This window comes from Ranitomeya imitator, chromosome 2 (genome assembly GCF_032444005.1).
Source record: "Ranitomeya imitator isolate aRanImi1 chromosome 2, aRanImi1.pri, whole genome shotgun sequence".
Lineage (NCBI taxonomy): Eukaryota > Metazoa > Chordata > Amphibia > Anura > Dendrobatidae > Ranitomeya > Ranitomeya imitator.
The window spans coordinates 136,618,290-136,690,378 of NC_091283.1; the positions used below are offsets into that span (position 1 = coordinate 136,618,290).

A 72,089-nucleotide genomic window follows, 5' to 3' on the forward strand; every position below is an offset into this window, starting at 1 on the left:
TGATCTGCCTTCTGTCCATCACTGCATCCCGCAACCTGCTTACATAAGCACAAAAAGATGATTTAATAATTATAATCTACATATATAAAGCCGAGTGTGTGTGTGTGTATATATATATCAAGCCATGTCCCCTCCACATAGCCCACCCATGTTTTTAGCGCACACAGGGCGGAGATGCATTCACCTCAAAAGCCACCCTGCAAAACTCACAGTCTGCGACGTCCAAGCCGCTGCGAGCTACAATCAGGGCCGCTGCCTTCAGAGTATCAGTGCGCGGCAGGCACAGGCCACATCTAGCTCAGTCATGTCTAGAATGGCGTTGCTCCTGTGAGGCATGACGTCAAGGGAAAGGGAGGAGCCTCATGGATTATACCGCTGTGCTCATAACAGGAAGATGCTGTGCACGTATGAGGTGAAAGTGAGAAGAGTGAGGGAAAATGAGGAGTGAGGAGAAAATAGTGATCGGAAAATGACAGGTGTGAGAGGAGTGAGGGGGAAAATGAGAGGTGTGATGGGAAAATGAGAGAAGTGAGGTGCTGCTGCAGTATGAGGCTGTGCATAAGGCCACATTCACACGTTCAGTATTTGGTCAGTATTTTACCTCAGTATTTATAAGCCAAAACCATGAGTAGGAGAAAAATGTGTGGTGATGTGTTTCTAATATACTTTACCTCTGATTGTTTTACTCCAAGTTTTAGCTTACAAATACGGAGATAAAAATACTGACCAAATAACGTCTGAACGAGGTCTAAAGGAGAAAAGTGTGGTGCTGCATAAGAAGGAGGCTGTGTATGTGATACGCTTTATTGCAATTCGTTCAATTTCTCTTGGGATCAACTGTTTCCAATTGCATATGGAAGAGGAGTGTGAGGTGCTGCCGGAGGAGGCGACTATAAAATGAGAAAATCTGTGCAGCAGAAAAATGCTGTGTATAAAGGAGGAGCGTGAGGTGCAGGAGGAGGCTGTGTAAAAAGGAGCGTGAGGTGCAGGAGCAGTAAGGCCCCTTAACTGCCGCCATCAAAAGTCGTATCGGCAGCCGTGAATGGGTTAATATTGTGTTTAAAAAAAAACAGAAAAACAACACTTTTGCTTCAACACAATGATGCCAGTTGTGTTCCATGTACCAGTGCGGGTGCGTTGCTATGTTCAATAGCGACGATCTCTTTTTCTTGTAATTTGTTATAACTAAGCACAGTTGGGGCAACGCCGGGCTCTTCAGCTAGTGCATTATAAATCTTGAGCAGGTGCGAACATTGCTAGATTATATAGACAGTTGGGTTGGGAATTTTAAGAATTTGGTAATTAAACTTATTGGCAATTTAAATTTCTCAATCCATGACAGTATTATTAGAGAGTCTACCCCAAGGGACTGGAAATTTGGAAATAAAAGGAAGTCCCTCCTTCCCCACCTCAACACACTACAGAGACTTAGAGGGTCTCCTAGATTAAATGTAGTTAGTTACATGCTAATGATACACATGCACGCTGTAATGGTTCAAGGAAACACAACTACCAGTGAGTATAATTACCAATATCTTCCTCACCATGACAGCACCCCGGAGAGACAGGAAGGAGTTCATGTAGACGGAGCCCTAAGTCTCCTTGGGACAAGACGACTTGAACACTTGTAGGCCACGTCAATAGTTTGCCTTGTCCATCCCGCAATGAAGCCTCTCTACTTTTTGGGTTTGCAAACTTGTAGAAACAAGCGGTGGTATTTCCTCCAAGCGTTAGATCTCTTTATGTATTACTGCAGTATATTTACAAAGTTATTCATCTTTTGTAGACGAACCTCAAATGTAAGCTGAAAAGTGGCGATCCAAGGTGAAAGGACATTTCATGTATTCATTGTACCGTTAAGCATAATGATTCCATATTCCAGGGTGCCAATATATCCAGAGCAGTCTATTTCCACCTTGACCTCTGGGATATTAGACATTCATCTCTAACCCAGAAAATCTTATCATAAATCTACAATTTCATCATAAAATCAATAAGTCTGAGACCACAGGTATCCCTGCTCTAGAAATTAGCAAACACATACAGTACTGTGCAAAAAGTTTAGACAAGAGTGGAAAAAATGAGCAAAGTAAGAATGCTTTAAAAAAAAATTGCAGTGGTAACCCATTCCTGACACAGCGTGTACCAGTATGTCCTATTTTCCAAGGAAGTCCCCACAAATCAGCATACTGGTACATCCAAATGATCTCATGGAGCTTGTGCCCGGGCCATCACCACAGGAGTTTGGCTTTCACAGGCAGCTGGTATCCTGGAGGAACAGCTCTCTGGTATCAGCCCCATTCCTGGCTATGTAACCCTTAAGATGCAGAGATCAATAGCGATGGTGGCATTGAGGCTATGTGCACACGATGCGGATTGGTGTGCGGATTTTTCTGCACTGTTTTTGCAAAATCCGCAGATAAACCGCACTGCGGATTACCTGTGGACTTGCCGTGGTTTTTGTGTGGATTCCTATTGAGGAGCAGGTGTAAACCGCTGCGGAATCCGCACAAAGAATTGACATCCTGCGGAAAAAACACAGCTGCGTTTCCGCACGGTCTTTTCCGAAGCATGTGCACTGCGGATTTTGTTTTCCATTGGTTTACATGGTACTGTATAATGGATGGAAAACAGCTGAAAATCTGCAGCATCAAATCCGCTGCTGATCAGCAGCAAAATCGGCAACGTGTGCACATAGCCTTAGAATGTTATGGAAGGGAGGGGACACCCTCTCTCAACCCAATCGGCAGTTTGTCGTGGAATGCCGATGATTGTCATGGCATTTGGCGGTCAAAGTGTAACTTTCAGGCCTGCTGGGTAGAGTGGCCTGTTTGGCCCTGCCACAAGGATGGTCTAACAGGCGTTGTCAGTGTAACAATGACCAGTGTAATATATTGCAATGCATAAGTGTTACAGTATATGAGACCAGTGATCAAACTATGAAGTGTTCAAGTCCCATAATAGGACTAAGTAAAAAAAAAATATAAATAAATAATTGTAAAAATATATGAAAACAACAAAAATCAGAGAAAAATTAGTTGCACTTAACGTCCAATGACGGACCGAGTTTGGTGCAGGCTCCGGCGATGAGCCCGCACCTTTTCCAGCACATGACAACTAATTTGATCAGCTGACATGGGCCCCTAACAGCCACGGGTAGAATCACGATTCACCCGCAGCTGTTAACATGTTAAATGCCAATGTCAAACTCTGACAGCGGCATTTAACATGCACGCGCAGGAAGCGCATCATTACCTCCTCCCATCAGCGCCCGTGTCACATGACCACAGGTCGCCAATGGGTTGGCACGACAACCAGAGGTCTCCTGGAAACCTCAATGGTGGTCACTGCTGGATTGCTATGGCGCCTCCTGGTGGTCTGTGCTCATAGCAAGTGTGTAATTCTACTACATACAGGTGATTTGATCATCGCCTGTATGTAGCAGAGCCGATCGAGATATGGCAGCTTGTAGTCTCCCATAGAGACTATTGAAGCATGGCAAAAGTAAAAAAGTTTTTAAAAATCTAAATAAAAAAAATATATAAAAGTTAAAATCACCCCCCTTTCAAAATAAAACAATTAAAAAAAAAAAAAAAAATCAAACATACACATTTGGTATCGGTGCGTTCAGAATTGCCCGATCAATAAAAGGATTAACCTGATCATTCATCGGCGTAGCGACAACAACGCCAGAATTACGTTTTTTTGGTCACCGCAACAGTGCATTAAAATGCAATAACGGGCGATCAAAGATCGTATCTGCACCAAAATGGTATCATTAAAAACATCAGCTCGTCGCACAAAAAATAAGCCCTCACCCAACCCCAGATCACGAAAAATGGAGACGCTACGGGTATCAGAAAATGGGACAATTTTTTTTAAACAAAGTTTGGAATTTTTTTTTTACCATTTAGATAAAAAAACAACTTAGACATGTTTGGGGTCTATAAACTCGTAATGACCCGGAGAATCATAATGGCGGGTCAGTTTTAGTATTTAGTGAACCTAGCAAAAAAGCAAAACAAAAAGCAAGTGTGGGTTTGCACTTTTTTCTTGCAATTTCACCGCACTTGAAGTTTTTTTTTACCATTTTCGAGTACACGAGATGGTAAAACCAATGGTGTCGTTCAAAAGTACAACTCGTCCCGCAAAAAACAAGCCTTCTCATGGCCATTTTGACCAAAAAAGTAAAAAAAAAAAGTTATGGCCATGGGAAGAAGGGGAGCACAAAATGGAAACACAAAAACGGAAATACCCCTCGTCCTTAAGGGGTTAAACATGTTTTTTTATGTAAAAAATAAAATAAAGTACACATTTTGGTATTGTGTTCACAAAGACCAGAGCTCTGCCGCAATGAACACAGAAAATAAAAAAATAAAATAAAGCAAAACAAAAAACAGCAAATCCACTTAGTCGTATGTACATTAAAATGATATTACTGAAAACGTAATCTCGTTCTGCAGAAAACCTCACACAGCTGTGTTAGCAGAAAAATAAAGTTATAGCTCTCTGAATATTACGAGAGCTATACATTTTTTCCCCTAGAAAATTGATCTAAGTGTGCATAAGTAGCAAAACATAAAAAACCTATATAAATGTGGTATCATTGCAATCGTAGTGAGACTAGAAATAAATTTGCCTTATCAGTTTCATTGCACAATGAACGTTGTGGAAAACGCTGTGTGATGTTTTGCTTATTCTGCCTCTCAAAAGACCTGAAAACAAAGTGATCAAAATTATTATATATCCCAAAACTGATGTGAATAAGATTTCAACTCACAAGCCCTCACAACTGTCGGATGAAAAATCGAAAAAATATGGCTCTCAAAACATGATACAAAAATATAGATACGGTATTTTCCTAAAAAGGAACAAGATATAAAATCTGGCCTTGTTGCATTCATATTGACCTGAAGAATAAAGAAGTTTTATCTCTTATACCACCCGGTGAACAGCGTAAAAAAAAATAAAATATGCTATTCTTCATCTGCTGTTTATTTGTTCATTCTGACTCCCAAAAATCATTATGATGTTCGGCTCACATTTATCAAGCACTCTATGCTGAGCAGCTATGTCGGGGTTTCCATTTAAATCTGCCGAATATGTAATTATGACAGAATCTCTGATGAATTCAATCACTATAATGTGGACTCCATCAAGCCTTCGATCATATAGTGAATTTTTAGTTTTGCGCTTAAAAAGACAAGACACCAGAGAAACAAAGACTTGATGGAATGAGGTTTTCCCACTGCTAATTTGTACAGTTCTACTAACGTAAAGTAACCATTAAAATATGTAAAATATTTTTTCCATGTCAAAGGTGTCCATAACATTTAAGAAAGTGATCTGTCACTGCTGACCCCCCTCCCTCCCTGACACTGGACATAGATATAGCTACCTATAGACAGTAGTAAAATGATAGCTCTCCTGTTTGGCACTTGGTTATTGCCTTTGTGTGAGTGTCACAGAATCATGGTTACCTTGCCTTGGTCCATTTTCATTAGTTCTGTGAACTTGTATTCAGTTGTTTCACAAGCAGGGGCTATATCTTCCAATTGCTGAACTCTCATTTTTATTTAGTTTCCAGTCTTATGTAATAACACAGACATAGTGAATGTAGTAAACAGTGATTGTACTTGAGAAAGAACACGCAGTCTGTCTGTGCGAGTATGAGTGCAGCATCACAATACCAGGAGAACATTTATTAAAAAAAAGAAACCAGAATCAGAAATAAATACAAACATACATTGAACTGTTGTGTCATGGCATTAGCCAGTGTGAGAACAAAGGCACGCACAACGCTGTCAGTAAGGGTGCTTTCACACTGCGTTCAGAAGCCTGTTTGGTTGCCCCATCGGGGCCGACGTCTGAACCCCCTGCAAAACGGGATTCAGACATATGCGCCGATGGCTCCAGAGACTATAAAGGTGCTGGTAGAGTGAACGTGTGCTCTGCCATGCATTACTTCCGAGCGTGTATGCCTACTGGAGGTGGACACTCAGGCATTGTAGACCGAGCACACGTTCGCTCTGCCAACACCATTATTGTCCCCATCAGCGCATATGTCTGAATCACATTTTACGGGGAGGGGGGTGGTTCAGATGTCACCAGACAGATGCCTGAACGCAATGTGAAAGCACCCCAAGTGACTTATTGCACTCAGCAGATGGCGATCCCTGCATCAAGTCTTACTTGACCAGTGAATTATGTAGATGCCTTTAAGCGAGTCTCTTTAAAACTAGACCAGAAGTGACATTAGCCCATATTCTTGCGGTTTCCATATCCCCGAGGATGAGTATCTTTCCAGTCGTCCCAGTTCCGAGCCTTTTGCAGTGTGTCCGGATCATCCTGCTCTTCTTTATGCTCCCGTTCAGCTGCCTCCTGCTCCTCATCTATAGAAAAAAAAAAAAAACACACAAAACATTAGTATATTTGCAATGCAGCATTTTTAAACTACATTGCGACCTTTGATGGTAGTGCCGGTATAAAGTGACCCCTATTTGGACAAAGCACTTATGTAAATAAATTCTCAGACTTATGTTTTCCAGGTTATCATATTCAGGGCTGCAAATCTGCAATTGTTTATAACAGAAGCTGCAGTGAGAGTCTATCACAGAAGGATCAAGGAACACAGAACGTGATGGGCTTCTGCTGTAACAATCCCTAAGCGTTATATTGGGCATGCAGCACACATCAGGAACAATGCAGTAAGCTCAGCCCCTGTTCATATGCCGTGTGGGTCCACCAGGAGTGGCTCTCGTCCTGGTGGACCCAATGAGTCCAGGCACAACATATGCGGCCAATGAAATCACATGCAATGCTACATTACACTTGCACTACACAACGATCACTTGGGCTCAAAACAGTTTTCTTAAAATGTTACCAGAATGTAGGATACGGATAACAGAAAGCTTCAAGTCAGACCCCCGTGCCTGTCACCACAATCCCCCTGTGAACGCTGACCAGTTGCCAGCACTCATAGGAGATTGCAACTTTTGCTATACATAGCAGTGATACAGTAAAAAATAAAAATATTTAACAAAATTTAAGCAAAAACACAAAAGTTCTAATCACCCCCCTTTTGCCCTATTAAAAATAAAACAATTAAAAAAATACGCATTTGGTATCGCTGAGTTCAGAAATGTCCGATCAAAATATAAAAAATTACTCTAATCGGTAAATGGCTTAAGAGGAAAAAAAAATCAAAAAGCCATAATTACATTTTTTGGGCCGCCACAACATTGCAACAAAATGCAAAAAGAGGTGATCAAAACATCATATATACCCCAGTTGGATATTTTTCACATCTTTCAGTACACTATGTGGCAGAATGAATGGTGTCATTCAAAAGTACAATTTATCACGCAAAAAAAACAAAAAAACAGCAAGCCTCATTTGGCTATATGGCTGGAAAAATAAGAAAGTTATAGCTCGAGAGAAGGGGAAGAAACGAAAAAAGAAAAAAAAATTGCCACAAGGTGAAGGAGAGGTTAAATTACTGTTTTTATATTGTTACAAAAAAGACGCCTGGTGTAAGGCGCAATTGTATGTTTTATTAAAATAATTGTTGAATGAAAGGTGCACTTGACTTTCCTAAGTGGCATTTACACATATTAAACTTTTATTTCTAGGAGTTGTGGTGTATCTGATTTGCTGATTGAGTCACACTTTTAGGCTAGTTTCACATTTGCGTTCGAATCCGCAGCGTTTAATCCGCATCCGCAAGTGCAGGAAAAAACGCATAGAAACACGTACAAACGCAGCGTTTTTTTAGACGCATGCGGTTAATAAAACGCTGCGTTTCCACGCGTTTGTTATGCGTTTGCGGTTTTTGTGCGCATGGTGGAAAATTTTACAGGAGAAAAATCTAGATAACTAGACTCTGCCAATGTGACTACAGGGGGCGTGTATTATGGGATATCTATATATAGACCCTAGGACTGCTGAAATCTTAACAGTGTCCTACTGTATCCTGTGTCATGATGGATCTTCACATGGAGAGCTTTTATTTCAACCTGGATTTAAGCATCAAGCTGTTTCTTGCCTGTGCGTTTGCTTGGGAGCAACAGAGAAATCGCGAAAGATGGAGAAGGAGACAGCGTAGGCGTGTTTGGCGACACCCCATTATTGAAGTACGTGAGAGACGTGGAGCCTATCACACGCTGTATGGCGAGCTTAATGCCAACCCAGACAAATTCCCGGAATACAAAAGGATGTCGCAAGACTCTTCAGGATTTCCTTGGTCGTGTCCAAGGAGCCATCCGGAGACAGGACACCAAGCTCCGTAGAGTGATACCACCCGAGGAACATCTGCTGGTTACATTAAGGTACATAACAATTCTAAACAAATGCCAGTCATAATTATTGTTGGTCTGCCATGTATTCTTTGTATTTTCCTTTATGTCTTTAGCAGAACAACACAATAAATAGAATTGATTGTAAATTATTTTTTATTTATTATATTACAGATTTCTGGCAACCGGAGAGAGTTTATCATCCCTCCACTTCCAATACCGGCTTGGAATTTCCACCCTGTCCGGAATAGTTGCGGACACCTGCCGGGCTTTGTGGAATGTTCACCGGGATGAATTTATACCCCTACCCAACCGAGGACATGTGGATGGGAATTGCAGAGAAATTCTGGAGTGTGTGTGATTTCCCCAACTGTTTTGGAGTGGTGGATGGAAAGCACATATGCATGATCAAACCAGCCAGAACAGGAACGGAGTTCTTCAACTATAAAAAATATTTTTCTGTTGTGCTCATGGCAATAGCAGATGCGGACTGTCGCTTCATCGCCGTGGACATTGGAGCGTTTGGCCGTGGCAACGATTCCCAGACTTTTAAGAACTCGGATATGTACCGATGTGTGTATGGCAAAAATTTTAATTTTCCACGGCCACGACCTCTCCCAACACTCAAGGTCCACCGATGCCATTTGTTATGGTTGGGGATGCAGCCTTTCAGATGTGTGAAAACCTACTGAAGCCATATTCCAGTCGAGACTTCAACCACACTAAAAGGATCTTTAACTACAGACTGACCAGGGCCCGAAGAACAGTAATAATAATAATAATAATTTTTATTTATATAGCGCCAACATATTCCGCAGCGCTTTACAAATTATAGAGGGGACTTGTACAGACAATAGACATTACTGCATGACAGAAATACAGTTCAAGACAGATACCAGGAGGAATGAGGGCCCTGCTCGCAAGCTTACAAACTATGAGGAAAAGGGGAGACACGAGAGGTGGATGGTACCAATTGCTATAGTTATTCGGACCAGCCATAGTGTAAGGCTCGGGTGTTCATGTAAAGCTGCATGAACCAGTTAACTGCCTAAGTATGTAGCAATACAGACACAGAGGGCTATTAACTGCATAAAGTGAATGAGAACATAATGCAAGGAACCTGAGTGTACCTTTGTGATTCTAGTCTCAAAATGGAGCATTCTTGCAACAGCCATTAATCTAAAAATGGAGACAGTTGATGAGGTGGTCAAGCCGGTGTGGTTCTCCACAATTACATAATGGCTAAGGAGCGACCCAACATTGAACTGGATGAACCAGTTGCAAACCCATTGCCAGATTACCAGCATCACCCGCTGCGGTCAACTGCTGAAGTTGGCCACATGCGGGACCAAATTTGCTGCCTTTTTTGATTCTGATATTGGACGTGTGGCACGGCAGGACAATATTGTGTAAATGTCCTGTTGGGATTTGGTCTGCACCAGTTATGTTTTAAATGTTACTAATATTTGTTGTTAATAAACTTTATTTTTTTGGTATCTTGACCATGTTTCCTATGTATTTCCTCTACAAACCACTTCGGTTGTTAGTGGTAAGGTTGTTGACGTAATTGCGTCCTGATTCTGTTCTGCAGTATCTATTGGATGCAGACTGAAGAGACGATGGCTGTTTAATACAAAACAGATCTATTCTTACCACGTCTGGTGTCAGAAAGATTGAATTCATGATGCACATATAACAGCCTTATGAATTCACGATTTCTGACACATGTCCAGGTGAGCATAGATATGCCTTGTATGACCTCCATCGTCTCTTCACTTTGTGTGAAATAGATTACGTATAAAGAAGAGAAAATGGAGGTTATACAAGGCAGTTCTCTACTCACCAGGTCAGGTGTCCTAACTAATGAGTTTTTGGATACATGACCTGTTGAGTATAGTTCTGCATTGTATTGCCGTCATTTTCTCTTCAGTCTGCAACACTAGTCACAGACTAAGCAGAAGGAAGAGATTATGGAGAAAATACAAGTATAAATTTTTTGGCCCACCTCATATCTCTATACTAAAGACACACAAAGCTGCAGTGTTGTACTTGCTTAATACTGGAGTTATGATGTGGGCAAAAAATAAAGTGTGCGGCGCAGTGTTTTATTTGGCGCACGGTGTGTGTTGCCGGCGGCAAAATACACAATCAATCAAACCTTTTTGGGGGCAAAAAAAAATTTTTTTTTATAACAAAAAAAAAAAAAATAACTGTGCCTGCTTGGGGTAGAGTGCTGGAAACGGGGGATATGTAGCTGTGAAGCTTGACTCACCGTGGACGACGCAGGAGTGGCAGTAGAAGGGGCAATTAAATTTCTGTGGTCTGGCAGATCGGGATGGGGCTCGACGCATGAGAGGGCTGAGACACACTGGAAGGGTGAGACAAACCTGACATTACAGACACATTGGGAGGTGAGGGGGGAGGAATAGAAATAGTCCGCTGTTTTTTTTTCTCCCTTTTTGGGATTGGCGCTGCGGTCTGGGGAGCCTCGGCGGGCTCATTTCTTGCGGCCTGGTCATAGTAGCCGAACTGTCAGTGTCTTTGTCCCGCTGCTGCATGGTTGCGGTAGGATGTTGGAAGGCCATGCCAGGGTCCTGCTGCATCGTGGTGGCGGAGCAAAAAGCCATGCCAGGGTTCTGCTGCATCGTGGTGGCAGAGCGGAAGGCCATGCCAGGGTCCTGCTGTATCGTGGTGGCGGAGCGGAAGGCCATGCCAGGGTCCTGCTGCATCGTGGTGGTGTCAGTGGAGGAGGTCCAAGCAGGAGCAGCAGTTGTCATGGTGGTGGCGGTGCCCTGTCCTACAGCACTCGGCATGGTGGTGGTGCTGTACTGCTTGGAATGGAGGTGGCCGTGAAGTGGTATGCAGCAGAGGCCGGCATTGAGGTCAAGCGTGACAGTGTAGGCACAGGTGGATATGCCGCCACTGTCTGCTGAAACTACCGACTCTGCTGCATAGCCTGCACGTAAGCAGCATTGCAGGGCTGCATGACACTAAGCTGGAGATCAGGAGTAAGGTGTTCCGACATGCCCTGTTCAATTTGATCAAAAAAATGATGTGCTGGCCTCTGGAGGTCGGCTTTTACTTGGTCAAGGCTTTTGGTGACCTCCTGGATACGTGTATTCATATGGCTAATGGCAGTATCCAGGCGGTCACTCAACGCCTTGAGTCCATCGTGAAAAACCAAGCTCAAGTGCAAAAACTCGGGCATGAGCGACCTGTCCGAGGCACTCTGCCGCTGCCGGGAGGAGCCCAAAAAAAAGGAGCAGAGGCAGAGGACTGGGAAAGGGGAACACCTGATGGACTAGCTTCCTGGTCTCCAGTTAGTGTGGCAGGCCCACTTGCTGCAGCGCTGCTGGATGGCTGGGAAGGGTCCGTGGCTGTCTGATGAAGGACCGCTCCAGAACCTGGGTCAACAGTGCTGCTCCATGTGCTGAGAAAAAAGAAAAAAAAAATTAATACCAAACATTTACAAAACGCCAACTCCTGTGGAAAAGAAACATACAGATTATGGCAATACAACACAACCTAATACACCGAAAAAATACTTACGTTCTCTGGACAAGGATCGGTCTTAAAAATGCCAGAATGCGGTGGTATTTATATTTTCGGATCCTTGCTCCAGAACCACTGGGAACACGGCTCTCTTGACGCAGGTCCTTGTTGAAGCGGTCCTTCATCGAACGCCAACGTGTTTTGACTTTGAGCACTGTTGAAAAAACAAAAAATAATGGTTAGACAATGGACTTATGGCCGTGCTCACACAACTGAGAGTTTCTGTCATCACACACAGTTTTGTGAGCATGGCCAAGGTCTCTGCCACTTCACGCTGCATTGTAATACTTACAAAATGCATTTCGGACCCGAGTCAGGGCATTGTCCCAGCCATCCCACATCGCTTTGGCCACCTCCTTCCATAGCCGCCGGATCGTCACGTTGTCCGAGTGCTGTGGAACCCGGGTGTCCCACAACGGGACTCGCTCATGGACCAGGGAGATGAGGATATCTTTGTCAATGAGGTCCTCATCCCAGTTCTGGAACCTAAAAAATAAATTAAGACATTAAGGTTGGAGACATTAACATAAGGAAAAGAAAGAAAACAGGCAGAGAAATGGCATGAATAATGAAAGTCAAGATAAAAAGGAGTCCAGAAGAAAAATGTAAAGAAAGAGGAAAGTAAAGAAAGAAAGATTCAAGAATACTAAAGTGAGGATACAATAAACAGTCAGCCAGGTATACTTACACGCTGCCGCCTTGCCACCTGTTATGATCCGGTGACCTTGGAGCCGCATGAAACTTTCTCTGGAGTAGGTGGAAACTGTACTGACCGCAAATCCTAAACTAACACCGCAACTAGAAGTAGCCGTGGGGTGTGCCTAACAAACCCTAGACACCTCGACACAGCCGGAGAACTAACTACCCCTATAGATGGAAATAGGAATTCTACCTTGCCTCAGAGCAGAACTCCAAAGGATAGGCAGCCCCCCACAAATATTGACTGAGTACGAGAGGAAAGACACACGCAGGCAGAAAACAGGATTTAGCAAAAGAGGCCACTCTAGCTAAATAGGAAAGGATAGGACAGAATACTAAGCGGTCAGTATTAAAACCCTTCCAAAAATATCCACAGCAGATAATACAAAAAATTCCACCACCTAACTAAAGACGTGGAACGTATATCTGCAGCTCCTGAGAATCCAACAAGACTGAGAAAATACTGACACAATCTAAGCTGGACAAGAAAAAACAAATGAATAGCACTGAATTATAAAGCACACAGCATGTGTGCCACAGAAACAAAACCAGACACTTATCTTTGCTGATTTGGCAGTAAGGCAGGAAGAACCAGACAGAGGTCCAACACCTCCCAAAAACCATGGACAACTGGCAAAGACTAATGAATCCTGCACACCTAAATACCCCAGTCAGAACTGCAATCAGCAGATACACCTGACCAGGACTGCAACCCAGGGACAACTGCATTACCACCTACAACCACCGGAGGGAGCCCAAAAGCAGAATTCACAACAGTACCCCCCCTTGAGGAGGGGTCACCGAACCCTCACCAGAGCCCCCAGGCCGATCAGGACGAGCCAGATGAAAGGCACGGACCAAATCAGCAGCATGGACATCAGAGGCAAAAACCCAAGAATTATCCTCCTGGCCATAACCCTTCCATTTGACAAGGTACTGAAGCCTCCGCCTCGAAAAACAAGAATCCAAAATCTTCTCAACCACATACTCCAACTCTCCATCAACCAACACAGGGGCCGGAGGATCAACAGAGGGAACAACGGGCACCACATATTTCCGCAATAAAGATCTATGGAAGACATTATGGATAGCAAAAGAGGCCGGAAGCGCCAATCGAAAAGACACCAGATTAATAATCCCAGAAATCCTATAAGGACCAATAAACCGAGGCTTAGACTTAGGAGAAGAAACCTTCATAGGAACATGATGGGAAGACAACCAGACCAGATCCCCAACCCGAAGCCGGGAACCAACACACCGACGACTGTTCGCAAAACGTTGAGCCTCCTCCTGAGACAACACCAAATTGTCCACCACATGAGCCCAAATCTGCTGCAACCTGTCAACCACAGAATCCACACTAGGACAGTCAGAAGGCTCAACCTGCCCAGAAGAAAAACGAGGATGAAAACCAAAATTACAAAAGAAAGGCGAAACCAAAGTAGCCGAACTAGCCCGATTATTAAGGGCAAACTCGGCCAATGGCAAGAAGGCCACCCAATCATCCTGATCAGCAGACACAAAGCATCTCAAATAAGTCTCCAAAGTCTGATTAGTTCGCCCGGTCTGGCCATTTGTCTGAGGATGAAATGCAGAAGAAAAAGACAAATCAATGCCCAGCCTAGCACAAAAGGCCCGCCAAAACCTAGAAACAAACTGGGAACCTCTGTCGGACACAATATTCTCCGGAATACCATGCAAACGAACCACATGCTGAAAAAACAACGGAACCAAATCTGAAGAGGAAGGCAATTTAGGCAAAGGCACCAAATGAACCATCTTAGAGAACCGGTCACAAACAACCCAAATAACCGACATCCTCTGGGAAACCAGAAGATCAGAAATAAAATCCATAGAAATATGCGTCCAGGGCCTCTCAGGGACCGGCAATGGCAAAAGCAACCCACTAGCACGGGAACAACAAGGCTTGGCCTGCGCACAAGTCCCACAGGACTGCACAAAAGAACGCACATCACGTGACAAAGAAGGCCACCAAAAGGACCTACCAACCAAGTCTCTGGTACCAAAAATACCAGGATGACCAGCCAACACAGAACAGTGAACCTCAGAAATCACTCTACTAGTCCATCTGTCAGGAACAAACAGTTTCCCCACTGGACAGCGGTCAGGTCTGTCAGCCTGAAATTCCTGAAGAACCCGTCGTAAATCAGGGGAAATGGCAGAAAGGACCACCCCTTCTTTCAGAATGCCGACCGGTTCAAGGACCTCAGGAGAATCAGGCAAAAAACTCCTAGAGAGAGCATCAGCCTTAATATTCTTAGAACCCGGAAGATACGAGACCACGAAATCAAAACGGGAAAAAAACAAGGACCATTGAGTCTGTCTAGGATTCAGCCGTTTGGCAGACTCTAGGTAAATCAGATTCTTATGATCGGTCAAGACCACAATACGGTGCTTAGCTCCCTCAAGCCAATGTCGCCACTCCTCAAACGCCCACTTCATAGCCAACAACTCCTGATTGCCGACATCATAATTGCGTTCAGCAGGCGAAAACTTACGGGAAAAGAAGGCACACGGTTTCATTAAGGAACCAACAGGATCCCTCTGAGACAAAACGGCCCCTGCCCCAATCTCAGAAGCGTCAATCTCAACCTGAAACAGAAGAGAAACATCCGGTTGGCGCAACACCGGAGCAGAAGTAAATCGGCATTTAAGCTCCTGAAAGGCAGAGACAGCCGCAGAGGAACAATTCGCCACATCAGCGCCTTTCTTCGTCAAATCGGTCAAGGGTTTAACCACGCTGGAGAAGTTAGCAATGAAACGGCGATAAAAATTTGCAAAACCCAAGAATTTCTGAAGGCTCTTCACAGATGTGGGTTGAATCCAATCATGAATAGCCTGAACCTTAACCGGATCCATCTCCATAGATAAGGGAGAAAAAATGAAGCCCAAAAAAGAAACCTTCTGCACCCCAAAGAGACACTTAGACCCCTTCACAAACAAAGCATTGTCACGAAGGATCTGAAATACCATCCTAACCTGTTTCACATGAGACTTCCAATTATCGCAAAAATAGGGATTTTTGGTTACTCACCGTAAAATCCTTTTCTCCAAGACGCTCATTGGGGGACACAGGACTGTGGGTGTATGCTTCTGCCGCCAGGAGGCTGACACTAAGTAAACTTAAAAAAAAAAAAGTTAGCTCCTCCTCCATCGTATACACCCTGACACTGGCTACCAGAGACTCCAGTTTGGTGCAAAAAGCAGTAGGAGAACAAAAAACACAAAAAAATAATATAACAGCATAAATACAGAAACTTTATGTCTAGAAAAGATCCTACTGACTAATGTAATCAGATATAACCAAAGCAGCCATAAGGCTACCAGGGAGGGAGCTGTGTCCCCCAATGAGCGTCTTGGAGAAAAGGATTTTACGGTGAGTAACCAAAAATCCCTATTTCTCCTTCGCCTCATTGGGGGACACAGGACTGTGGGATGTCCTAAAGCAGTCCTTGGGTGGGAAAAATCACTCACCAGAAAAAGACATCCAGATAATGTTTGTCTATAAATGCGCCACTGCTGCTTGAAGAATTCTTCTACCCAGACTTGCATCTGCAGAGGTCTGGGAATGGACATTATAATGTTTGACAAATGTATGCAGACTAGACCAGGTCGCAGCCTTGCAAACCTGTTCTGCTGAGGCATGGTGCCGGACGGCCCAGGAAGCCCCCCACTGCTCTAGTCGAATGAGCCTTGATTCCGGCCGGAACCGTCATGCCCATGGAGCGATAAGCCTCCTGAATGGTCGCCCTTATCCATCTGGCCAGGGTAGATCTTGAAGCCGCGCATCCCTTCCTGCGACCCTGCGGAAGGACAAACAGAGCATCTGTCTGGCGAAAGGGGGCCGTACGGGAAACGTACCTCCTCAGAGCCCTCACCAGATCCAACGTATGGAGAGCTTTTTCTACACGGTGCGTAGGTGCCGGACAAAAAGAGGGCAGAACAATATCTTCATTAATGTGAAATGATGAAACAACCTTCGGCAAAAAGGACGGTGCTGGTCTGAGCACCACCTTGTCCTGATGAAATCGCAAAAAAGGAGGACGACAAGAAAGAGCTGCCAGCTCCGATACCCGTCTTATGGACGTTATGGCCACTAAAAATACAACTTTCCAAGAGAGAAACATCAAAGAAACCTCTTGAAGAGGCTCAAAAGGAGCGTCCTGTAAAGCCCTTAAGACCAGATTAAGGTCCCAAGCTTCCAAAGGAGTCTTATAAGGAGGGACCTTATGAGCGACTCCCTGGAAAAAAGTCCTGACTTGACGATTAGGAGCAATCCTGCGTTGAAAAACTACTGATAAAGCCGAAACCTGCCTTTTAAGGGTACTCGGAGCAAGCCCAGAATCCAGGCCTGCTTGAAGGAAGGCTAGAATGTTTGGAACGGAGAAACGCAGAGGGGGCAGCCCGCGTTCTCTACACCAGGAAAGAAACACCTTCCAAGTGTGATAATAAATCCTGGCCGAAACAGACTTACGTGCACTGATGATGGTATCAGCCACTTCTTGAGAAAAACCAGCCTGAGTTAAAACCCAAGATTCAACGGCCAGGCCGTCAAACGTAGGACCTCTGAGTTCTGGTGGTAGATCGGCCCTTGAGATAGAAGATCTGGCCGATCGGGGAGCCGCCAAGGAACCCCGGCTAGAAGTTGTACCAGGTCTGCATACCAGGTCCGTCGTGGCCAATCCGGAGCGATCAGGATGGCCGGCACTCTCTCTGATTTGATCTTCTTGATTACTCTCGGGAGCAGTGCCAGAGGAGGGAACAGATAAGAGAGATGAAATTGGTTCCAAGACAGTACCAGCGCATCCACGGCGATAGCCTGGGGATCTCGGTACCGAGAGACAAAACTGGGCACCTTGGCATTCACCTTGGACGCCATTAGATCCACATCTGGAGTTCCCCAAAGATGGCATATCTGCAAAAATACCTCGGGGTGGAGAGACCATTCCCCGGAGGCTAGACCCTGATGGCTTAGGAAATCTGCCGCCCAGTTTTCTTCGCCCGGAATGTGGACCGCTGAGATCACAGAGTGATTTCTCTCCGCCCAGAGTAGAATCAGTTTTACCTCCTGCATGGCTGCCTTGCTGCGGGTGCCCCCCTGGTGATTTATGTAAGCTACCGCTGTGGCGTTGTCCGACTGAATCCGGACAGGGCGACCCGCCAGAAGATGGTGAAAACGTAACAAGGCTAGCCGGACCGCTCGAATCTCTAAGATATTGATGGGGAGTTCTGATTCCCGAGGAGACCAGCGTCCCTGAGCTGTGTGATGGAAGAACACTGCTCCCCAACCCAGGAGACTGGCATCTGTTGTGACCACTAGCCAATTGGTTGGAGGAAAGGACTTCCCCCCGAGAAGAGATGAGCTGTTTAGCCACCAAGCGAGAGCCTGTTTGGTCTGGAAAGACAACCGAAATTTGCGGTTGAGAGAGAGAGGATTTTTGTTCCATGCTGATAGGATTGCACGTTGGAGGGGTCGAAGATGAAACTGTGCAAACGGAACCGCCTCTATGGTTGCAACCATCTTTCCTAACACCCTCATCCTGGACCGAATCGTATGAGGGTATGGTTGTAGAAGATTCCTCACTTCCCGCCGAAGGGCTAGGACCTTGTCCTGGGGAAGGATAGTTAAGGCTTGAGAGGTGTCGAAGATCATGCCTAAAAAATAGATTTTTCGAGACGGTCGTAGAGATGACTTCCTTAAATTTACCAACCAACCTAGACGGGAAAGGGTGTCCAGAGTGATGTCGACATTTTCCTTGCAAGACTGAAATGTCGGTCCCTTGATCAGCAGATCGTCTAGGTATGGCAAGACGACAATACCTCGGGAGTGCAGAATGGACACCACAGTCGACATGACTTTTGTGAACACCCTGGGAGCGGAAGCCAGACCGAAAGGTAATGCCGTGAACTGGAAGTGTAGATTGTTTACGGCAAACCGGAGAAATCTTTGATGGAGCGGAAAGATGGGAATATGAAGATAAGCATCCTGAATGTCTACTGAGGCCAAAAATTCTCCCTTTTCCAGAGGGGCGATGACCGACCGCAAAGACTCCATCCGAAAGTGTCGAACGCGGACAAACTTGTTTAAGAGTTTGAGATCTAGGATAGGCCTAACTGCTCCATCCTTTTTGGGCACTACAAAAAGATTGGAATAAAAGCCCTGGAATCTTTCTTCCTTTGGAACAGGAGAAATGACACCGCTGATACGGAGAGACTATCGAATTGAACAAGCTTTGACGAAGAGATTTGCACTTGGGAAGACGGGATGGGAAGAACCGGGGAGGAGGAAGACAGACCAGCTCTATTTTGTAACCTGAAGATATGAGCTCTGCCACCCACTGGTCGTGGATTACCTGAAGCCAGACCTGGCGAAATAAAAGTAGACGTCCGCCTACCCTTTTGGAGATGCCCGGAAGAGGCCTCCAGTCACTTGGCCGAAAATCTTTGCGTCCTAGATCCTCTAGATCTAGAAGACTGGGGACGCATTCTTCCCCCCTGGCTGGCCGAATAAGGGGTCCGACCGTCTCGGTCCTGATTGGGCCGACCCTGCGCAGGAGAACTTGATGCTGGAGCCCATCTGACATAGCGAAAGGTTCTAAAGCGAGCCTGAAAATGGCGCCGAAAAGGCTGTCTGGCCCTCTGCTGAGGAAGGGACTTACTTTTCCCTCCTGTGGAGTCAGAAATGAGCTGATCCAGCTTTTCTCCGAACAAACGACCACTCTGATACGGCAGGGATGTAAGAGATTTCTTAGAGGTAGAATCAGCCCGCCAGGACCTTAACCAAAGGGCCCTTCTGATGGCAATAACATTAGATGCAGCCGAGGAAGCACAATCTGCCGCATCCAGGGATGCGTTAATCAGATAGCTACCGGCCATAGCTACCTGAGAAGACATTTCAGCCAATTCTGCTGACACATTACCTTCCTGGAGAGCCTTAGATAACGAGTCAGACCAAGATATCATAGCCCTGGCAACCCAGGTTGCCGCAAAAGAAGGAAAAAGTGCTGAGCTAGAGGCCTCAAAGACGGAACGAGCCAAGCTCTCTATAAGACGATCCGTAGGATCCTTAATCGATGAGCCATTAGGGAGAGATAGTAACGTGTTAGAGGCTAAACGGGACACTGGAGGATCTACAGAAGGATTTTCTGCCCAATCACTACAAAGTTCCGAAGCAAAAGGATACCTAGCCTTCAGAGCTCTTTGCCCTGAAAAGCGTTTGTCCGGGTGCTCCCTATTGCGTCGAATCAGGTCCTCGAACTCAGGATGAGAGGAAAAAACCCTATGGGCCCGTTTAGACCGCTTAAAAGAGACCTTATGATCAGAGGAAGAGACGAGCTCGTCTTCTATCCCCAAAGACTGATTGACAGCTTCAATTAGGCTGTCTACTGACTCCTGAAACCCAGGTTTATCAAAATTAAGAGACCCTTCTGAATCGTAGTCAGTCTCAACTTCACCGCTTTCTGCAGGGGAAGGAGAGCGAGATACGGAACTCCAGGATGCGGAAGCACCTGAGTGCCTGGGAGACGCTTTGCGAATCCGCTTTCCATGCGTCTGTCGAGTGAGAGCGCGCCCCCTGCAGGCCGCAGACTCCTGAGACCCCGAGGCCCTCTCTGAGACAGGCGGATTACCGGTCCCGACCGCCGGGGTCTGCAGTGATTTGATCGCTTCAGTAAGGGACGCCATGGATTGTGACAAGGACGTGACCCATTCCGGAGGAGCTACCACAGCATCTGGCTGAGGGACCGGAGCTGGAGAGACTACTGGAGGACTGGCAGGGGGGGGCTCCTGGACATGTTCAGGGTCACAGGCCTCACAGAGGCGATTACTTTGGGCGTGCGGAAAAAGGGCATTACAAGATACACAACCGGTAAAAAGAACCGTGTGAGTCTTAACCTTTCTAGACATAATGATCCGTAATGCTATACCCAGGGCCAGAGACTGGGAAAAAAAGGAATGCTTCAGTCCAGCTGGAGAGAGAAGCACTTACCCCAGTCCTGTGTCCCCACGAATACAGAGATGGATCCTGACAGCACGATACTCCAAATGTGCTGCCTTATATGTCCAACAGGCTATAGGGGGGGAGGGACCGCCAAACTAAGCCGCAGCCTAGAGCAGGCCCGAAGCCGCGGCCTAAATTTCCCCCTCAGAGACCGGAGAAACCGGACGTGACGCGCCGGAAGGGGCGGAGCCCCGCAGCGCGGCCTGCCGCCCGGAAGTCCCGGGCTCTAGGAACAGCCCCACGCCTGTAGTGAGCCAGGCAGAGCCGAAGCCTCCGGAGGAACAGCGGCGCTGAACTCTCTACACCGCGGCGCCGCTCCGGAGCGCTGCAACGCCGCGGCGCTGCTCCAGATAACGCCGCAGTGCCGCAGGCGCCTCAGCGCCGGACCACCGCCGATCCACACAAAAAAAGGACGCCAGCCTCACCCGGAGCCGGACCACCGCACTACCCAGGGCCAGCGCAACAGGTACTCAGGAGCCCCCCCTGACACACCACACTCAGCGAGGGGTGGAAAGAATGACGGTGCAGGCACCCAAACTCCATTATCCCAGGATAAGGAGAGGGACCGTCCTCCACCCCAGCTAACACCCCCGGCAGGGGTGTAGAAAACAGGGGGGAACACACGGACGTCTAGGTGCACCTGTACAGCCTGGGGTCTAGATACCTCAGGGTGGTCAGGGCCAAGTCCAGTGAAAAATCCCACGTAGCGGGGAAGGATACGTGGAGAAGTATCACACGTGCTTGCCCGTTGAAGATTTGGGGAGATCGGACCCTCAAAAAGGTCCGTCGCCCCCTCAAACCAAAAGTTGAAAGTCGGGTCCAAAAAATCCAGGACCCAGAGATGTGCCTCCTTGAGACACTAAGCATAAACTGGAGTCTCTGGTAGCCAGTGTCAGGGTGTATACGATGGAGGAGAAGCATACACCCACAGTCCTGTGTCCCCCAATGAGGCGAAGGAGAAAATCAAAATATCGTCCAAATATACAATCAAGAATTTATCAATATAAGTCTGGAAGATATCATGCATGAAGGACTGAAAAACAGATGGAGCATTAGTGAGCCCGAATGGCATCACAAGGTATTCAAAATGGCCTTCGGGCGTATTAAACGCAGTTTTCCATTCATCACCCCGCTTAGTACGAACAAGATTATATGCCCCCCGAAGGTCAATCTTCGTAAACCAACTAGCCCCCTTAATCCTAGCAAACAAATCGGAAAGCAAAGGTAAAGGGTATTGAAACTTGACCGTGATCTTATTCAAGAGGCAATAATCAATACAGGGTCTCAAGGAGCCATCCTGCTTAGCAACAAAAAAAAAATCCCGCTCCCAACGGTGAAGAAGATGGCTGAATATGCCCTTTCTCCAAAGACTCCTTAACATAACTCCGCATGGCGGTATGTTCAGGCACAGACAGGTTGAAAAGTCGGCCCTTAGGAAACTTACAGCCTGGAATCAAGTCAATCGCACAATCACAGTCCCTGTGCGGTGGAAGGGAACTGGACTTGGGCTCATCGAATATATCCTGAAAATCAGACAAAAACTCTGGAATTTCAGAAGAGGAAGAAGAGGAGATTGACATCAAAGGAACATCATTATGAACCCCCTGACAACCCCAACTAGTCACAGACATAGACTTCCAATCCAACACAGGATTATGTACCTGCAACCACGGAAAACCCAGCACGATAGCATCATGCAAATTCTGCAAGTTCTGCAAAGGCTGCAAGGGAAAACCACAACGCCTGGCAAACTCAAAGTCCATTAAATTCAAGGCGGCGCCTGAATCCACAAACGCCATGACAGAAAATGATGACAATGAGCAGATCAAGGACACATAACAGAAATTTAGGTTGTACAGTACTGATGGTAAATGAACTAGCGATCCTCTTTGTCCGCTTAGGGCAGACTGAAATGACATGAGAAGCGTCGCCACAATAATAACACAACCTATTCTGACGTCTGAATCCTTGTCGTTCCGTTCTAGACAGAATCCTATCACACTGCATTGGCTCAGGAATTTGCTCTGAGGACAACGCCACAGCGCGCACAGTTCTGCGCTCCCGCAAGCGCCGATCAATCTGAATGGCCAGAGACATAGAATCACTCAGACCAGCAGGCGTGGGGAACCCCACCATAACATCTTTAACAGATTCAGAAAGACCCTTTCTGAAAATTGCCGCCAAAGCATCATCATTCCATTTAGTCAACACAGACCATTTTCTAAATTTCTGACAATACAATTCTGCCGCCTCTTGACCCTGAGACAGGGCCAACAAGGTCTTCTCCGCTTGATCCACAGAATTCGGTTCATCATATAATAATCCTAAAGCCTGAAAAAGGAGTCTACATTAAGCAAAGCTGGATTCCCACGCAGCAGGGAGATGACGATTTTAACCTGCTGAATGGAATCACCGGAGGATCGAAGTCTCAGAGCAAAAAACAGTTTACAGTCGTTTTTAAAACTCAAAAATTTGGACCTGTCACCAAAAAACAAATCAGGAGTAGGAATCTTCGGCTCTAAAACAGGAGTCTGAACAATATAATCAGAAATACCCTGTACCCTAGCAGCAAGCTGGTCTACACGAGAAGCTAATTCCTGAACATCCATGCTAGCACAAGACTCCTCAGCCACCCAGAGAAAAAGAGGGAAGAGAAGACAAAGCAGACTGCAGAAAAAAAAATGGCTCAACACCTTTCTTCCCTTCTTCTGAGATGCATTTAACTCATTATTGGCCAGTTGTACTGTTATGATCCGGTGGCCTTGGAGCCGCATGAAACTTTCTCTGGAGTAGGTGGAAACTGTACTGACCGCAAACCCTAAACTAACACCGCAACTAGAAGTAGCCGTGGGGTGTGCCTAACAAACCCTAGACACCTCGACACAGCCGGAGGACTAAATACCCCTATAGATGGAAATAGGAATTCTACCTTGCCTCAGAGCAGAACCCCAAAGGATAGGCAGCCCCCCACGAATATTGACTGTGAGTAGGAGAGGAAAGACACACGCAAGCAGAAAACAGGATTTAGCAAAAGAGGCCACTCTAGCTAAATAGGAAAGGATAGGACAGAATACTAAGCGGTCAGTATTAAAACCCTTCCAAAAATATCCACAGCAGATAATACAAAAAATTCCACCATCTAACTAAAGACGTGGAACGTATATCTGCAACTCCTGAGAATCCAACAAGACTGAGAAAATACTGACACAATCTAAGCTGGACAAGAAAAAACAAATGAATAGCACTGAATTATAAAGCACACAGAATGTGTGCCACAGAAACAAAACCAGACACTTATCTTTGCTGATTTGGCAGTAAGGCAGGAGGAACCAGACAGAGGTCCAACACCTCCCAACAACCATGGACAACTGGCAAGGACTAATGAATCCTGCACACCTAAATACCCCAGTCAGAACTGCAATCAGCAGATACACCTGACCAGGACTGCAACCCAGGGACAACTGCATTACCACCTACAACCACCGGAGGGAGCCCAAAAGCAGAATTCACAACAGCCAGCCGGCCGTGAACCCGCTGCTCCTGCTCACCCTCTGCCGCAGTGGAAGAAGTGCTCTAAAAAAAGGAAAAAAAATTGTCACATGTGTAGATGTGACAATGAATACTTACCAATCTGAGGAGTTGAGTACTCACTTCACTGACATGTTTGGCTTGTGAAGGCCCATGACGTTGCTCCTCATCAGAAGAAGATGACATTCTGATGCACGCAGAAAGAAAGAAATGGCAGAAATTAGGACATATAGAGACAGAAAATAGAAAATAAAGGCATTGGCTAGGATATACTCACATTGTTCAGAGTCCTGTTTCCTCCAAGGTGCTTTCGTCTTTCTGGTTTGGTTCTCTGTCTGCTGAGTAGTGGCCTGCAAATGTCCACTCCCTCCCTTTATCACCTTGTATGTGGGGGGTGGCTAATCAGTGTCTAGACATGTTTTCCTGTGGTGCAACAGATGCGTTCACAAACGCAAGCAAACGCATGTGCTTGCGGCCGCATGCGTTCACATAGACAGCAATGCATTTTCTTGCCGCATTCCATCCGCTAACAACCGCATACGTTTCTAGGCAGCAAATTGACGCCTCTAAAATTACTACCTGTAGCGTTTACCGCGCCAAACCGCGGATGAGGAAACGACGCATGCGTTGTCAAACACGGCAAAACGCAACTGATCGCAGACACATGCGTCCCTAATGTTAAATTATAGGAATACACAACGCATGCGGATAATTGCGGAAGAAACGCTGCGGACACAACCGCAAATGTGAAACTGGCCTTAGACACTAATGTTCGCTATATGCATTTTTTCTGATAAAGGTTATTGCCACTTTGACACAAAATTGCTTGCAGGTGCTCGTGTGTATTAAGTGCAGAGAGCGGCAACCCCAAAGGTTTTCACTTTCGGAAAAGATATGGATTTAGGGTTCTAAAATTAAATCTATGCACTCTTACACCATTCTGTGCACAAATTCCTGATCTGCAGAACAATAAAGAAAAAAAACAAAGCTCTAAAATATTAAAATATAAACTTTTTAATTGGGTTTTCCGGGCATAAAAAACTAATTAAATTCACATTATGAACATGCAAACTATTTTGCTAACTAATTAATAATTAGCAAATCACACTTATTTTGAGTGCTAGCAGTGGAAAATTCGGTTCCAATAGTGGGAAGACCAGATGCGCTGTAGAAGAGGCTGCCGCACTTCTGTCCACCATTCTATCTGATATAATACAGGAGATACCAGTTGTGCTGAGATCAGAAGAGGCTGCCCACACTGCTGTCCACTCTATCCGATCTAATACAGGAGATGCCAGCGGTGCAGAGATCAGAAGAGATGGCTCACACTGCTGTCCACCCTGCCTGTTTGATATAATACAGGAGATACCAGTGGTGCTGAGATCAGAAGAGGCTGCCCACACTGCTGTCCACTCTATCCGATCTAATACAGGAGATGCCAGCGGTGCCGAGATCAGAAGAGATGGCTCACACTGCTGTCCACCCTGCCTGTTTGATATAATACAGGAGATGCCAGTTGTGCTGAGATCAGAAGAGGCTGCTCACACTACTGTCCATCTAGATCTAATACAGGAGATGCCAGTTGTGCCGAGATCAGAAGAGGCTGCTCACACTGCTGCCCACCCTGCCTGTTTCATCTAATACAGGAGATGCCAGCGGTGCCGAGATCAGAAGAGGCTGCTCACACTACTGTCCATCTAGATCTAATACAGGAGATGCCAGTGGTGCTGAGATCAGAAGAGGCTGCTCACACTGCTGCCCACCCTGCCTGTTTCATCTAATACAGGAGATGCCAGCGGTGCCGAGATCAGAAGAGGCTGCTCACACTACTGTCCATCTGATCTAATACAGGAGATGCCAGTGGTGCTGAGATCAGAAGAGGCTGCTCACACTGCTGCCCACCCTGCCTGTTTCATCTAATACAGGAGATGCCAGCGGTGCCGAGATCAGAAGAGACTGCTCACACTGTTGTCCACCCTGTCAATCTGATCTAATACTGGTGATACCAAGGGTGTGTAAGAAAAGTCTGCTCACACTGCAGTCCATCATGCCAATCTGATCTAATACAGGAGAATCTGATCTAATACAGGAGATATCAGTAGTGCTTAGATCAGAAGAGGCTGCTCGCACTGCTGTCCACCCTGTGAATCTGATCTATTACAGGAGATATCAGAGGTGATGAGATAAGATGTGCTAATGTAAGAAGAGACTGCTCACATTCTACAATAGGTATCCATCATAAGACAGCCGCCATTTTAATGTACTATAGTGATCATCTCCTTAGACAAAATGAATGTGATTTCAATAAGAATTTATGAATATATTATGACATTATACTAATCGATTATTTTTCTACTTCTGGAGAATCACTTTAAAGCAAGCCGCAACTTATATTAAAACAATATATATATACCTGTTGGTTTGTTGAAAACACCCTGATCAGGGAGAACTCCTTTACTGCGATGCTGCTCGTACCAGTCATCAACTGTCATAGTAGGAAGACTAGGATATCCTGCTCCATAGACCCTGTAGATTAAACAGTTTTAATATGTATACAAAAAATGAAAGATAAGTAAAAACATGGTAGACGAAATAGAATGAACTACCACGTACTTTGCCTGGAGGGCGTCTCGAGTCAGGATAAATGGTTTCATAGGTGGTCTTTTCGGACGTGGAGGATGAGCAACCTCAGCGCCCTACAGGAATATAGTAAAAAGATAAAATATACAATCTAAAATGCCAATAGACTTTAAAGAGAATCTGTCAGCAGGTTTTGTTATATAATCTGAAAGAAGCGTAATGTAGGGGCAGAGACCCTGATTCCAAGGATGTATCACTCACTAAGCTGTATTTTGTTGTTTCAATACAATCAGTCTTTTATCAACAGGATATTATCAGTACAGGACATCTTCCCTTGTGCCTCCTAGTCCAACCACACTCCAGCACTGTTTAGAAGCTCTATCACTATACATTTTACACAGAAAGCTGTGGTGTAGGTGGGGATATTCTAAGATCAACAACTGAGCTCTGCAACAAAGAAAGCTTTGGCCCTCATAACTGCTGCACCCTGTAAACTAAGTGATACATTGCTGGAATCAGGGTCTCTGCCCTACATCGTGATGCTGTCAGATTACATAGCAGAAACCTGCTGACAGATTCCCTTTAATACTCAACAAATAAAAAGTAATAGTAGGAATTGTGGCAACCATACAGATTAACTGGTGTATAAAGCAATACTCTGCATAAATATATATATACAGTCATGGCCAAAAGTATTGACACCCCTGCAATTCTGTCTGATAATACTCCTTTTCTTCCTGAAAATGATTGCAAACACAAATTCTTTGGTATTATTATCCTCATTTAATTTGTCTTAAATGAAAAAACACAAAAAGAATTGTCCTAAAGCCAAATTGGATATAATTCCACACCAAACATAAAAAAGGGGGTGGACAAAAGTATTGGCACTGTTCAAGAAATCATGTGATGCTTCTCTAATTAGTGTAATTAACAGCACCTGTAACTTACCTGTGGCACCTAACAGGTGGTGGCAATAACTAAATCACACTTGCAGCCAGTTGACATGGATTAAAGTTGACTCAACCTCTGTCCTGTGTCCTTGTGTGTACCACATTGAGCATAGAGAAAAGAAAGAAGACCAAAGAACTGTCTGAGGACTTGAGAAACCAAATTGTGAGGAAGCATGAGCAATCTCAAGGATACAAGTCCATCTCCAAAGACCTGAATGTTCCTGTGTCTACCGTGCGCAGTGTCATCAAGAAGTGTAAAGCCCATGGCCCTGTGGCTAACCTCCCTAGATGTGGACGGAAAAGAAAAATTGACAAGAGATTTCAACACAAGATTGTGCGGATGTTGGATAAAGAACCTCGACTAACATCCAAACAAGTTCAAGCTGCCCTGCAGTCCGAGGGTACAACAGTGTCAACCCGTACTATCCGCCGGCATCTGAATGAAAAGGGACTGTATGGTAGGAGACCCAGGAAGACCCCACTTCTTACCCCGAGACATAAAAAAGCCAGGCTGGAGTTTGCCAAAACTTAATTGAAAAAGCCTAAAACATTTTGGAAGAATGTTCTCTGGTCAGATGAGACAAAAGTAGAGCTTTTTGGGCAAAGGCATCAACATAGAGTTTACAGGAGACAAAAAGAGGCATTCAAAGAAAAGAACACGGCCCCTACAGTGAAACATGGCCGAGGTTCCCTGATGTTTTGGGGTTGCTTTGCTGCCTCTGTCACTGGACTGCTTGACCGTGTGCATGGCATTATGAAGTCTGAAGACTACCAACAAATGTTTCAGCATAATGCAGGGCCCAGTGTCAGAAAGCTGGGTCTCCCTCAGAGGTCATGCGTCTTCCAGCAGGACAATGACCCAAAACACACTTCAAAAAGCACTAGAAAATGGTTTGAGAGACTTCTAAGGTGGCCAGCAATGAGTCCAGACCTGAATCCCACAGAACACCTGTGGAGAGATCTAGAAATGGCAGTTTGGAGAAGGCGCCCTTCACATATCAGGGACCTGGAGCAGTTTGCCAAAGAAGAATGGTCTAAAATTCCAGCAGAGCATTGTAAGAAACTCATTGATGGTTACCAGAAGCGGTTGGTCACAGTTATTTTGGCTAAAGGTTGTGCAACCAAGTATTAGGCTGAGGGTGCCAATACTTTTGTCTGGCCCATTTTTGGAGTTTTGTGTGAAATGATCAATGTTTTGCTTTTTGCTTCATTCTCTTTTGTGTTTTTTCATTTAAGACAAATTAAATGAAGATAATAATACCAAAGAATTTGTGTTTGCAATCATTTTCAGGAAGAAACTGAGTATTATCTGACAGAATTGCAGGGGTGTCAATACTTGGCCATGATTGTATATACACTCCTTGAGATTGCAATTGCAACACCAAGAAAGCAAAGTTGTGGACCTATGAAATTCACTGAATGTTGGACATTTTAATGATATGCAAATAATGAAAATATGGAAACTAAATTTTCGAACCATCCTGATTTAATCATTATTGTGTATCAGCCCCACACACAGAAATCCCAGCACTTCCATGACTTCGCTGCTATCAATAAGGTTATTAATGGCTGAGGAATGATCTACCACACTGAATGCACTTGGGGCAAATCATCAAGATCCTCTGCTGGCAGCTACTTTTGCAATTGCTGTCCAATCATGTCCCAGATGTGCTCGATCAGAGACAAGTCCATAAACACAGCAGGTCATGGTAGCACGTTTACACCACGAAGGCTACTCACAGTACTACCAAGGGGTCCAAGGTGTCATATCCAAGTAAAGGGTAGGCGCACGTTCAGTACAGTGGCCAGGCACCTTCATAACACACTTTACCTGCATATTATCTACAGGTTAATAGTGATATTGGACAAGTTCCCTTTTAGTCACCTTAGGAGACCTGAAAACATGATCCATTTAATGCCAATACAACACAATATTACAGTATTGCAGTCTACTGTATAATTGATCATCTCCACTACCTCACATTCATACACGCACTAACCTGGCACAAACAGGGGCCTTCAGTACTTTGAAAAAGCATCTATCACCAAATTGTTCTTTAGGTGTTTGCTGTAATCAGTTTAGGCATAAAACAAAAACATTAATCTGACCGAACACTTTAGATATCAGTCATTGTAAAGGTACCTTCACACTCAGCGACGCTGCAGCGATACCGACAACGGTGTCGATCGCTGCAGCGTCACTGTTTGGTCGCTGGAGAGCTGTCACACAGACAGCTCTCCAGCGACCAACGATGCCGGTAAACATCGGGTTACTAAACGCTGGTTACCAGCGTAAAAGTTAAAAAAACAAACAAACACTACATACTTACCTTTGCTGTCTGTCCCCGGCACTGTGCTTTCCTGCACTGACTGTGAGCACAGCGGCCGGAAAGCAGAGAGGTGACGTCACCGCTGTGCTTTCCGGCTGGTCGGCGCTCACAGCCAGTGCAGGAAGCAGAGCGCCAGGGACAGACAGCGGAAGGTAAGTATGTAGTGTTTGTTTTTTTTAACTTTTACGCTGGTAACCAGGGTAAACATCGAGTTACTAAGTGCGGCCCTGCGCTAGTAACCCGATGTTTACCCTGGTTACCAGTGAAGACATCGCTGAATCGGCGACACACACGCCAATTCAGCGATGTCTCAAGGGAGTCCAGCGACGAAATAAAGTTCTGGACTTTCTGCAGCGACCAACGACATCACAGCAGGGGCCTGATTGCTGCTGCGTGTCAAACTGAACGATATCGCTAGCCAGGACGCTGCAACGTCACTGATCGTTAGCGATATCGTTCAGTGTGAAGGTACCTTAATAAGACCCGAAAAGAACATGTAGAGTTGCGTAGCCAATCCAAAGTCAGGCTTACGCTCCATCACGTTTAGTTGTAGAACAGTCCTTTGGTCTCAAGGGAATCTGTCACCCCCAGGACATATATGACCTATTCATAGTATTATAATGAAGACAGGAGGCAGGGATTTTTTACAGCACTGCATGCCCCGGAGCCTGGAAGAAATGATTAACATACAGAAATACTATAACATTTATCCACAACAAGACCTCTAATATGAGGCATACAGGTAGGACCAGTGTAACATTTCTATCACCTGTATGCCCATATTAATAGGTTTTATACATCCTGGGGGTGACAGATTCCCTGTAAGTCTAAAACATGATGCATTTTAGAGCAATTTGCTGGATTCTCAAATGATAGTCTTGGCATTTGAGAAAGGAGCAGATAACTCCGAAACACATCACGTTTTAGACTTAAAGACTAAGGGACTCTTCTACAACTAAATCCCTAGATGGGGTGTAACCCCGACTTTTGACTGGCTGCTAAACGTTGCATGTCCTTTTCAGTTCCTAATGGAATAATACATTTGCTCCACAGTCCCAGGATTGCGTCACGGTCACGCTATACCACAGGTTACGGACGTTTAGTCACACATCATGCTCACAATAGAGTTGTGCCTATCCTAGCACACCCGCACAAGGTGAGCCTTCTGAATTTACTATGAACATGCAATTGCCATTACCATACTTACCCTATGAGCCTCTTTTTCACCCAATTTATGGTGCATTTCCTCTAGTATCGGCTTATCTCCTGAACCACTATAAGGGCACATAAATATGTCTTTTGAAATGAAAGAGTGCAATGAATGCCCGTCTTCCTGGTCCCACCTTCACCAATACACAAAGCCATTCTGACACTGACTTCATACCGCCATCTTCATATGTTACTATTAAGACTATAACCTGGCTCACCTTCATCATTTCCCTGGCTTTTACCATTGGCATCTCTTGGTCAATACTCTCCACCTCTTCGAGGGCCATGCACACCCAGCGCTGTAGATGCAGGAGGTAAAATTCCCGCACTTGCTCTTCATCAGCGGTGCCACTTTTCACTGCTGCTTTCAAGCCGGACAGTCTGTTCTCCAGCTCCTTCTTCTGCTTATACCTGCAACCCATCAGATAACAATATCATTACAAAAAGTGATAAACACGATGTATACACATTATATAAAGCAGAGGTGTCAAACTGCATTCCTCGAGGGCTGCAAACAGGTCATGTTTTCAGGATTTCCTTGTACTGCACAGGTGATAATTTAATCACCTACACACATAATGATTGCAGCACCTTGTGCAATGCTAAGGAAATCTTGGAAACACGCATGGTTTGCGGCCCTCGAGGAATGCAGTTTGACACCCCTGATATAAAGTGCCCATGTACACTGCTCAAAAAAATAAAGGGTACATTTAAATAACAGAATAGAACTCCGAAGTAAATCAAAGTTCTGTGAAATCAAATTGTCCACTTAGGAAGCAACACTGTTCAACAATCAATTTCACATGCTGTTGTGCAAATGAAATAGACAACAGATGGAAATTATTGGCAATTATCAAGACACACTCAAAGGAGTGGTTCTGCAGGTGGGGACCCCATCTCAGTACCAATGCTTTCTGGCTGATGTTTTGGTCACTTTTGAATGTTGGTTGTGCTTTCACACTCGTGGTAGCATGAGACGGACTCTACAACCCACACAAGTGGCTCAGGTAGTCAAGCTCATCTAGGATGGCACATGAATGCGAGCTGTGGCAAGAAGATTTGTTGTGTCTGTCAGCGTCGTGTCCAGAGGCTGGAGGTGCTACCAGGAGACAGGCCAGTACACCAGGAGACGTGGAGGGGGCCGTAAGAGGGCAACAACCCAGCAGCAGGACCACTTCCTCAGCCTTTGTTCAAGCAGGAACAGGAGGAGCACTGCCAGAGCCCTGCAAAATGACCTAAAGCAGGCCACAAATGTGCATGTGTCTGCACATACGGTTAGAAACTGACTCCATGAGGATGGTCTGAGTGCCCGACGTCCACAGATAGGGGTTGTGCTCACAGCTCAACACCGTGCAGGACGCTTGGCATTTGCCACAGAACACCAGGATTGGCAAAATCGCCAATGGCGCCCTGTACTCTTCACAGATGAAAGCAGATTCACACTGAGCACATATGAAAGAAGTGACAGAGTCTGAAGACGCCGTGGAGAGCGATCTGCTGCCTGCAACATCCTTCAGCATAACCGTTTTGGCAGTGGGTCAGTAATGGTGTGGGGTGGCATTTCTTTGGAGGGCCGCACAGCCCTCCATGTGCTTGCCAGAGGTAGCCTGACTGTTATTAGGTACTGAGATGAGATCCTCAGACCCCTTGTGAGACCATACGCTGGCGTGGTTGGCCCTGGGTTCCTCCTAATGCAGGACAATGCCAGACCTCATGTGGCTGGAGTGTGTCTGCAGTTCCTGCAAGATGAAGGTATTGAAGATATGGACTGGAACGCCCGTTCCCCAGACCCGAATCCGATTCAACACATCTGGGACACCATGTCTCGCACCATCCACCAACGTCACGTTGCACCAGACTGTCCAGGAGTTGGCGGATGCTTTAGTCCAGGTCTGGGAGGAGATCCCTAAAGAGACCATCCGCCGCCGCCTCAGGAGCATGCCCAGGCGTTGTAGGGAGATCATACAGGCACGTGGTGGCCACACATACTACTGAGTATCATTTCCTTGTCTTGAGGCATTTCCACTGAAGTTGGATCAGCCTGTAACTTCATTTTCCACTTTGATTTTGAGCATCATTCCAACTCCAGACCTGCGTGGGATATTGGAACCAAAAGAAAAATGGACACTAGAGCTAAAATTGAATATTTATTGAAGAAAACGTATAAAAATTGAACAATACTAACAAAAATAATAATAGGATGCAAAAAGACAAGGAGAGGCTACACACTAGTGCCACGTACTCATAGCCATACAGATATTAAATAAATAAGCTAATAAGCTAAAAAAGAGGGATGTACATTGCTCCTATCATATGAAGTCACATGAAAATGGAAATTATATGCACTTAAATATGTAATATCCATAAATAGACTGCCAAGCGTGTGAAAAGACCATAATAATCAATAAATATATATATATAAAATATCGGACATAACGCTTCACACGAAATAGATTTCACATAGAAGCAAGGCTCATAGTAGCAAGGCCAAGTTTAAGGGGAGGTTCATAAATAGGAAGATACACAGGGCAGCATACAGACAAGTTTATACAAGGGAAATTCCATATAGTATAAAGAGGCTGCATAAATAATTATCATGATATCCAAAGACCAACCTGTGAAAGTACGTGGAAGAGGAGGCCCCGACGCGCATTTCGCATAAAAGCTTCCTCTGGGGGCGTTAGTGTAGGGGTCTAGGGGTCCTGTTTTTATACCCAACTAGCTGAAGAGCCCGGCGTTGCCTGGGCATAGTAAATATCTGTGGTTAGTTATAGCACGTCACTTCTCTTATTTTCCCATCACGCCTCTCATTTTCCCAATCACATCTTTAATTTTCCCCCTCACATCTCTCATTTTCTCCCTCACACCTCTCATTTTCTCCCTCACTCCTCTCATTCCCGCCTAACACTTGTCATTTCGACCTCACATCTGTCATTTTCCGATCACTACACTATTTTCCCTCACTCCTCATTTTGCACTCACACCTTTTCATTTTCACCTCAGTATATACATGTTTGTCATCTCCCTTATATATAGTATACACCTGTATGTCATCTCCTGTATATAGTATATACCTGTATGTCATCTCCCCTGTATATAGTATATACCTGCTGTGTGTCATCTCCCCTGTATATAGTATATACCTGTATGTCATCTCCTTCTATATATAGTATATACCTGTATGTCATCTCCTCCTATATATAGTATATACCTGTATGTCATCTCCTCCTATATATAGTATATACCTGTATGTCATCTCCTTCTGTATATAGTATATACCTGTATGTCATCTCCTCCTGTAAATAGTATATACCTGTGTGTCATCTCCCCTGTATATAGTATATATCTGTGTGTCATCTCCTCCTGTATATAGTATATATCTGTATGTCATCTTCTATATATAGCATATACCTGTATGTCATCTCCTCCTATATATAGTATATACCTGTATGTCATCTCCTCCTGTATATAGTATGTACCTGTATGTTATCTCCTCCTTTATATAGTATATACCTGTGTGTCATCTCTCCTGTATATAGTATATATCTGTGTGTCATCTCCCCTGTATATAGTATATACCTGTGTGATCTCCTGTATTAGACCTCGTTAACACGTTATTTGCTCAGTATTTTTACCTCAGTATTTGTAAGCTAAATTGGCAGCCTGATAAATCCCCAGCCAACAGGAAGCCCTCCCCCTGGCAGTATATATTAGCTCACACATACACATAATAGACAGGTTATGTGACTGACAGCTGCCGTATTTCCTATATGGTACATTTGTTGCTCTTGTAGTTTGTCTGCTTATTAATCAGAATTTTATTTTTGAAGGCTAATACCAGACTTGTGTGTGTTTTAGGGCGAGTTTCGTTTGTCAAGTTGTGTGTGTTGAGTTGTGTGTGGCGACATGCATGTAGCGACTTTTGTGAGATGAGTTTTGTGTGGCAACATGCGTGTAGCAACTTTTTGTGTGTCGAGTTGCATGTGACAGGTTAGTGTAGCAAGTTGTGTGCAGCAAGTTTTGCGCATGGCGAGTTTTGCGCGTGGTGAGTTTTATGTCTGGTGCCTTTTGAGTATGTGCAAGTTTTGTTTGAGGCAACTTTTGCATGTGTTGCAAATTTTGTGCATGTGGCAATTTTTCCGCATGTGCAAGTTTTGCGTGTGGCGAGTTTTCCATGAGGTGAGTTTTGCACTTGTGGCGAGTTTTGCGTGAGCCTATTTTTTGCATGTGGCGAGTTTTGCGCGTGGTGAGTTTTGAGCGGTGACTTTTGTGTTTCGACTTTTATGTGGCGAGGTTGGTGTATGTGTGGTGAAATGTGTGCTGAGGGTGGTATATGTGTTCAAGCACGTGGTAGTGTGTGGCGCATTTTGTGTGTGTGTTCATATCCCCGTGTGTGGTGAGTATCTCATGTCGGGGCCCCACCTTAGCAACTGTACGGTATATAGTCTTTGGCGCCATCGCTCTCATTCTTTAAGTCCCCCTTGTTCACATCTGGCAGCTGTCAATTTGCCTCCAACACTTTTCCTTTCACTTTTCCCCATTATGTAGATAGGGGAAAAATAGTTTGGTGAATTGGAAAGCGCGGAGTTAAAATTTCACCTCACAACATAGCCTATGACGCTCTCAGGGTCCAGACGTGTGACTGTGCAAAATTTTGTGGCTGTAGCTGCGATGCCTCCAACACTTTTCCTTTCACTTTTTTCCCCATTATGTAGATAGGGGCAAAATTGTTTGGTGAATTGGAAAGCGCGGAGTTAAAATTTCACCTCACAACATAGCCTATGACGCTCTCGGGGTCCAGACGTGTGACTGTGCAACATTTTGTGGCTGTAGCTGCGACGGTGCAGATGCCAATCCCGGACATACATACACACACACATACACACATTCAGCTTTATATAGTAGATGTGGGGTGTTGAAGCAGTGCGGCTGTAATGGCGCTTCATCCTGGCGCCGCAGTGACCGGAAGCTGCGAGGTCGGCGTCCTACGTCACAGGTTCACGCCCTGCACTATATACCGTGATGGGAGTGGATAGAGGTGCTCAAGGAAGTGCTAGTGTGAAAAAAGTGCTCACACTAGCACCTCTATCCACTCTCCTTCACTCCCATCACGGTATATTCACAGGTATGTTTTGCATGATCGCCATTCGACACTCACCTTGGCTTCTCTCTTTACTATTCTGCTGCTCCCTGCTCGCTTAGTTTTGCCTATCCCACATCCTTTGCAGCGGTGAGCGCTCCCTCTGGCCTGTGTGTCCTGGTTGCCGGGGATACGTGTCCTGTACACGTCGCACTTCTGGCCCTTCTCACTGACGCGTCAGTGCAGGGCGTGAACCTGTGACGTAGGACGCCGACTTCGCAGCTTCCGGTCACTGCGGCGCCAGGAGAAGCGCCATTACAGCCGCACTGCTTCAACACCCCACATTGGGTATAAAAACAGGACCCCTAGACTCCTACACTAACGCCCCCCGAGGAAGCTAGTGTGCGAAACGCGCGTCGGGGCCTCCTCTTCCACATACTATCACAGGTTGGTCTTTGGATATCATGATAATTATTTATGCAGCCTCTTTATACTATATGGAATTTCCCTTGTATATACTTGTCTGTATGCTGCCCTGTGTATCTTCCTATTTATGAACCTCCCCTTAAACTTGGCCTTGCTACTATGAGCCTTGCTCCTATGTGAAATCTATTTTGTGTGAAGTGTTATGTCCGATATTTTATATATATATATTTATTGATTATTATGGTCTTTTCACACGCTTGGCAGTCTATTTATGGATATTACATATTTAAGTGCATATAATTTCCATTTTCATGTGACTTCATATGATAGGAGCAATGTACATCCCTCTTTTTTAGCTTATTAGCTTATTTATTTAATATCTGTATGGCTATGAGTACGTGGCACTAGTGTGTAGCCTCTCCTTATCTTTTTGCATCCTATTATTTTTGTTAGTATTGTTCTTCAATTTTTACACGTTTTCTTCAATAAAAGCCGGATTACGTACCGGTAATGCTCTTTTAATGAGTCCACGACAGCACCCCACATGAGAGAGAGGGATCCGCCCATAGGAACAGGAAACCTACAGAATAAAAGGAGGCGGTCCCCTCTCCTCCTCAGTTTAGTTTACAGAGTATAAAAAGGGAACCGCAAAAGTGTTAGTATTCATTCTTATTCAGCAACATAAAATTCTTAACCCTATACAACCATTACTTTTTTGAACTTAAAGGAAAGAACTGTGCAGAATTTAGGGAGGGTAATACATGGGTGCTGTCGTGGACTCATTAAAAGAGCATTACCAGTACGTAATCCGGCTTTTTACTCTTCGTCACGACAGCACCCCACATGAGAGATTTTCAGAGATTCATTATTTGGGTGGGATTATTGTACTAAGAACAGCTCTACCAAAGGTCAAATCAGAGAAGCAGAAAGGTCAAGTCTGTAATGGTTGTAAAAGGTAGAAGGTGTGGACCAGGTTGCGGCCTTACATATCATATGGATCGGTACATCCGCATGTTCCGCCCAAGAGGAAGCCATGGCCCGCGTGGAATGCGCTTTTATCCCCACTGGCGGGATTTCGCCTCTCGATGTGTAGGCCAGACAGATAGCTTCTCTGATCCATCGAGAAATGGTAGCCTTTGTGATCCCATGTCCCTTCTTGTGGCCCTGAAAGGAGACAAGCAGAGCCCTACTCTGCCTCCATGTCTGAGACCTCTCTAAATACGTCAGGATGGCTCTTCTGACATCTAAGGTGTGCAACTTATGTTGTTCTGGGGTTACAGGTGTATTAAAAAAGGAAGGCAGAATTATTTCCTGAGATCTGTGATAGATGGATGCTACCTTAGGGAGGTATGAGGGATCAGGTTTTAGGACAATTCTATCCTGAAATACCATTAAGAAAGGTGGGTCTACCGATAGGGCCTGGATGTCACTAACCCTTCTAGCTGAGGTTAGGGCTACCAATAAGGCGACTTTGTATGTTAGGACCTTTAGAGGTATGGCATCTAGTGGCTCAAATGGGGAGTCAGTTAAGGCTTCTAAGACTAAATTCAAATCCCACGGAGGTAGACGGGGAATATGGACCGGATTGGAACGTTCACAGGATTTGATAAACCTGGAGACCCACTTGTTAGCTGCTATGTTGTCTCCATACAAGGCTCCTAAAGCTGAGACTTGAACCTTTAGGGTGTTCACCGATAAACCTAATTCTCTACCTTTTTGTAGGAACTCTAGAATCGGAACTATCGGAATTTGCCTAGAGAATGGTCTTGTATGAAAATCTAAGAACTTTTTCCATACCCTACTGTATAATAGGGTGGTAGATCTTTTCCTACTCAACATCAGGGTGTTAATCAGTTGTTCTGAGAACCCTCTTGACTTTAATAACGGCCTCTCAAATTCCACGCCATCAAGTGAAGACCTTTCACTTGCGGGTGGAAAAATGGGCCCTGAGACAGCAGTTCCTTGTGTAAAGGAAGGATCCATGGATCGCATAGAGACATGCTCTGGAGACATGAGAACCATGGTCTTTTTGGCCAGAAGGGCGCAATCAGGATTACTCTGGCTTGGTCCCTCCTGATCACTAGAGGTATCAGAGACATTGGAGGGAAGGCGTACGCTAGCTTGAAGCTCCAAGGATGGTGAAGAGAGTCCAACATGTCTGGGTGATCCATGAGGTTCAGGGAAGCAAATCTCTTTACCTGTCTGTTGTCTCTTGTGGCAAATAGATCTATTTGGGGTACGCCCCATGCTTTTGTTATATGTCCTTGTTTAACGAGCATTCCCCTTGTCGTAGCCTGTTTCGACTGAGGTAGTCCGCCTTGGTGTTTTCTGCCCCCTTGATGTGCAGGGCTGTTAAGGATGGAAGATGAAACTCTGCCAACTGGAGGATGTTTGCTGCTACGTTCATCAGGGTTCCTGATCGCGTACCTCCCTGACGGTTTATGTACGCCACTGTGGTGGAATTGTCCGACAGAACTCTCACATGCATTCCCTGAACCTGTGGAAGAAAATGACTTAGGGCATATTCTACTGCTTTTAACTCTTTCCAATTTGAAGAACACACCAGCTCTGCCTGATTCCAGGTGTCTTGGATCAGACTATCTTCCATATGTGCGCCCCAACCCACAGGGCTGGCGTCAGTGATAATTGTTTTAGAGGGATTTATCATACATGGTACACCCCCTGAAAGGTGATCCATGTCTAACCACCAGCTTAGGGATTCAATCACATCACTAGAAAGAGTAATTTTACTCTCTAAATGTCGTACTTCCTTTTGGATGGACAATATTTCATACTGCAATTGACGGGTATGATATTGAGCCCACAGCACAGCTGCTATACATGAGGACAGTGATCCTAGTAAGGACATGGCCTTTCTCAGGGTCATGCAGGGTTTTGACATTGCCTCTGACACCTTTGATTGTATAATTATTCTCTTTGACTGTGGCAGAAAACTTCTCTGACTTACTGAATCTAGTTGAATTCCCAGAAATATCTGGATGGTGTCTGGATTCAACCTGGATTTTTCGTAATTCACGATCCAACCTAGATCCTGCAAGGATGAGATCGCATTAGATAACCGCATTTCACATTGGGATATGGAATTTCCGATAACAAGAAAATCATCCAGGTAGGGTATTATGAGAGTGTTCTGCTGGCGTAAGTGAGCCATCACTTCCAGGATCACCTTTGTAAAGATGCGGGGAGCCATAGAAAGCCCAAAGGGCATTGCTACATACTGAAAGTGACGAACCTGTCCTGCTAGGATGACCGCTACCCTTAGGTACTGCTGGTGTTCGGCATGTATGGGAAGATGATAGTAGGCATCTTTTAGGTCTATTCCGGCCATGACACACCTAGGAAACAAGAGCTTGATGGCAGAACTAATAGATTCCATTTTAAAAGTCCGATTATATAAAAAGGAATTTAATTTTTTGAGATTTATGATGGTTCTGAATGAACCATCTGGTTTTTTGATCAAAAACAAAGGGGAGTAGAATCCCTTCCCTTTTTGATCTTGGGGAACCTCCACCAACACTTTTTTAGATAGAAGAGATATGATCTCGGACTCTAGAGCCTCTTGTTGTTCTTGTCCCTTTGGTGATGTTATTATAAAAGAATCCCAAGGGATTCTAAAAAATTCTAATTTTAGACCATCTCTTATAATGTCCAGAATCCAACGGCTGGATGTTATATGTTCCCACTTGGATAGAAAAATTTTTAACCTGCCGCCCACTTCAAGGTTAGCGGTACTTGCCACGTTCTGAGTTGTAAGATCCGGTAAACAGAGCTCCTTTTTGCTTAGGGTCTTTCGCTTCCCAGCGATCCCTTTGCTCAAACGGTTTCCTGGAAAAGGGTCGTCTCTTGAATGCTCTCCTGTAAGACGGAAGATATTGATTAGGAAAACCCTTCTTCTGCTTTATTTAAGATCTCATCCAGAGTCTTTCCGAAAAGGAACTCACCCTGGCAGGGGAGCGCACAAAGCTTTGCCTTTGCTTGTGCGTCCCCTTTCCAGTTCTTCAACCAGAGTGCTCGCCGGGCTGTATTTATTAAGCCGGCTGACCTGGCTGCTAGGCATAGCGAATCTACTGAGGCGTCTGCCAGGAATGCTACAGCCTCCTTCATTAGAGGGATCTTTGGTAGAATGGAGTCTCTTGCAGTTCTACATTTGATCTGCTCCTCCAGTTGTTCCATCCAAACCAGCAGCGATCTCGCCGTACAGGTAGCAGAGATGGCTGGTCGGAATGCCCCTGTATTGGCCTCCCAAGATTTTTTAAGCAAGGCCTCTGCTTTACGGTCCAATGGGTCAGTTAGCATCCCTGAATCCTCCACAGGCAAGACCGATTGCTTCGAGGTTGAGGCTACGGCTGCATCTACTTTTGACCAAGTATTCAGCTCCTCGTCACTAAAGGGATATCGCCTTTTAGAGGATGATGGTAAAAATCCTCTTGCGCTCTGTTTGTCCCACTCTTTTTTAATTAACTCTTTTACAGTGGTAACAACGGGGAAGGACCTACGTTTCCTTTGTCCTAACCCCGCGAACATAATGTCCTGAGCTGACTTTTTCCCTTTTTCATCTGGGCACCCCATCGTGTTTCTGACTGCTTTCACCAAGTTGTCCACGCTGCTGTTAGGCAGACATAACCCTCCTTCATCTTCGGATGAACTTGGCCGAGATTCTGACTCATCTGAGGACTTATGCACCTCATCTGATTCTGGATTTTCCGGAGATGGGGACTTGCTAGGTTGGCGGGAACTGGTGCTACTAGCCTGCGTCAGTCCCTGCATCTCTTCCCGAATCATGGCTCTAACGTCAGATGGAGTCATAATGTTTTCTTGACGTAAGGTCAGTATGATGCAATCTGAGCATAACTTCTTCATATAGGGATCTGGTAGGGGCTGTATACATAAAGCACATTCTTTGTGCTTGGATTTGTGTGCCTTTTTCCTGGACTAAAGGAAGGGGACATAGGAGGAACATACATCAGCATATAGGTAGAGAAGTCTTTAAACTCACCCAGAGAAGCTGACAGGTACCGGATCTGGAGGCGGATTCTTTGAGGGATCTTTTTGTTTGGTGGAAGATCGCTCCTGTCGACCACCATCTTTAGTGCTGCTCCTGGCGCTTTTCTCCTTACTAGGAGAGCGCTCTGGTAACGCAAGGTGCGCTTCGTCGGCCGGTGAAGCCATACTCACATCCACACACCGGCCAACAGTAGCGCTGCAGCTTTTGAATATGGCGCCAAATCTCCTGCCTCCCCGGCCCGAACCCGGAAGTGCTCCAGCGACTTCCGGGTTAGACGCGCCGCTCATCTCTCCATGCGGCGGCTGCTTCATTTAGCCGGCCGCTTGAGCGCACGCGTCCTCATGGAGCCGGGCGGACCAGCGGTACCGAACCCGGACCATGGCCATCGATCAGACGAGGGGGGAGGCTGAACACAGTGGCTCCCCCGCCGCTGCTACTGGAACCGCAGCCCCTGCCGTTCCTTACAGAGACTGACGCAGGCGGGTGCATGGCCCAGGGATCTTCTGTAGGTACGTCCTGGGATTCCCATAGGAACAGGAAACCTAAACTGAGGAGGAGAGGGGACCGCCTCCTTTTATTCTGTAGGTTTCCTGTTCCTATGGGCGGATCCCTCTCTCTCATGTGGGGTGCTGTCGTGACGAAGAGTAAAATATTCAATTTTAGCTCTAGTGTCCATTTTTCTTTTGGTTCTTGTATGTATATTATGGCGGAGCATTTATGATATTTGCCCTAAAAGAGTCAGTTTACTGCGTGGGATATTAGTTGTGATTTACGTTGATCATTTTTAGGTTTTATTGTTCTCAACACATTCCACTACGTAATGAATAAAGATTTACAACTGGAATATTTCATTCAGTGATATCTAGGATGTGGGATTTTAGTGTTCCCTTTATTTTTTTGAGCAGTGTGTATGGAATCCAGAGCAGCCAAACTTTGGAATTTATGTACCTTTCAGTAGCAGAATTATTGGTTGCAGGAGCAATTTTTATAAAACGTGCCCACAACAGAGCAATAAAGATGGCCCCTTTGCATTAGTTTTAAGACAATTGTAACTTTAGTACTGCTTGAACATGTTGACAAAAGGACAACTGATGATCAGAAAAGTAAAATGATAATTTATTGGGATTGATTCATATTTGTATGCTATGAGCACACTATTCCCGATGTATGGATGCTATGAGCACAATATTCCAGCTGTATGCATGCTATGAGCACACTATTCCCGATGTATGCATGCTATGAGCACACTATTCCCGATGTATGCATGCTATGAGCACACTATTCCTGATGTATGGATGCTATGAGCACACTATTCCCGCTGTATGGATGCTATGAGCACACTATTCCAGCTGTATGCATGCTATGAGCACACTATTCCCGATGTATGGATGCTATGAGCACACTATTCCAGCTGTATGCATGCTATGAGCACACTATTCCCGATGTATGGATGCTATGAGCAAACTATTCCCGATGTATGGATGCTATGAGCACACTATTCCTGATGTATGCATGCTATGAGCACACTATTCCTGATGTATGCATGCTATGAGAACACTATTCCAGCTGTATGCATGCTATGAGCACACTATTCCCGATGTATGCATGCTATGAGCACACTATTCCAGCTCTATGCATGCTATGAGCACACTATTCCAGCTGTATGCATGCTATGAGCACACTATTCCAGCTGTATGCATGCTATGAGCACACTATTCCTGATGTATGCATGCTATGAGCACACTATTCCTGATGTATGCATGCTATGAGCACACTATTCCTGATGTATGCATGCTATGAGCACACTATTCCCGCTGTATGGATGCTATGAGCACACTATTCCTGATGTATGCATGCTATGAGCACACTATTCCTGATGTATGGATGCTATGAGCACACTATTCCTGATGTATGCATGCTATGAGCACACTATTCCTGATGTATGCATGCTATGAGCACACTATTCCTGATGTATGCATGCTATGAGCACACTATTCCTGATGTATGCATGCTATGAGCACACTATTCCTGATGTATGCATGCTATGAGCACACTATTCCCGCTGTATGGATGCTATGAGCACACTATTCCTGATGTATGCATGCTATGAGCACACTATTCCCGATGTATGGATGCTATGAGCACACTATTCCTGATGTATGCATGCTATGAGCACACTATTCCCGATGTATGCATGCTATGAGCACACTATTCCTGATGTATGGATGCTATGAGCACACTATTCCTGATGTATGCATGCTATGAGCACACTATTCCTGATGTATGCATGCTATGAGCACACTATTCCCGCTGTATGCATGCTATGAGCACACTATTCCTGATGTATGCATGCTATGAGCACACTATGCCCGATGTATGGATGCTATGAGCACACTATTCCCGCTGTATGCATGCTATGAGCACACTATTCCTGATGTATGCATGCTATGAAAACACTTCTTTTCCAGTCCACTATTGAATTGTGAACAATTTTGAAGTGAAAACACAGACACTAGTTCATTATTCAGGTCTTCGTACCTTTCAATCTTGGCCTGCCTCTGCATCGCCATTGCAGTCAGATTAGGAGGCACCCCTACACGGGTACTGCGTACTGGTTCACAATCTTCTTGAGCGGCTTCTTCCTGTCCAGGGAGGTTAAAACTGGAAACTTTGTAGTCATGGCATCTTTTCAGGAAGTCTAGAAAATAGGAGCGAGCGGCCTCCAGGTGCTGTCGTCTATGGCTGAGATCCACCTGCTTTAGGGTCAGGGCTCCGAGAAGAGCGGGCAGCAGAAGATACCGAATATCTGCAGAGGAAATCTCATCCAGATCCTCATTGGAGCTGCACAAAACAAAAGGGGAGTAAGAAGGGGAATATTACCAAACCGTATCCAGGCATGCCGTGTACACCGCCACACCATGTACCGCCATACCGTACAGAGCCAATACCGTGTACCGCCATACCGCACACAGGAAATTTCCTCCCCTGAAGAAGCCACAACTTTGGTGGTGATACGCGTGGGGTTCACCCGTCATTACTCATTGCTCGCATAGCTCTCCATTGGATATTTTCATGCCCCATTTGTGGGGTCTGAGCTCTGGCCTTCCTTTTCCTTACCTCTAGGTGGATAACAGGTTTTGCATATCAGATATTTACGGTTCTTTGACCATGCTATATCCTGCATTTGCTTCCATGACTGTGACACCATATTAGGTGTATCCAGCTGGATTTATTGGAAAGCTGTATTTCACGATTCTTTTCTTTATTATTGCATACATTATTCAGTCTATCAACCCATATATGGTCGTTGCTATTTGTTAGACCTATTTACATATATGTGTGTGTGTGTATATACAGTACAGACCAAAAGTTTGGACACACCTTCTCATGTAAAGATTTTTCTGTATTTTCATGACTATGAAAATTGTAACTTCACACTGAAGGCATCAAAACTATGAATTAACACATGTGGAATTATATACTTAACAAAAAAGTGTGAAACAACTGAAAATATGTCTTATATTCTAGGTTCTTCAAAGTAGCCACCTTTTCCTTTGATGACTGCTTTGCACACTCTTGGCATTCTCTTGATGAGCTTCAAGAGGTAGTCACCAGGAATGGTCTTCCAACAATCTTGAATGAGTTCCCAGAGATGCTTAGCACTTGTTGGCCCTTTTGCCTTCACTCTGCGGTCCAGCTCACCCCAAACCATCTCGATTGGGTTCAGGTCTGGTGACTGTGGAGGACAGGTCATCTGGCGTAGCACCCCATCACTCTCCTTCTTGGTCATATAGCCCTTACACAGCCTGGAGGTGTGTTTGGGGTCATTGTCATGTTGAAAAATAAATGATGGTCCAACTAAACGCAAACCAGATGGAATAGCATGCCGCTGCAAGATGCTGTGGTAGCCATGCTGGTTCAGTATGCCTTCAATTTTGAATAAATCCCCAGCAGTGTCACCAGCAAAGCACCATCACACCTCCTCCTCCATGCTTCATGGTGGGAACCAGGCATGTAGAGTCCATCCGTCGCACAAAGACACGGTGGTTGGAACCAAAGATGTCAAATTTGTACTCATCAGACCAAAGCACAGATTTCCACTGGTCTAATGTCCATTCCTTGTGTTCATAAGCCCAAACAAGTCTCTTCTGCTTGTTGCCTGTCCTTAGCAGTGGTTTTCTCGCAGATATTTTACCATTAAGGCCTGCTGCACAAAGTCTCCTCTTAACAGTTGTTGTAGAGATGTGTCTGCTGCTAGAACAATGTGGGGCATTGACCTGGTCTCTAATCTGAGCTGCTGTTAACCTGCGATTTCTGAGGCTGGTGACTCCGATAAACTTATCCTCAGAAGCAGAGGTGACTCTTGGTCTTCCTTTCCTGTGGCGGTCCTCATGTGAGCCAGTGTCTTTGTAGCGCTTGATGGTTTTTGCCACTGTACTTGGGGAAACTTTCAAAGTTTTCCCAATTTTTCGGACTGACTGACCTTAATTTGTTTAAGTAATGATGGCCACTCGTTTTTCTTTACTTAGCTGCTTTTTTCTTGCCATAATACAAATTCTAACAGTCTATTCAGTAGGACTATCAGCTGTGTATTCACCAGACTTCTGCACAACACAACTGATGGTCCCAACCCCATTTATAAGGCAAGAAATCTCACTTATTAACCCTGACAGGGCACACCTGTGAAGTGAAAACCATTCCCGGTGACTATCTCTTCAAGCTCATCAAGAGAATGCCAAGAGTGTGCAAAGCAGTCATCAAAGCAAAAGGTGGCTACTTTGAAGAACCTAGAATATAAGACTAGGTTCACATTGCGTTATGTGAACCCGTTTAACGGACTACGTTACACCGCGGCATAATGCGGTGTAACGTAGTCCGTTAACGCCGCCATTGCTTGTAATGGCGAAAGCATCGCTATTTGAGTGACGGATTTCGAACGCTGCTTGCAGCGTTCACGGTCCGTTCCTCGCTAGCACAGATCGGGCATCTGCGCTAGCGGGATCGGCTAACGCGATCCCTTTTGGGACATTGCGTTAGCGCAGTCCGTAGCGCTAGACAGACTGCTTTAACGCAATGTGAACCTAACCTAAGACAATTCCAGTTGTTTCACACTTTTTTGTAAGTATATAATTCCATATGTGTTAATTCATAGTTTTGATGCCTTCAGTGTTAATTTACAAATTTCATAGTCATGAAAATGCAGAAAAATCTTTAAATGAGGTGTGTCCAAACTTTTGGTCTGTACTGTATATACACGGGCATATATAGAACTATTCCTTCTTTTTGTCCACCACACAATCTATATGGTACTGTGAATAGATGGGGCAGCTCATATATATTTTTCTGAATGGTATCAATACACTCATTTCTGAGCCTATGTTTACAATATTGAGCATGTTTGAGTAGTCACGGGTGGTCTATGATCCACATTATTGGACATGGCTTTTTGGATGTCTCACAATTGTTTTTAATGGTTTAATGTTTAACCCCTTAGTGACAGAGCCAATTTGGTACTTAATGACCAGGCCAATTTTTGCAATTCTGACCACTGTCACTTTATGAGGTTATAACTCTGGAACGCTTCAACGGATCCCGCTGATTCTGAGATTGTTTTTTCGTGACATATTGTACTTCATGTTAGTGGTAACATTTCTTCGATATTACTTGCGATTATTTATGAAAAAAACGGAAATATGGCGAAAATTTTTAAAATTTTGCAATTTTCAAACTTTGTATTTTTATGCCCTTAAATCAGAGAGATATGTCATGAAAAATAGTTAATAAATAACATTTCCCACATGTCTACTTTACATCAGCACAATTTTGGAAACAAAAATTTTTTTTGTTAGGGAGTTATAAGGGTTAAAAGTTGACCAGCAATTTCTCATTTTTACAACACCATTTTTTTTTTAGGGACCACATCACATTTGAAGTCATTTTGAGGGGTCTATAAGATAGAAGATAATGAAGTGTGACACCATTCTAAAAACTACACCCCTCAAGGTTCTCAAAACCACATTCAAGAAGTTTATTAACCCTTTACGTGCTTCACAGGAACTGAAACAATGTGGAAGGAAAAAATGAACATTTAACTTTTTTTTGCAAACATCTTAACTCAGAACCATTTTTTTTATTTTCACAAGTGTAAAAACAGAAATGTAACCATAAATTTTGTTATGCAATTTCTCCTGAATACGCCAATACCCCATATGTGGGGGTAAACCACTTTTTGGGCGCACCGCAGAACTTAGAAGTGAAGGAGCGCCTATGACTTTTTCAATGCAGAATTGGCTGGAATTGAGATTGGACGCCATGTCGCGTTTGGAGAGCCTCTGATGTGCCTAAACAGTGGAAACTCCCCACAAGTGACACCATTTTGGAAACTAGACCCCTTAAGGAACTTATCTAGATGTGTGGTAAGCACTTTGAACCCCCAAGTGCTTCACAGAAGTTTATAACGTAGAGCCGTGAAAATAAAAAATCGCTTTTGTTTACACAAAAATGATCTTTTCGCCCACAAATTCTTATTTTCACAAGGGTAACAGGAGAAATTAGACCACTAAAGTTGTTGTGCAATTTCTCCTGAGTACGTCGATACCCAATATGTGGGGATAAACCACTGTTTGGGTGCACCGCAGAGCTTGGAAGAGAAAGAGTGCCGTTTTACTTTTTCAATGTAGAATTGGCTGGAATTGAGATCGGACGCCATGTCGCGTTTGGAGAGCCCCTGATGTGCCTAAACAGTAGAAATCCCCCACAAGTGACCCCATTTTGGAAACTAGACCCCCCATGGAACTTATCTAGATGTGTGGTGAGAACTTTGAATGCCCAAGTGCTTCACAGAAGTTTAGAATGCAGAGCCGTGAAAATAAAAAATATTTTTTTTTTCCACAAAAAAGATTTTTTAGCCCCCAAGTTTTTATTTTCACAAGGGTAACAAGAGAAATTGGACCCCAAAAGTTGTTGTCCAATTTGTCCTGAGTATGCTGGTACCCCATATGTGGGGGTAAACCACTGTTTGGGCGCACGGCAGAGCTTGGAAAGAAGGAGCGCCGTTTTGGAATGCAGACTTTGATAGAATGGTCTGTGGGCATTATGTTGCGATTGCAGAGCCCCTGATGTACCTAAACTGTAGTAACCCCCCACAAGTGACCCCATTTTGGAAACTAGACCCCCCAAGGAACTTATCTAGATGTGTGGTGAGAACTTTGAATGCCCAAGTGCTTCACAGAAGTTTAGAATGCAGAGTCGTGAAAATAAAAAATATTTTTTTTTTTCACAAAAAAGATATTGTAGCCCCCAAGTTTTTATTTTCACAAGGGTAACAAGAGAAATTGGACCCCAAAAGTTGTTGTCCAATTTATCCCGAGTACGCTGATGCCCCATATGTGGGGGTAACCCACTGTTTGGGCGCACGGCAGAGCTCAGAAGGGAGGGAGCACCATTTGACTTTTTGAGCGCAAAATTGGCTGTCGTGTTTGGAGACCCCCTGATGTACCTAAACAGTGGAAACCCCCAATTCTAGCTACAACCCTAACCCCAACACACCCCTAACCCTAATCCCAACCTGATCCATAATCCTAATCACTAACCCTAACCATAATCACAACCCTTACCCCAAAACAACCCTAATGTCAACCCTAACCATAACCCTAATCAAAACCCTAAATCCAACAAACCCCTAATCCTAATCTCAACCCTAACCTCAAACCTAACCCTAATCCCAATACACCCCTAATCACAACCCTAACCTTAACCCTAATCCCAAACCTAACCCTAATCCCAAGCGTAACCCTAATGCCAACCCTAACCCTAATACCAACCCTAATCCAAACCCTAACCCTAATCCCAGCTCTAACCCTAACTTTAGCCCCAACCCTAGCCCTAACTTTAGCCCCAACCCTAACCCTAAGGCTACTTTCACACTTGCGTTGTTTGGCATCCGTTGCAATCCGTCATTTTGGACAAGAAACGGATCCTGCAAATGTGCCCGCAGGATGCGTTTTTTGCCCATAGACTTGTATTGCCGACGGATCGTGACGGATGGCCACACGTCGCGTCCGTCGTGCACTGGATCAGTTGTGTTTTGGCGGACCGTCGGCACAAAAAAACGTTCAATGAAACTTTTTTTGTACGTCGCATCTGCCATTTCTGACCGCGCATGCGTGGTCGTAACTCCGCCCCCTCCTCCCCAGGACATAGATTGGGCAGCGGATGCGTTGAAAAACTACAGCTGCTGCCCACGTTGTGCACAATTTTCACAACGTGCGTCGGTATGTCGGGCCGACGCATTGCGACGGCCCCGTACCGACGTAAGTGTGAAAGAAGCCTAACCCTAAATTTAGCCCCAACCCTAAATTTAGCCCCAACCCTAACCCTAAATTTAGCCCCAACCCTAGCCCTAAATTTAGCCCCAACCCCTAACCCTACCCCTAATTTTAGCCCCAACTGCTGTTCTCCTGCCGGCCGGCAGATGGAGACAGATGGCGGGCGCACTGCGCATGCGCCCGCCATTTTCTTCTGCCGGCGGCCAGGAGGAGCAGCAAGAGGATCCAGGGACACAGGTGAGTATTGTAGGGTCCCCGAATCCCCCTATGTCTCTGTCCTCTGATGTGCGATCACATCAGAGGACAGAGAATTACACTTTACTTTTTTTTTTTGCGGTCGCCGGTAAACAGTTAATTACCTGCGATCGCAAAACAGGGGTCGGTAAAACCAACCCCGATCATGTTCTTTGGGGTCTCGGCTACCCCCAGCAGCCGAGACCCCAAAGATTATCGCGGGGCCGGCCGGCGATCACACTGCGCATGCGCCCGCCATTTTGAAGATGGCGGCGCCCACCGGGAGCCACGAGGAGCATCGGGGGAGCTAGGTGAGTATTGGGGGGCCACCTGAGAAATTAAAAAGAGATCGCGTTTTTTTTTTTTTTTTTTTTTGCGATCGCCGGTAAACGGTTAATTACCGGCAATCGCAAATGCGGGGTGGGTTAAAACCCCCCCGAATCATGTTCTCTGGGGTCTCGGCTACCCCCGGCAGCCGAGACCCCAGAGAAAATCGGCCTCTGGGGGGCGCTATTCACTTTTTCCACAGGTTTAAGTACCCTTAGCGGCCGCTGTTAACCCCTTTCTGCCATTAGACGTACTATTGCGTCCATGTGGGGTGGGCTTTACTTCCCAAGGACGCAATAGTACGTCATATGCGATCGGCAGCGCTCACGGGGGGAGCGCCGCCGATCGCGGCCGGGTGTCAGCTGTTTATCGCAGCTGACATCCGGCACTATGTGCCAGGAGCGGTCACGGACCGCCCCCGGCACATTAACCCCCGGCACACCGCGATCAAAGATGATCGCGATGTGCCGGCGGTGCAGGGAAGCACCGCGCAGGGAGGGGGCTCCCTGCGGGCTTCCCTGAGCCCCCCGCAGCAACGCGATGTGATCGCATTGCTGCGAGGGTCTCACCTCCCTCCCTGCTCCCTCCAGCCCCGGATCCAAGATGGCCGCGGATCCGGGTCCTGCAGGGAGGGAGGTGGCTTCACAGAGCCTGCTCAGAGCAAGCACTGTGAAGCAGCCTGCACTCCTATCAGATCAGTGATCTGACAGAGTGCTGTGCAAACTGTCAGATCACTGATCTGTGATGTCCCCCCCTGGGACAAAGTAAAAAAGTAAAAAAAAAAAATTTCAAATGTGTAAAAAAAAATAAAAAAAAATATTCCAAAATAATGAAAAAAAAAAAAAAAATATTATTCCCATAAATACATTTCTTTATCTAAATAAATAAAAAAAAACAATAAAAGTACACATATTTAGTATCGCCGCGTCCGTAACGGCCCGACCTATAAAACTGGCCCACTAGTTAACCCCTTCAGTAAACACCGTAAGAAAAAAAAAAAAAAAAACGAGGCAAAAAACAACGCTTTATTATCATACCGCCGAACAAAAAGTGGAATAACACGCGATCAAAAAGACAGATATAAATAACCATGGTACCGCTGAAAACGCCATCTTGTCCCGCAAAAAACGAGCTGCCATACAGCATCATCAGCAAAAAATTAAAAAAGTTATAGTCCTGAGAATAAAGCGATGCAAAAATAATTATTTTTTCTATAAAATAGTTTTTATCGTATAAAAGCGCCAAAACATAAAAAAATGATATAAATGAGGTGTCGCTGTAATCGTACTGACCCGAAGAATAAAACTGCTTCATCAATTTTACCAAACGCGGAACGGTATAAACGCCTCCCCCAAAAGAAATTCATGAATAGCTGGTTTTTGGTCATTCTGCCTCACAAAAATCGGACTAAAAAGCGATCAAAAAATGTCACGTGCCCGAAAATGTTACCAATAAAAACATCAACTCGTCCCGCAAAAAACAAGACCTCACATGACTCTGTGGACCAAAATATAGAAAAATTATAGCTCTCAAAATGTGGTAACGCAAAAAATATTTTTTGCAATAAAAAGCGTCTTTCAGTGTGTGACGGCTGCCAATCATAAAAATCCGCTAAAAAACCCGCTATAAAAGTAAATCAAACCCCCCTTCATCACCCCCTTAGTTAGGGAAAAATTAAAAAAATGTATTTATTTCCATTTTCCCATTAGGGCTAGGGTTAGAGTTAGGGTTAGGGCTAGGGTTAGGGCTAGGGTTAGGGCTAGGGCTAGGGTTAGGGCTAGGGTTAGGGTTAGGGCTAGGGTTAGGGCTAGGGTTAGGGCTAGGGTTAGGGTTAGGGCTAGGGCTAGGGTTAGGGCTAGGGTTAGGGCTAGGGTTAGGGCTAGGGTTAGGATTAGGGTTAGGGCTAGGGCTACAGTTTGGGTTGGGGCTAAAGTTACAGTTAGGGTTTAGATTACATTTACGGTTGGGAATAGGGTTGGGATTAGGGTTAGGGGTGTGTCAGGGTTAGAGGTGTGGTTAGGGTTACTGTTAGGATTAGGGTTAGGGATGTGTTTGGATTAGGGTTTCAGTTATAATTGGGGGGTTTCCACTGTTTAGGCACATCAGGGGCTCTCCAAACGCGACATGGCGTCCGATCTCAATTCCAGCCAATTCTGCGTTGAAAAAGTAAAACAGTGCTTCTTCCCTTCCGAGCTCTCCCGTGTGCCCAAACAGGGGTTTACCCCAACATATGGGGTATCAGCGTACTCAGGACAAATAGGACAACAACTTTTGGGGTCCAATTTCTCCTGCTACCCTTGGGAAAATACAAAACTCGGGGCTAAAACATTTTTTGTGGGAAAAAAAAAGATTTTTTATTTTCACGGCTCTGCGTTATAAACTGTAGTGAAACACTTGGGGGTTCAAAGTTCTCACAACACATCTAGATTAGTTCCCTGGGGGGTCTAGTTTCCAATATGGGGTCACTTGTGGGGGGTTTCTACTGTTTAGGTACATTAGGGGTTCTGCAAACGCAATGTGACGTCTGCAGACCATTCCATCTAAGTCTGCATTCCAAATGGCGCTCCTTCCCTTCCGAGCTCTGCCATGCGCTCAAACGTTGGTTTCCCCCAACATACGGGGTATCAGCGTACTCAGGACAAATTGGACAACAACTTTTGGGGTCGAATTTCTCCTCTTACCCTCGGGAAAATACAAAACTGGGGGCTAAAAAAAAATTTTGGGGGGAAAGATTTTTTTTTTTAATTTTCACGGCTCTGCGTTACAAACTGTAGTGAAACACTTGGGGGTTCAAAGCTATCACAACACATCTAGATGAGTTCCTTAGGGGGTCTAGTTTTCAAAATGGTGTCACTTGTGGGAGGTTTCTACTGTTTAGGTACATTAGGGGCTCTGCAAATGCAATGTGACACCTGCAGACCATTCCATCTAAGTCCTCATTCCAAATGGAGCTCCTTCCCTTCCGAGCCCTCCCATGCGCCCAAACAGTGGTTCCCCCCCACATATGGGGTATCAGCGCACTCAGGACAAATTGGACAACAAATTGTGGGGTCGAATTTCTCCTGTTACCCTCGGGAAAATACAAAACTGGAGGCTAAAAAATAATTTTTGTGGGAAAAAATTTTTGTTTTATTTTTACGGCTCTCCATTATAAACTTCTGTGAAGCCCTTGGTGGGTCAAAGCGCTCAGCACACATCTAGATAAGTTCCTAAGGGGGTCTACTTTCCAAAATGGTGTCACTTGTGGGGGGTTTCTACTGTTTAGGTACATTAGGGGCTCTGCAAACGCAATGTGACACCTGCAGACCATTCCATCTAAGTCTGCATTCAAATGGCACTCCTTCCCTTCTGAGCCCTCCCATGTGCCCAAACAGTGGTTCCCCCCACATATGGTGTATCATCGCACTCAGGACAAATTGGGCAACAAATTTTGGGGTCCAATTTCTCCTGTTACCCTCAGGAAAATACAAAACTGGGGGCTAAAAAAATAATTTTTGTGGGAAAAATATTTTGTTTTATTTTTACGGCTCTGCATTATAAACTTCTGTGAAGCACTTGGTGGGTCAAAGTGCTCACCACACCTCTAGATAAGTTCCTTAGGGGGTCTACTTTCCAAAATGGTGTCATTTGTGGGGGGTTTCAATGTTTAGGCACATCAGTGGCTCTTCAAACGCAACATGGCGTCCCATCTCAATTCCTGTCAATTTTGCTTTGAAAAGTCAAACGGCGCTCCTTCCCTTCCGAGCTCTCCCATCCACCCAAACAGTGGTTTACCCCCACATATGGGGTATCAGCGTACTCAGGACAAATTGTACAACAACTTTTGGGGTCCAATTTCTTCTCTTACCCTTGGGAAAATAAAAAATTGGGGGCGAAAAGATAATTTTTGTGAAAAAATATGATTTTTTATTTTTACGGTTCTACAGTATAAACTTCTGTGAAGCACTTGTTGGGTCAAAGTGCTCACCACACCTCTAGATAAGTTCCTTAGGGGGTCTACTTTCCAAAATGGTGTCACTTGTGGGGGGTTTCAATGTTTAGGCACATCAGTGGCTCTCCAAACGCAACATGGCGTCCCATCTCAATTCCTGTCAATTTTGCATTGAAAAGTCAAACGGCGCTCCTTCCCTTCCGAGCTCTCCCATCCGCCCAAACAGTGGTTTACCCCCACATATGGGCTATCAGCGTACTCAGGACAAATTGTACAACAACTTTTGGGGTCCAATTTCTTCTCTTACCCTTGGGAAAATAAAAAATTGGGGGCGAAAAGATAATTTTTGTGAAAAAATATGATTTTTTATTTTTACGGTTCTACATTATAAACTTCTGTGAAGCACTTGTTGGGTCAAAGTGCTCACCACACCTCTAGATAAGTTCCTTAGGGGGTCTACTTTCCAAAATGGTGTCACTTGTGGGGGGTTTCAATGTTTAGGCACATCAGGGGCTCTCCAAACGAAACATGGCGTCCCATCTCAATTCCAGTCAATTTTGCATTGAAAAGTCAAATGGCACTCCTTCGCTTCCGAGCTCTGCCATGCGCCCAAACAGTGGTTTACCCCCACATGTGGGGTATTGGCATACTCAGGACAAATTGTACAACAATGTTTGGGGTCCATTTTCTCCTGTTACCCTTGGTAAAATAAAACAAATTGGAGCTGAATTAAATTTTTTGTGAAAAAAAGTTAAATGTTCATTTTTATTTAAACATTCAAAAAATTCCTGTGAAGCACCAGAAGGGTTAATAAACTTCTTGAATATGGTTTTGAGCACCTTGAGGGGTGTAGTTTTTAGAATGGTGTCACACTTGGGTATTTTCTATCATATAGACCCCTCAAAATGACTTCAAATGAGATGTGGTCCCTAAAATAAAATGGTGTTGTAGAAATGAGAAATTGCTGGTCAACTTTTAACCCTTATAAATCCCTAACAAAAAAAAATTTTGGTTCCAAAATTGTGCTGATGTAAAGTAGACATGTGGAAAATGTTACTTATTAAGTATTTTGTGTGACATATCTCTGTGATTTAATTGCATAAAAATTCAAAGTTGGAAAATTGCGAAATTTTCATAATTTTCGCCAAATTTCCGTTTTTTTCACAAATAAACGCAGGTACTATCAAATAATTTTTACCATTGTCATGAAGTACAATATGTCACGAGAAAACAATGTCAGAATCACCAGGATCCATTGAAGCGTTCCAGAGTTATAACCTCATAAAGGGACAGTGGTCAGAATTGTAAAAATTGGCCCGGTCATTAACGTGCAAACCACCCTTGGGGGTAAAGGGGTTAAAAGGCGTATCGGCGGTCGCCAAGGGGTTAAATGGTTTTAATTGTTATTGTGTCCTAAGTGTATGTAATGATCGTGATGATTTTTTCTGTAATAAACTGAGTATTTAATATGTCTGGGTGTTCCCTAAATACATGGGCATGTTTTTTCTTGTGTCTTGCATGTACGCAGCCGGGTGGACACCGCAGCCCGAGGCACGCAGCCGGGGGGGGACACCGCAGCCCGAGGCACGCAGCCGGGGGGGGACACCGCAGCCCGAGGCACGCAGCCGGGGGGGGACACCGCAGCCCGAGGCACGCAGCCGGGGGGGGACACCGCAGCCCGCGTCACACAGCAGGGGGGGACACCGCAGCCCGCGTCACACAGCAGGGGGGGACACCGCAGCCCGCGTCACACAGCAGGGGGGGACACCGCAGCCCGCGTCACACAGCAGGGGGGGACACCGCAGCCCGCGTCACACAGCAGGGGGGGACACCGCAGCCCGCGTCACACAGCAGGGGGGGACACCGCAGCCCGCGTCACACAGCAGGGGGGGACACCGCAGCCCGCGTCACACAGCAGGGGGGGACACCGCAGCCCGCGTCACACAGCAGGGGGGGACACCGCAGCCCGCGTCACACAGCAGGGGGGGACACCGCAGCCCGCGTCACACAGCAGGGGGGGACACCGCAGCCCGCGTCACACAGCAGGGGGGGACACCGCAGCCCGCGTCACACAGCAGGGGGGGACACCGCAGCCCGCGTCACACAGCAGGGGGGGACACCGCAGCCCGCGTCACACAGCAGGGGGGGACACCGCAGCCCGCGTCACACAGCAGGGGGGGACACCGCAGCCCGCGTCACACAGCAGGGGGGGACACCGCAGCCCGCGTCACACAGCAGGGGGGGACACCGCAGCCCGCGTCACACAGCAGGGGGGGACACCGCAGCCCGCGTCACACAGCAGGGGGGGACACCGCAGCCCGCGTCACACAGCAGGGGGGGACACCGCAGCCCGCGTCACACAGCAGGGGGGGACACCGCAGCCCGCGTCACACAGCAGGGGGGGACACCGCAGCCCGCGTCACACAGCAGGGGGGGACACCGCAGCCCGCGTCACACAGCAGGGGGGGACACCGCAGCCCGCGTCACACAGCAGGGGGGGACACCGCAGCCCGCGTCACACAGCAGGGGGGGACACCGCAGCCCGCGTCACACAGCAGGGGGGGACACCGCAGCCCGCGTCACACAGCAGGGGGGGACACCGCAGCCCGCGTCACACAGCAGGGGGGGACACCGCAGCCCGCGTCACACAGCAGGGGGGGACACCGCAGCCCGCGTCACACAGCAGGGGGGGACACCGCAGCCCGCGTCACACAGCAGGGGGGGACACCGCAGCCCGCGTCACACAGCAGGGGGGGGACACCGCAGCCCGCGTCACACAGCAGGGGGGGACACCGCAGTCCGCGTCACACAGCAGGGGGGACACCGCAGTCCGCGTCACACAGCAGGGGGGGACACCGCAGCCCGCGTCACACAGCAGGGGGGGACACCGCAGCCCGCGTCACACAGCAGGGGGGGACACCGCAGCCCGCGTCACACAGCAGGGGGGGACACCGCAGCCCGCGTCACACAGCAGGGGGGGACACCGCAGCCCGCGTCACACAGCAGGGGGGGACACCGCAGCCCGCGTCACACAGCAGGGGGGGACACCGCAGCCCGCGTCACACAGCAGGGGGGGACACCGCAGCCCGCGTCACACAGCAGGGGGGGACACCGCAGCCCGCGTCACACAGCAGGGGGGGACACCGCAGCCCGCGTCACACAGCAGGGGGGGACACCGCAGCCCGCGTCACACAGCAGGGGGGGACACCGCAGCCCGCGTCACACAGCAGGGGGGGACACCGCAGCCCGCGTCACACAGCAGGGGGGGACACCGCAGCCCGCGTCACACAGCAGGGGGGGACACCGCAGCCCGCGTCACACAGCAGGGGGGGACACCGCAGCCCGCGTCACACAGCAGGGGGGGACACCGCAGCCCGCGTCACACAGCAGGGGGGGACACCGCAGCCCGCGTCACACAGCAGGGGGGGACACCGCAGCCCGCGTCACACAGCAGGGGGGGACACCGCAGCCCGCGTCACACAGCAGGGGGGGACACCGCAGCCCGCATCACACAGCAGGGGGGGACACCGCAGCCCGCGTCACACAGCAGGGGGGGACACCGCAGCCCGCGTCACACAGCAGGGGGGGGACACCGCAGCCCGCGTCACACAGCAGGGGGGGACACCGCAGTCCGCGTCACACAGCAGGGGGGACACCGCAGCCCGCGTCACACAGTCGGGGGACACCGCAGTCCTAGTCACACAGCCGGGGGGACACCGCAGTCCTAGTCACACAGTCGGGGTGACACCGCAGTCCTAGTCACACAGTCGGGGTGACACCGCAGTCCTAGTCACACAGTCGGGGGGACACCGCAGTCGCCTCCACCAGTACCTGAAGAGCTCCAGCTGAGTGACCATCCGGGTGGCTTGCTCCAGCAGCCCCAGCCCGCGCTTCACCTTGTCCTGCACCTCCCGCACTCCCGCCGGCTGGCTGCTGTCCTCCACCTCCTCCAAGATCTGCCATCCTTTATCTAACAGCTCTGGCAACTTCGGGAACTCAGGTTCGGATTCAGCCGCCATGTTTGTCGAACATGTCTGCGCTCTGCAGCTTCCGTAGTCGGGAAGTGACGTTGATAGCCGCCATATTGTATGTGCCAGTAGTGCACGGCTGTAAGAACGCGCCATGTTAGCTGTGGCAGACGATGTGTGTTCTGCTCGTTTGTCGGTAGAGGTCGCTATATGCTAATAGAGGGAGAGGTCTCCTGTCTATCGCAGGGCAGTGGACACAGGGGCAGGTTGCTGACAGTGGAGTCTCTGACTGCAGCCCGCATTGTTCTACCTGTCTGTCCGCTGCTGTCCTGTCCTCTGCCATGGCGGCTTTTCTTCTCCGCATGTCGGCGGAGTGTCTGTCATTATGATTTGAGTTTATGATTTTTAAGATTTTAGCAAGACAGAGTTCTCTCATAACCAGTAATACCTCAGTGTCCCCATAACCAGGAATACCTCAGTGTCCCCATAACCAGGAATACCTCAGTGTCCCCATAGCCAGGAATACCTCAGTGTCCCCATAGCCAGGAATACCTCAGTGTCCCCATAACCAGGAATACCTCAGTGTCCCCATAGCCAGGAATACCTCAGTGTCCCCATAACCAGTAATACCTCGGTGTCCCCATAACCAGTAATACCTCGGTGTCCCCATAACCAGTAATACCTCAATGTCCCCATAACCAGTAATACCTCAATGTCCCCATAACCAGTAATACCTCGGTGTCCCCATAACCAGTAATACCTCAATGTCCCCATAACCAGTAATACCTCAATGTCCCCATAACCAGTAATACCTCAATGTCCCCATAACCAGTAATACCTCAATGTCCCCATAACCAGTAATACCTCAGTGTCCCCATAGCCAGGAATACCTCAGTGTCCCCATAGCCAGGAATACCTCAGTGTCCCCATAACCAGGAATACCTCAGTGTCTCGATAACCAGTAATACCTCAGTGTCCCCATAACCAGGAATACCTCAGTGTCCCCATAACCAGTAATACCTCAGTGTCCCCATAGCCAGTAATACCTCAGTGTCCCCATAGCCAGGAATACCTCAGTGTCCCCATAGCCAGGAATACCTCAGTGTCCCCATAACCAGGAATACCTCAGTGTCTCGATAACCAGTAATACCTCAGTGTCCCCATAACCAGGAATACCTCAGTGTCCCCATAACCAGTAATACCTCAGTGTCCCCATAGCCAGTAATACCTCAGTGTCCCCATAGCCAGTAATACCTCAGTGTCCCCATAGCCAGTAATACCTCAGTGTCCCCATAACCAGGAATACCTCAGTGTCTCGATAACCAGTAATACCTCAGTGTCCCCATAACCAGTAATACCTCAGTGTCCCCATAACCAGTAATACCTCAGTGTCCCCATAACCAGTAATACCTCAGTGTCTTGATAACCAGTGATACCTCAGTGTCCCCATAGCCAGTAATACCTCAGTGTCCCCATAGCCAGTAATACCTCAGTGTCCCCATAGCCAGTAATACCTCAGTGTCCCCATAACCAGCAATACCTCAGTGTCTCGATAACCAGCAATACCTCAGTGTCCCCATAACCAGTAATACCTCAGTGTCTCGATAACCAGTAATACCTCAGTGTCCCCATAACCAGGAATACCTCAGTGTCCCCATAACCAGGAATACCTCAGTGTCCCCATAACCAGTAATACCTCAGTGTCCCCATAGCCAGTAATACCTCAGTGTCCCCATAGCCAGTAATACCTCAGTGTCCCCATAGCCAGTAATACCTCAGTGTCCCCATAGCCAGTAATATCTCAGTGTCCCCATAACCAGGAATACCTCAGTGTCACCATAACCAGGAATACCTCAGTGTCTCGATAACCAGTAATACCTCAGTGTCCCCATAACCAGGAATACCTCAGTGTCCCCATAACCAGGAATACCTCAGTGTCCCCATAACCAGGAATACCTCAGTGTCCCCATAACCAGTAATACCTCAGTGTCCCCATAACCAGTAATACCTCAGTGTCTTGATAACCAGTAATACCTCAGTGTCCCCATAACCAGGAATACCTCAGTGTCTCGATAACCAGTAATACCTCAGTGTCCCCATAACCAGTAATACCTCAGTGTCCCCATAGCCAGTAATACCTCAGTGTCCCCATAACCAGGAATACCTCAGTGTCACCATAACCAGGAATACCTCAGTGTCTTGATAACCAGTAATACCTCAGTGTCCCCATAACCAGTAATACCTCAGTGTCCCCATAACCAGTAATACCTCAGTGTCCCCATAACCAGGAATACCTCAGTGTCCCCATAACCAGTAATACCTCAGTGTCTCGATAACCAGGAATACCTCAGTGTCACCATAACCAGGAATACCTCAGTGTCCCCATAACCAGTAATACCTCAGTGTCTCGATAACCAGGAATACCTCAGTGTCACCATAACCAGGAATACCTCAGTGTCCCCATAACCAGGAATACCTCAGTGTCCCCATAACCAGGAATACCTCAGTGTCCCCATAACCAGTAATACCTCAGTGTCCCCATAACCAGGAATACCTCAGTGTCCCCATAACCAGTAATACCTCAGTGTCTCGATAACCAGTAGTACCTGAGTGTCCCCATAACCAGTAATACCTCAGTGTCTCGATAACCAGTAATACCTCAGTGTCACCATAACCAGGAATACCTCAGTGTCCCCATAGCCAGTAATACCTCAGTGTCCCCATAACCAGTAATACCTCAGTGTCTCGATAACCAGGAATACCTCAGTGTCCCCATAACCAGGAATACCTCAGTGTCATCATAACCAGTAATACCTCAGTGTCCCGATAACCAGTAATACCTCAGTGTCCCCATAACCAGTAATACCTCAGTGTCCCCATAACCAGGAATACCTCAGTGTCCCCATAACCAGTAATACCTCAGTGTCACCATAACCAGGAATACCTCAGTGTCCCCATAACCAGTAATACCTCAGTGTCTCGATAACCAGGAATACCTCAGTGTCCCCATAACCAGGAATACCTCAGTGTCCCCATAACCAGTAATACCTCAGTGTCATCATAACCAGTAATACCTCAGTGTCCCGATAACCAGTAATACCTCAGTGTCCCCATAACCAGTAATACCTCAGTGTCCCCATAACCAGGAATACCTCAGTGTCACCATAACCAGTAATACCTCAGTGTCCCCATAACCAGTAATACCTCAGTGTCCCCATAACCAGGAATACCTCAGTGTCACCATAACCAGGAATACCTCAGTGTCCCCATAACCAGTAATACCTCAGTGTCATCATAACCAGTAATACCTCAGTGTCCCGATAACCAGTAATACCTCAGTGTCCCCATAACCAGTAATACCTCAGTGTCCCCATAACCAGGAATACCTCAGTGTCACCATAACCAGTAATACCTCAGTGTCCCCATAACCAGGAATACCTCAGTGTCCCCATAACCAGTAATACCTCAGTGTCACCATAACCAGGAATACCTCAGTGTCCCGATAACCAGGAATACCTCAGTGTCACCATAACCAGTAATACCTCAGTGTCCCGATAACCAGGAATACCTCAGTGTCTCGATAACCAGGAATACCTCAGTGTCCCCATAACCAGTAATACCTCAGTGTCTCGATAACCAGGAATACCTCAGTGTCCCCATAACCAGTAATACCTCAGTGTCATCATAACCAGGAATACCTCAGTGTCCCGATAACCAGTAATACCTCAGTGTCCCCATAACCAGTAATACCTCAGTGTCCCCATAACCAGGAATACCTCAGTGTCCCCATAACCAGTAATACCTCAGTGTCACCATAACCAGGAATACCTCAGTGTCCCCATAACCAGTAATACCTCAGTGTCTCGATAACCAGGAATACCTCAGTGTCCCCATAACCAGGAATACCTCAGTGTCCCCATAACCAGTAATACCTCAGTGTCATCATAACCAGTAATACCTCAGTGTCCCGATAACCAGTAATACCTCAGTGTCCCCATAACCAGTAATACCTCAGTGTCCCCATAACCAGGAATACCTCAGTGTCACCATAACCAGTAATACCTCAGTGTCCCCATAACCAGTAATACCTCAGTGTCCCCATAACCAGGAATACCTCAGTGTCACCATAACCAGGAATACCTCAGTGTCCCCATAACCAGTAATACCTCAGTGTCATCATAACCAGTAATACCTCAGTGTCCCGATAACCAGTAATACCTCAGTGTCCCCATAACCAGTAATACCTCAGTGTCCCCATAACCAGGAATACCTCAGTGTCCCCATAACCAGTAATACCTCAGTGTCACCATAACCAGGAATACCTCAGTGTCCCGATAACCAGGAATACCTCAGTGTCACCATAACCAGGAATACCTCAGTGTCCCGATAACCAGGAATACCTCAGTGTCACCATAACCAGTAATACCTCAGTGTCCCGATAACCAGTAGTACCTGAATGTACCCATAAGGCTGCCGTCACACTATCAGTATTTGGTCAGTATTTTACATCAGTATTTGTAAGCCAAAACCAGGAGTGGGTGATAAATGCAGAAGTGGGGCATATATGTTTCTATTATACTTTTCCTCTAATTGTTCCTCGCAGGGTCGGACTGGCCCACCGGAGAACCGGAGGATTCTCCGGTGGGCCCAGGCCCTGACACCTGCTGGCATACAGTGCCAGCAGCTGCCTAGGGCCCCCGCTGCTCCAGGGGCCCCCAGCAAGTGGGGTGTCGCTAATAGCGCACACCACGCAGCTGCTATGGGGCCCCCGGTACCAGCGGAGCAGCAGCGGGTGACAGGAAGCCTAAGCCTGTCCCCGCTGCTAAAGTGAACTGAATATTCACGCTTCCCAACGCCCCCATGGGCGTGGAGAGGAGTGAATTAATTTCACTATAATAGCGAGCAGCTTTTGCTGCTAATTGTGGCTAAATACTGCCCGCTATCAGAGCCCGGAGACCAGGCCCCCCCCCCATTCCCTCAGGGGTCCCCAGCTCACATGGCCGCTATGGGGCCGTAAGCCAGGGGTCCCGGCGCCAATGCCGCCCCCCAGCGCTCATTAATGGGGACAGAGCGTCAGATGACGCTCCCTCTCCCATGATTCCCCTCGCCGCAGACACACAGCGGGTGCGCGATGATGTCACTTCATCGCGCACCTACTGTGTGTGAGGCCGACAGCAGCGCAGCTCCTGACATCGGAGCAGAGCAGCTGCTGGAGTCAGCGTGGGAGCGAGGAGGAGAGGTGAGTATTGTGCTTTCTTGTGTTTTTTTATTTTTTATAATTGAGTCCTGGTTGTATGGGGGGGGGGGGGGAGGGGTGAGCTGCATGATGCGCTGTGGGGCAAGGGGGGGGGGTGATCTGCATGATGCCCTGTTGGGCAAGGGGGGGTGATCTGCATGATGCCCTATGGGGCAAGGGGGGGTGATCTGCATGATGCCCTATGGGGCAAGGGGGGGTGATCTGCATGATGCCCTATGGGGCAAGGGGGGGGTGATCTGCATGATGCCCTATGGGGCAAGGGGGGGTGATCTGCATCATGCCCTATGGGGCAAGGGGGGTGAGCTGCATGGTGCCCTATGGGGCAAGGGGTTGATCTGCATGATGCCCTATGGGGCAAGGGGGTGATCTGCATGATGCCCTATGGGGCAAGGGGGTGATCTGCATGATGCCCTATGGGGCAAGGGGGTGATCTGCATGATGCCCTATGGGGCAAGGGGGGTGAGCTGCATGATGCCCTATGGGGCAAGGAGGGTGATCTGCATGATGCCCTATGGGTCAAGGGGGGTGATCTGCATGATGCCCTATGGGGCAAGGGGGGGGGGTGATCTGCATGATGTCCTATGGGGCGGGGGGGTGATCTGCATGATGCCCTATTGGGCAAGGGAGGGTGATCTGCATGATGCCCTATGGGGCAAGGGGGGGGGTGATCTGCATGATGCCCTATGGGGCAAGGGGGTGATCTGCATGATGCCCTATGGGGCAAGGGGGGATGATCTGCATGATGCCCTATGGGGCAAGGGTGAGCTGCATGATGCCCTATGGGGGGAGTGAGCTGCATGATGCCCTATGGGCGGAGTGAGCTGCCTGATGCCCTATGGGGGGAGTGAGCTGCATGTTACCCTATGGGCGGAGTGAGCTGCCTGATGCCCTATGGGGGGAGTGAGCTGCCTGATACCGTATGGGGGGAGTGAGCTGCATGTTAACCTATGGGGGAAGTGAGCTGCATGATGCTGAGCTGCCTGATGCCCTATGGGGGAAGTGAGCTGCCTGATACCCTATGGGGAGGGTGAGCTGCATGATACCCTTTGGGGCAATGAGCTGCATGATGCCCTATGGGGGGAGTGAGCTGCATGATACCCAATGGGGAGGGTGAGCTGCATGATACCCAATGGGGAGGGTGAGCTGCATGATGCCCAATGGGGAGGGTGAGCTGCATGATGCCCTATGGGGGGAGTGAGCTGCCTGATACCTTATGGGGAGGGTGAGCTGCATGATACCCTATGAGAGGGGGCAGCGTGATACTCTATGAGAGGGGGCAGCGTGATACCCTATGGAGGGCTGCATTATACTCTGAGGCTGGTTACATTATATTCTATGGGGGGGGGGCTACATTATATTCTATTGAGGGCTGCATTATATTCTGTGAGGGGGATACATTGTACCCTATGAGGGGGATATTTTATTTTCTATTAGGGGGTTACCCCAACCTCTGCTACATAATTAAGACGTGTACTACCTTATATTATACCCTGATATTAGCATGTTTTACCGCACAATTGGTGGTCTTGTATTTATTTCTATGTAGCTACATAGTGGGCCCCAAGAATGATTTTCTCTGGTGGGCCCAAGGTGCTACAGTCCGACGCTGGTTCCACTCCTGGTTGTGGCTTACAAATACTGATGTAAAATACTGACCAAATACTGCTAGTGTGACGGCAACCTTAACCAGTAAAACCCCAGAGTCCACAAAACCAGTAGTACCTCAGTGTCCTGATAACCAGTGAGTGTCCCCATAACTAGTAATACCTCAGTGTCCACATAATCAGTAATACCTCAGTGTCCTGATAAACAGTGAGTGTCACCATAGACATACTGAGGCCGGTTTCACATGTCAGTGGCTCCGGTACGTGTGGTGACAGTTTCCTCACGTACTGGAGACACTGACTCACGTAGAAACATTGAAAGCAATGTGTCACTGCACATGTCAGCATGTTTTCACGGACCGTGTGTCCGTGTGCAAAACACGGAGACATGTCAGTGTTCGTGGGAGCGCACGTATTACACGGACCCATTAAAGTCAATGGGTCCGTGTAAAACACGTACCGCACACGGACGCTGTCCGTGTGCAGTCCGTGTGCCGTGCAGGAGACAGCGCTACTGTAAGCGCTGTCCCCCCACGTGGTGCTGAAGCCGCCATTCATATCTTCTTTCCAGCAGCGTTCGCTGGAAAGAAGATATGAAAAATCCTTTTTTTTTTTTTTTGTCCTCGTGTTTAAAATAAAGATCCCTGTCACCACCCCCCTCCCACCCCCTGTGCGCTTCCCTCCCCTCTCCCCCCCCCCCCACTGTTACTAAAATACTCACCCGGCTCCCTCGCAGCATCCTCTCCTGGCCGCACCTTCTCCTGTATGAGCGGTCATGTGGGGCCGCCGATTACAGTCATGAATATGCGGCTCCACCTCCCATAGAGGTGGAGCCGCATATTCATTACTGTAATAAGCGGCCCCACGTGACCGCTCATATAGGAGAAGGTGCGGCCAGGAGAGGATGCTGCGAGGGAGCCAGGTGAGTATTTTAGTAACAGCAGGGGGGCGCACAGGGGGTGGGAGGGGGTTGGGGACAGGGATCTTTATTTTAAACACGAGGACAAAAAAAAAAAAAAAAAGGATTTTTCATATCTTCTTTCCAGCGAACGCTGCTGGAAAGAAGATATGAATGGCGGCTTCAGCACCAGATGCAGGGGACAGCGCTTATCTCCAGCGCTGTCTCCTGCACGCTCCATGTGGTACCCAGTCGGCACACGGCTGCCGCACGTGTGCCACACTGATGTACCACGGGAGCTCACGGAGACACGGATAATTCCGGTACCGATTTTTCCGGTACCGGAATTATCTGGATGTGTGAGACTGGCCTTACTTATCATTATAGTACGTTATTGTTTTTCACCCAAATAAATCTCACCCACAACTAGGTGCAAAAGTGAAGCTAATGGGCGCCAGTCTGCACTTCCATAAGAGTCAGTCCTATTCCTGGAGACAAATATCTTCTGTAACCATGTTGTGCTTCACCATATGCATTCGGTGAAAAGAAAAAAGGGAGAAAGGTGGCGCTCACCAGCGGCTTCATTAAAGCAGTCCTAGGAGTGGTGTGCGGGAGTGTGAAAACTGGACAACGGCAATTTCGCACCTACTACTGCACTTCTATGGGTGCACCTGATAAAGGACTGTTTAATGGGTAATAGAATTAATAACATGGTTAATATATCGGACAAGCTGGTATGTAGCTCAACACTTTCCACAGTGCAGTATAAAAGGCATCGCTAATGAGGTCACAATCTAACTCCTCTATTGGAGGGAACTGAAGTACCAAAGAAAACCCGCAAGCACTTATTAAGAAAATGCAAACTCCTTTTAGAACATAGGACCCCAGAGCCATCAGACGGTAGTGCTACACAATGAGCCTCCATGCTGCCCATAGCTATGTAGTGACGTCTGTGGAAGATTATTATACATTACCTGCTGACTTAGATGCAGTGATTGATCATCTACTAGACAAGAGAAGTTCAGTAATTTTATGCATCTGTATACAAATAATATGTATGAACCATACTTACTACTGGAGCGTGGGGGAGCGGATTCTGGCACCATATGGCTGCCAAAACAACTGGGCCTCCCTGTGTCTTGGTTTCTCTACCGTTCTCTCTCAGCATCTGGATGTCATCAGCATTACAGGTTTCCCTTAAACAGAGCTTCTCACACTGTCAGGGTCCCCCTAGCTTTTGCCAAGTCATAACCAAGGAAGTAGTTTTCGCACATGTAATAATAATGAACGGCGCAGTCCTTTATATGGTTGCAGTATTTTCCGCTTTAGCAACGTAATTGTCTCATCTTACGTTCTATTGGGCCAAGGAGAAATTACAACGCCACCAACCGATAAGAGGCAGGGACAGAAAAGAGTTTGAGAAACGATTTAAAGGAAAACATTTATTTAGTCTTGGGTAGAGACATCTGCGTGACATTTGTACAAACATGTTAATGTCCATCCAAAAAAATAAATACTTTAAAAAGCTTCTCCATATAAAATATCCTAAAATGAAATAGCATTCATTCCATTCCACCTGGAGACAAAAGTTTCAATCTCCATACCGAATAATAAGAATAGGTGCTGTAGCAGTGAACTCGCTTGTAACATTTACGTTGTTGCCACGGTCATGTATGTAACGTTTCTTAGGGTTAGGTTTTGTCTATGATGCAGACATGTTTGCACTTCTCGGCTCTTAGAACCTGCTAGTGTTGCATCTGCACATACAAAGATACTACTGTCAGTAATGTCCCTGCACCACTATACAAGCTTCACGCACACAATGTGTCTTGCTTGATAGTCGAAATAAAGAGGTCATCCTGCATTGGGTTATCAATTCCTCACAAGTAGCATTCTTGAGCCACTAGGTGGAGCATTCTAAGAGAAAACTTTTAGCAATAGATCAAATATATTTAAAAAGCAAACAAACTGTGCTTTACTTACCCATTTTGTAGCCTCAAATGTAAATTAAGACTATTGATACAGGAAAGAAATATATCTTGGTACCGTGTTAGCCATTAAAAGGTATCAACCACTGAGGACTCTCAATTCTAAATAATTAAGACTATTATAATTTTACATCTTATAGTCAATTCTGCGTACATCAACATAATTATGGGCTGTAGAAATATCACTTAAAGAGGACCTCTTATTTGCTCAAAAAAAATCCAGTGAAATAACTTGTAAAAATTCCATAGCTCCCCGGATTCCGCCACTCTTTCCATTTCTAGCTGCGTTGCTACTTTGCTGAAATACTAACATTTGTTTCTTCTCCAGCACACTGTACATTTTCACTCCTCCCTCCTAAATGCAGCCAGTCACAGCTTTGGTTTGGAAGCATCTGGGATGGAGATGAAAGTGCACAATCCATAGAGAACGCTGAAGAAACGCCCAGTTGGACTGCGAGCTGAGATTTCACATACTTTTCTCCATAAGCAAATGTGAATATCTTTGGAATGGAGCGACTCAGTGTGAAATGGAAAAAAAAAGCCGAATCTGGGGAGCTTAGGTGATTTTCATAAGGTATGTAACTACATTTTTTTTTTTTTTAACAAGTGACAGCTCCTCTTTAAAATCCTAATAATTAGGCCAGGGTCACACTAACAAATTGGATGAGTGCCATCAGATTTTTTTTATTGGATTCCACTCGGATCAATGTTTTTAAAATGATGATTACTGATTTTTTTTTTCTCTGACAGATTCGTTCTGTGTGGAGAAAAACAAAATTGCAGCATGAAAGTCTATCGGTGCATGAAAACCATCTGACTGCACTTGGATCATAATAGAGAAAATTGAGAACTTTCGTTCGCCGTCAGCACCTCACAGTTTTCTCATCCAAGAGTATCAGAGCACACTATAATTACACGCAGATAAGCGTTTGATCTTCGTGTCACTAGGATAATCAACCAGATTTTCTTGTAAGAGAGGATCTACAGTCAAGTGACCCTGGCCTTATAGGTTTTCCCAATATGTTCATGAAGAAAATGTCAAATCTGATTTTTAGAGAAGTCTTCCTAGAAAAATTACAAATCAGGTTGGAAACCACTACGGTCAAATCATAAGTGACAGGCGTTACCTGTGACCGTAAAAGCAGATGAGGCTCACCATGCACACCAAGTGTGAGCGAATTATCGCTTTACTGCCACGATCCTCTTCAGCCTGAACCTGTTGTTCAGGAGTGTGCACCAGATTCGCCAACACGTGTGCCTTGTTATGGCATATCATGGCACACAGTGAAAATGGCACTGGGTATATCTGGAGAGTCAGGACATTACTTGTTCCAGAGCTCAAAATCAAACGTTGCAGTTTAAATTGCCACCGACTTGAAAAACAAGGGAGAAGGGATGTACTCCACCCCGGTGAAATATCAGGGAATGTTTCTCCACCCCGGTGAAATATCAGGGAATGTTTCTCCACCCTGGCGAAATATCAGGGAATGTTTCTCCACCCCGGTGAAATATCAGGGAATGTTTCTCTCCCTTATTGCACTACGATCAAATTCTTTATATAAAGAGAAACTTTGGCTGCACGCTCTAGCCAGCTCACCGACTGCCACATGTGCTCAGAACACCGTCAGTACTAGACGTGAAAACAAAATTCAGAAGTAGGCATTCCAGCTCCTTAAAACAGCTGAGACAAAGATCCATTCCAGGATCAAAACACATGGCTAGGTAGTCAGTGCACATCCACATTTTTGAGGACCCTGCTGTATTCTATGTTTTAATTACGGTACTTAAAAATAAAGAAATGGTTTTAAGGAGCTGGAACGCCTACCTCTGAATTTTGATCAAATTCTTTGTTTGACTTTAAGTAATGTAGGAGAGAATGGATATCCTGAACGAATTATTAAACAGGTCAAAGATCCTTAAACTTCACAGGTGGAAGCCAGCCTGGAGAAAGTAAGGCCGTTTTTACCGCAGAGATCAATCCCTGCTTTTAGTGCTGTCACTACAACAGTCTCCGCAGGATCGGAAGTGATGATGTCCCGACCACTAATCACCTAATTCTGCAGTCAATCACTGGTCAGGTCACTTGCGGTTGTAACTACATTGCTTCGGGTCTGACAGACTGTTGGAGTGGCAAATATGTATATTTCCCCCTTCAAGTGCTCTTTCATACTTATGGCGCATCAAGATTTATTTTTTAAAATTCTTTCTTTGTCCAATGCCAATTGTCACACACCCAGAGTCCGTTCTCCCTGCCAGATCATCATGTACACAGGCAGCAGAATTATTCCTGCCATAATATAGGCCAGCCAAGACTTCTGATGGGCTCTGACCCTGTAAGGTGAATGTTCAAAAGGAGGAATCAAAAGTAATGGGCACCATTGCTGATGTGTTATAATATGTACATAAAAAGGTTTAGTTATTTCTATGAAAAAAAAAAAAATGTATGGGGCAAACCCATCAAATGAGTTGGTGCTATCTTCTAAGGGGTCTTTACACAAACCGTCTGTCACCAGCGTAACTAAAACGACCACAGATCCATAGTCACGTAATAGCCTGTTTACACAGGAAACTATGTGCGTCAGTTATCAGTAGTAGATTTTTCGATGCGCTGCAAGCTCAAAAATTATTTCAATTGATGAGCAAGTGTTTAGCTCACTTGTTGAGCTATCCGCAACCTGTTTACACTTGAAGATTATTGAGAAACAGAGGGATCATTTATGATCCTCAGGTGACTGTACCTTTATAGAGTCAGATACCATATGACCCATCCAGAGGTCTTTTGGCGTTAAATCTTCAATAAATCAGCTGTTTTGGTAGCATAAGGGGGAAGTATAGACTATTAGGCAGGAGGTTTTAGAGGTTATGGCTGACTTGTCTATCATTGAGCAGGAATTTTATGTGTAATGTAATGGCCTGGAGTTTTGTAAGCTTGCATATACACTTTTAATCATTTTGTCTTTATGCTATTGTCAGAGGTGAAGTACAATATGACAAATCATACATTGTCCACTCCAACATCTTGCAGGAGAGTCCACAGGTCCCCCATACACATAAGACTGCCTGTACCACTAAAGTCAGCATGTTTGACAGTTCTGTGTATGGGCACCTTTAAAAAGCGAACAGGTAGAACAGGGCAATCTATTCTTGTACATTATCAGTGATCCAATCTGTTCCGAAATGGCACGTTACTAATAAACATAACAAAGATGCACCAAAAAAAAGTTGAAACCACTATACAATTCAGTGCATACCAAGAGAGATGATGCTCAAGCCTAATAAGACAAGAATGACCCCCACCACGCCAGTAACAAGCCTTGCTCTATATCAACATTATAAAAACACAAAAAGGATATAAGGTCCAAGCACTTTCACCGAGCTGCATTGATTCCTTTAATGACCCCTTTGTCCAGAAGCTATAAGACAGACTTTAGCGCTTAGACCTTGAGATTCCAGAGTATGAACATGAGGCTAGAACCCCCACAGAGTACAGCTTGAGGTTATAGGACAGCCATAAATCAGACCAAAGGGTTGAGGGGTCTTCTTCCATGTGTATGATGGCTGTGCTGGAGTTTGCAAGTATTTGAGAGATATTCTTGGATGCTCATTCCTTGCACAGTGGGAGGGAACGAAGATTGGATTTTCCCACTATGTCCCACGGTGAACTGGCAACTGGGAAGGAACTTTTGGATTCCAAATAAAACTACAGGTATTTTGGGCTGTAAAATGTTGAAATTCTGCAGATTACATGCACCCAGGGTGCATCTAAAGACCTCTTGCCCAGATCTCCTACACTATAGTGAACGTACAGCAGCTGCACTTGGAGAGAAGCACCTGCTAAACCATCCCCCATACAGCTGTCAG

The 72,089-nt window shown here is 46.2% G+C and overlaps 1 protein-coding gene across 1 annotated transcript; it reads right to left on the bottom strand.

Annotated features, from left to right (window-relative positions):
* Window positions 1-5,681: 5,681 nt before the first annotated feature.
* IGBP1 (immunoglobulin binding protein 1) lies at window positions 5,682-58,565 on the bottom strand. The gene is made up of 6 exons (XM_069747325.1): window positions 58,345-58,565; window positions 44,233-44,535; window positions 31,381-31,573; window positions 26,707-26,789; window positions 26,507-26,619; window positions 5,682-6,392 (listed from the first exon to the last, which is right to left on the bottom strand). The coding sequence occupies exons 1-6, from the start codon at window positions 58,530-58,532 to the stop codon at window positions 6,256-6,258; spliced, it is 1,017 nt and encodes a 338-aa protein (XP_069603426.1). The 5' UTR covers window positions 58,533-58,565; the 3' UTR covers window positions 5,682-6,255.
* Between the last annotated feature and the right edge of the window lie 13,524 nt (window positions 58,566-72,089).

What these genes read in the sequence shown, in the direction of transcription:
- IGBP1 (XM_069747325.1), bottom strand. Translation starts at nt 58,532, where the DNA reads ATGGCGGCTGAATCCGAACCTGAGTTCCCGAAGTTGCCAGAGCTGTTA. An exon ending in CGAGACGCCCTCCAGGCAAA is followed by an intron (nt 26,620 to 26,706) that starts GTACGTGGTAGT and finishes TTTAATCTACAG; the next exon opens with GGTCTATGGAGCAGGATATC. An exon ending in TGTTTTCAACAAACCAACAG is followed by an intron (nt 6,393 to 26,506) that starts GTATATATATAT and finishes TTTTTTCTATAG; the next exon opens with ATGAGGAGCAGGAGGCAGCT.